Below are 68,771 nucleotides of genomic sequence, written 5' to 3' on the forward strand. Positions count from 1 at the left end.
GCCCCCTGCCCCAAATCCTGCCGGAGCTCCAGAGGGAAGGGAGTTGTGCCAGAAGGAGCCCCAGGGCCGGCTCTGCTCCCGGGGCTCTGTCCCAGCCCAGGATGGGAACAGCTGCTCTTGTTCTCCTGCAGGAAAGGGGTGCCCTGGGTTTGTGCCAGCCCCTGTGCCAGCCCCAGAGTGCCCCGGGAGGGAGGAGTGCTGCCATCCCAGCGGGATCCAGCTGGAATTGGGCATTTCCTGCCATCCCAGCGGGATCCAGCTGGAATTGGGCATGCCCTGGACAAGGAGCAGGCTCTGGCAGCTCCAGCTGAGATCTGACACCGAGCCAAAGCTGGGCAGGGCAGGCAGAGGCAGGGAGGGCTGGGAAAGCACAGAGCACCTGGCAGGGAAGGCTGGGGATCCCTGATCCCCTGGGAATGCACTGGGATCCTCCAGCACAGAGTCTGGAAAGAAACACCATGGTCAGGATGGGGGAAATAGGGAACTGGAGGGGCTGGGGCAGGGATGGAGGGGCTGGGGCAGGGATGCAGGGGCTGGGCTCTCCATGGAACAGTCTGGGATAGGGATGGAGAGGCTGGGCTCTCCATGGAGGGGTCTGGAGCAGGGATGCAGGGGCTGGGCTCTCCCAGGCCGTGGTGGGAGCAGGAATGTGAGTAGTGCTGCATCCCAGCCAGAGCAGAGCCAACACAGGATCCAACCAGGATCCACAAACCAGCCCCTCCTCTGTGACCCCCCCAGTGCTGTTGGTTTCCAGCCTGGGCTGCCCAGCCCTGGCAGAGGAGCAGCAGGAAGCTGGGAATGTGGGATGGAGCCAACGGGACAGCAGCACCTCAACCCCTGCCCAGCTCCCTGGAAACGTGCAGGACAGAGATAAAATAAAGGGTTCCCAAAGAATCCCTTCCCAAGGGCACTCCCAGCACAGGGTGACCCTGCCCCGACCCCTGGGAGGTTCCCTCAGGGCTGTTCCCTGAGAGGAGAAGGAGCAGCTCCATGCCTGAGGTACTGCCAGGAGGGAGCAGGGAGCCTCTAGTCTTCCTCCTCCTCATTAAAAACTCCCCAGCTGGAGCTTTCCTGCGTTCGCCCCTGGGAGGTTCCCTCAGGGCTGAGAGGAGAAGGAGCAGCTCCATGCCTGAGGTACTGCCAGGAGGGAGCAGGGAGCCTCTAGTCTTCCTCCTCCTCATTAAAAACTCCCCAGCTGGAGCTTTCCTGCGTTCCCAGGGGAGTCAGCCCCTCCCTGGGGCTCTGAGGATGTGCCCGTGACCTACAGGACCCCAAAGCCATTCCCACTCCCATTCCCATTCAGTTCCTCATCCCAATCCCATTCCCTGGACCCCTCCGCTGTCCCAGGTTGCTCCAAGCCCCAGAGGGATGTGGGGTGTGGGAGAGGGAGAAGATTAACCATGGAATGGCCCCACCATGGAATAGATCCACCGTGGAATGGCCCCACCACGGAATGCTCCCTGGGAAACCCTCAGCTCAAGGGTGGCTGGGTCGAGCCAAGCGCAGGTGTGGGGTCAGACTGGGGTGACACGGGGGCTCAGTCGGGGCTCTGGATTGCTGTGGGAATGGTCCCCAGTGGTGGGGACACACTGACACGCCCAAGGTAAGTCCTGCCCAGCTCAGGAGGGACTGACACAGGCTTTAGGAGCCTTGGTATCAGCACCAATGGTTCCACCAGCACCAGTCCTCTCTGGTCAGCCACACTGGGGGTGGCAGCAAGGCCCACCCGCCCCTGCCCTGCTCACCTGGGGACAGGTGTGTGACCGAGCACGGGCTGCTCTCCCGTCTCAGATGGCAGGTGTGGAGCAGACAGCTGTTCTGGTCTGTCACACTTTTAACCCTGCACACCATCCTGGGGGTCACACGCCACCCCTCCATCCTCTGGCACCAGGGCCGGACTCTGCCAGGTGCGGCTGGCAAAGCGCCCACCTGGAGCACCCCTGGCTCCTGGGAGCCCCGCTCGTCCCAGAGCCGCTCCTCCGCTCCCAGCCGCCTCGGGCAGAGCCCATTCCCTGCCAGCACCCCGAAGGGGAAGGACGCGCCGGCGCCATGCCGCTGCGCGGGGCGGGGGGGCTCCCGCCGCCGCTCCCGGGGTCCCCCCCGCCGCCTCCCGCCGCCGGCAGTACCTGCTCGAAGCGGGGCTTCCCCAGCTGGAACGGGGGATAGTCCGCCGGCTCCGCCATCCCGCAAGCGCCACTTTAAACAGCCTCCCCCGCCGCCCGGCCCCGCCCCCCGGCCGGCCCCGCGCTGATTGGCTGCGGCCAACCGCAGCTGCCGCGGGGCACGCCGGGACATGGAGTCCGCCGGCCACCGCCGGGGGCGGGGCCGCGTCTGCTCCGCCAGCCAATGGGGAGCGCGCTGGCCGCGAGGCACCATGGGAAATGTAGTCCCGCGGGAGAGAGCGGGGAAAGGGGGGATGGGGGGGCACTGGTGAGCGGGAGGGGAGAGAAGAGTTTGACCTTAACTGTGAGACAGACTGAGCTAATAACGAAACACAGAGAGGCGAAAGCACAAAAACGCCCAAAACCCACCCCGAATGTTATTTATTGAATGGCATCTGTGGGAAAAAGGGCACCGAGGGGCGGGAACGGAGCTGGGGAGGGGCTGGAGAATCCCTGAGGAGCTGGGAAGGGGCTGGAGAATTGCTGAGGGAGCTGGGAAGGGGCTGGAGAATTGCTGAGGGGGATGGAGAATTGCTGAGGGAGCTGGGAAGGGGCTGGAGAATTGCTGCACTGGTGGCCCTGGCAGAGCTGGCCATGGTCGGACCCGATGCTCTCGGAGTTTCTCCCAATTGCACGAACAATTCCCGGTGGAATTGCAGCTGCGGCTCTGATCGCGGCCAGGATGCGGGAGCGGAGCTGATAACGCTGTGGGCTGATAACGATACCAGCTGATAACGATCTGCACTGATATAACGATCTGCACTGATATCGATCCCAGCTGATAACGATCGGGCTGATCACGATCCCAGCTGATATCGATCCCAGCTGATAACGATCCCAGCTGATAACGATCCCAGCTGACATCGGTCCCAGCTGATAACGATCGGGCTGATATCGGTCCCCGCTGATATCGGTCCCAGCTGATAACGATCCGGCTGATATCGATCCCAGCTGACAACGATCTGCACTGATATCGATCCCAGCTGATAACGATCGGGCTGATATCGGTCCCAGCTGATATCGGTCCCAGCTGATAACGATCGGGTGATCACGATCCCGGCTGATAACGATCCCAGCTGATCACGATCTGCACTGATAACGCTTTGGGTTGATAACGATCAGGCTGATATCGATCCCAGCTGATAACGTTCTGCACTGATATCGATCCCAGCTGATATCGATCTGCACTGATATCGATCCCAGCTGATAACCATCGGGCTGATCACGATCCCAGCTGATATCGATCCCAGCTGATAACGATCGGGCTGATATCGATCCCGGCTGATATCGATCCCAGCTGATAACGATCTGCACTGATATCGATCCCAGCTGATATCAATCCCAGCTGATATCGATCCCGGCTGATAACGATCCCGGCTGATCACGATCTGCACTGATATCGCGATCTGCACTGATATCGATCCCAGCTGATATCGATCTGCACTGATATCGATCCCAGCTGATATCGATCTGCACTGATATCGATCCCAGCTGATATCGATCTGCACTGATATCGATCCCAGCTGATATCGATCTGCACTGATATCGATCCCAGCTGATATCGATCTGCACTGATATCGATCCCAGCTGATATCGATCTGCACTGATATCGATCCCAGCTGATATCGATCTGCACTGATATCGATCCCAGCTGATATCGATCTGCACTGATATCGATCCCAGCTGATATCGATCCCGGCTGATAACGATCCCAGCTGATCACGATCTGCACTGATATCACGATCTGCACTGATATCGATCCCATCTGGTATCGATCCCAGCTGATAACGATCGGGCTGATCACGATCCCATCTGGTATCGATCCCAGCTGATAACGATCGGGCTGATATCGATCCCAGCTGATATCGATCCCAGCTGATATCGATCCCAGCTGATATCGATCCCATCCGATAACCATCGTGCTGATCGATGTCGGGCGGGCGGGGCGCGGATCCGCCCGCGGAATTGTCTCTCCGGGATTAGCGGGATGGATAAGGATTGTCCGGAGCGCCTTTGGGGGTCAGGATCGATTCCCCGGCAGGGCCCGGGGACAGCAAAGGCGGGGAGCAGGATTCCCGGCAGGATTCAAAACGCGCCTGAAACGTGAAAATCCCGTGGTTTTGCCACTCCGGGAAAGCGTTGGTGCCCGTTTTGCTGTGGGAATTCTGCTGGGAATTGTGCTGCTGTGCCTGCAGAGCCCGTCGGTTCCCGCTTGCCTCTCTCCTTCCCGCCTGCAAAAGCCGTTTGTGATTTTGGGCGGGCTCAGCACTGCCCCGTTCAGTGACCCAAAATCTGCAAAGGGGTCCAAAAGGGCTCTGAGGGGTGAAAAGTGGAACGGGAAAGAGCGGGGGAATGGTGTTTTGTCATTTCTGCTTGCTGCTCCTCGGGGCTGCTGCTAAAACAGAGCCTGGCTGGTGCCCGGGGGGACAGGGATGGGACAGGGATGGGAGAGGGATGGGACAGGGATGGGACAGGGCATGAGGAGCAGCACCCTGCTCCCACCCTGGCCCTGCCATCCCTGGGCTTTGGGGATTGCTGCTGGGGGCTCTGAGCTGTGCCCAGAGCTCTGCAGGGACACCCCAAACTGAGCCCTGACCCCCAACTTCAGCCCTGACCCCAAACTGAACCCCGATCCCAGCCCCAGCCCCCCTCAGGCTCCCCCTCTCCCCCCCAGCTCCATCCCAAAGGAACCAGAGCCATAAACCCAACCCCAGCCCTGCCAAGAGCTCAGGGGGGGCTCCCCGTGCCCCCCAGAGCCCATCCCAGTCTCTGTGTGAGGATGGAGGCTGCCCCAAACCCCCAAATCCTCCCAAAGCCCATCCCAGGCTCTGTGTGAGGATGGAGGCTGCCCCAAACCCCCAAATCCTCCCAAAGCCCATCCCAGGCTCTGCAGAGGATGGAGGCTGCCCCAAACCCCCAAATCCTCCCAAAGCCCATCCCAGGCTCTGTGTGAGGATGGAGGCTGCCCCAAACCCCCAAATCCCCAGAACCCCCCTTTCCCCCCTCCCTGCCTCCCCCCCGCTGTTGACTCAGGAATGTTTGGTAACAGCAGAGGGGAGAGAATCTGTTTATCCCAGCCCATTTGGAGTGACATAAGACTATCACTTTTTTGGTGAAATCCCAGAAGAATATCAATTCTTTGGCTGATGGCAGCCCCAGCAGATCCATCCTGGCTGGCAACTTGTGTTTCCCTGCTGGGGAGGAGGGGGTGCTTCCCCCACAAAAAAAAACGATGCTTTGCTCCAATTTTGGGTTTGGGGAGGGGGAATGACCCCCAGGCACGGTGTGAGCCCATGGGGAATGACCCCCCATAACCCCCAGGCACGGTGTGAGCCCATCCAGAAATGGGTTTTGGGTGGGGGGGCTCCAGGGGGAGGAGATCCTGGAGCTGTGACCCCAAGGGAAGCCCACGCTGGAGCAGGGGCAGAGTGGGAGGAGGAGGGGAGGAGGAGGAAGGAGCACAGTGACAATGGTGGACTGAGCACAGCCCCATTCCCTGTCCCCCTGCACCACCTGGAAGGAGGAGGGAGTGAAGCTTGAGGGAAATTGAGCCTGGGAAGGAAGGAGGGGAGAGGGGAAAAGTGACTTCAGATTTGGGTTCATTTCTCATTGCCCTGCTCTGGTTTGATTGGCAATAAATTGATTTATTTCTCATTGCCCTGCTCTGGTTTGATTGGCAATAAATTGATTTGTTTATCATTGCCCTGCTCTGGTTTGATTGGCAATAACTTGATTTATTTCTCATTGCCCTGCTCAGGTTTGATTGGCAATAAATTAAATCAATAAATTAGACTGATTTCCTCCATCTCTCGTGCCCCTTTCAGCCCCTGGTGGGTTCTGAGGGATCGCTCCCTGCCCTCTTCCCCACGTGGGATTTTTGTTGTATTTTCTCTCCCTGCCCAGCTCGGAGGGGCAGTGAGAGCAGCTTTGGGGGGTGCTGGTGCCCAGCCGGGGTTCCCCCCCTCCACGGGGGAGTTTTGGGGGCTCCATCCCTGCGGCTGCAGGGAAAACACAGCAGGGGCAGAGCCGGGGGGCTGCTCTGTGCGAGCAGCAGGGGCGTCCTGGGGCTGAAGGGAGCTCGTGTTCTCCAGGGAAGAGGATTCAGTGGAGAGAAGGAGCTGGGGAGGAAAAGAGCTGAGTGGGGAAACGTGGGAGGGATGGGGAAGAGGAGCTGGGACAGCAGAGCTCCCAGGAGCACCGATGGAGCCAGCTCCTTTCTTTTTCCTTTTCCTTTTCTTTTTCCTTTTCTTTTTCTTTTTCCTTCCCTTCCCTTCTGCAGGGGGAATCATGGAATGGTTCAGGCTAGAAAATCCCTCTGAGATCAGAGTCCAGCCATCCCCAGCACTGTCCCATGTCCCCAAGTGCCACGTCCCCAGGGCTCTGAAAGCCCTCAGGGATGGGGACTCCAGCCCTGCCCTTCCCAGGAAGGAATTCCCCAATGCCCACCCTGACCCCCAGCCCCAGCCAGGCTCCCTGGGAGCTCAGGGCACACCACAAGAAACCCAAAAAATCCCAAACCCCTCGTGCCCCACACCTGGGCCAGGAGCAGGATTTGGGGTGGAACTCGAGGTTCCTGCAGCATTCCCACTGCAGCACTCAGGGACTGTCAGGGCAGGTGGAAAAGCTGCTGGAGGAGTTGGACACCCTCCTCCTCCTCCTCCTCCTCCTCCTCCTCCTGCTCCTGCTCCTCCTGCAGCAGATAAACAGAAATGTCACTCAGTGTCCAGGCGCCGTCAGCACAGACGCTGTTGTCAATGAATCAGAAGTGTCTAGGAACAGCTTGAACAACTTTTATTTTTTTTTTAAAGTGCTTAAAACGTAAATAACAAGCTCTTTATAAACATTAGTTGCAACTCTTAAAACATGAGACACACAGAACCCACTTCCTGCGGACGTGGAGAACAGGGAAACCAACAACTCCGAACCCCAACGCTTCTCCCACCTGGGGATGCTTTTCCAGGGTTTTAACCCCAAACTGAGGTTCCCTCCCAGACAAGGCTGAGTCCACGTCACACTGCAGAATCCACATCCCTCGGGGTCCTTCCAGCTTGAGGATAAACCTTGGTGGCTCTCCTGGCCAGGAGGACCAGGCAAGGGGAGAAGAAATTGCCCAAAGCTGTTGAGAAGCAAAAGCGCAGCCGTGGGCTGGCGGCAGAGGCAGAGCACAGCACCCTGCTGCGGCCTCGGGATGGAAAAACAAACCCCAGGAGAAAGGCAAAAGCACGGGGCTGGGTGTAAAACAGAACAGGGAGAAGCTGCTGCTGGCCCAGAAAACCCCAGGGGAGTGCCGGGCTCAGCAGAGAGGGACAGAGCTCAGGGACACGGAGCAGGAACGCTGCTCCCGCCCCTGGGACCCCAAATAAATCACTGAATAGGAGATTCAGTCACTGAACACAGAGATAAATCCCAGATGGGCAATTTGAGAACATTTCCCCAGTTCTCTCCCTCTCTGCGGAAGCATTTAGGTCCCCACACCCATTCCCTCGGGAAGGGGAGGTTTAACACCAACACCACAGACCCCAGTGCTGCCGTGCTGCTCCCCTGCACAGAACAAAATCCCTGTGCTGAGTGGGGAACCCCAAATCTTCAGCCCAGCGGGGTGGGGAGACAGAGAACAGAGACAGGAGCACCTGTAAGACACCTTTCCAAACACAGGGAGGGACCTGCTGGACACGGGGACACACACGGAGCATCCATCGCTGCTCCAGCCAGAACCAGGGAGCCCGGCACAGCCTGCCCTGGGGCTGGGAGGGGTGGGGGTGAGGGGGCAGGAACTGCTGGGAAGGCTGGGGATGGAAGGAGCAGGAACTGCTGGGAAGGCTGGAGAGGAGGAAACACCCATTGCTGGAAGGACAGGAGGTGAGGGAACAGAACAGGTACTGCTGGAGAGGCAGGAAGTGTGGAAGCACCCATTGCTGGAAAGGCTGGAGGTGAGGGAACAAGAATTTCTGGAAAGGCAGGAGATGGGGGAACACGTGTTCTTGGAAAGGCTGGGGATGGAAGGAGCAGAACTGGTGGAAAGGGTGGGGATGGAAGGGGCAGGAACTGCTGGAAAGGCTGGGGATGGAAGGCGCAGGAACTGCTGGAAAGGCTGGGGATGGAAGGCGCAGGAACTGCTGGAAAGGCTGGGGATGGAAGGCGCAGGAACTGCTGGAAAGGCTGGGGATGGAAGGCGCAGGAACTGCTGGAAAGGCTGGGGATGGAAGGCGCAGGAACTGCTGGAAAGGCTGGGGATGGAAGGCGCAGGAACTGCTGGAAAGGCTGGGGATGGAAGGCGCAGGAACTGCTGGAAAGGCTGGGGATGGAAGGCGCAGGAACTGCTGGAAAGGCTGGGGATGGAAGGCGCAGGAACTGCTGGAAAGGCTGGGGATGGAAGGCGCAGGAACTGCTGGAAAGGCTGGGGATGGAAGGCGCAGGAACTGCTGGAAAGGCTGGGGATGGAAGGCGCAGGAACTGCTGGAAAGGCTGGGGATGGAAGGAGCAGGTATTGCTGGAAATGGGAGATACAGGAGCACCCATTGCTGGAAAGGCTGGAGGTGAGGGAACAGGAATTTCTGGAAAGGCAGGAGATGGGGGAACACGTGTTCTTGGAAAGGCTGGGGATGGAAGGAGCAGGTATTGCTGGAAATGGGAGATACAGGAGCACCCATTGCTGGAAAGGCTGGAGGTGAGGGAACAGAACAGATATTGCTGGAAAGGCAGGAAGTGTGGAAGCACCCATTGCTGGAAAGGCAGGAGAGGAGGGAACAGGAATTGCTGGAAAGGCAGGAGGTGGAGGATATTGCTTGGAAATGGGAGCTATGGAAGCACCCATTGCTGGAAAGGCTGGAGATGAGGGAACAGGTATTGCTGGAAACAGGAGATGAGGGAACAGAACAAAAATTGCTGCAAAGGCTGGAGGTGAGAGAACAGAACAGGTATTGCTGGAAAGGCAGGAAACGTGGAAGCACCCATTGCTGGAAAGGCAGGAGAGGAGGGAATGGGAATTGCTGGGAACAGGAGATGAGGGAATAGAATAGATATTGCTGGGAACAGAACAGGTATTGCTGAGAAAAGAACAGGTATTGCTGGGAACAGGACAGGTATTGCTGGGAACAGGACAGGTATTTCTAGGAACAGAACAGGTATTTCTAGGAACAGGACAGGTATTTCTAGGAACAGAACAGGTATTTCTAGGAACAGAACAGGTATTTCTAGGAACAGGACAGGTATTGCTGCAAACAGATGTGGAAGCACCTATAGCTGGCAGGGCTGCACACCTGGTACAGCCTGCTGAGCTCTGAGAGTAACTTTTGATATTCAAGTGCAAAACGTTCAGGCTTTTGGAGCAAAGCAAGGCAGAGCTGACTAAGGCAGAGGGGGCTGAGGGAGGCGGTGAGACACGACGGGAGAGGAGGGAGAGGGGGGAGGGAGGGGCCGTGGCATCCATGTAAACATTGGCACTTGTGTGGGGAGCAGCAGCAGCCGTCCCTGCAGGGGCACGGGGCCAAGAGCAGGATTTGTGAGCGTGGGAGCCAGAGGTGGGAGATGCTGGCTCTGCACCTCCCCGTTAATGCCCACCTGAGGAGTTCTCTCCCTTGGCCCAGCACTCATTCCTGTGCCCTGCTGCATGCCCAGTGCCCACAGCTCCTCCCTGGCTGCTGCAGCTCACGGGGACACGGCTGGGCACCCAGAGAGGGGCTGGGCTGCCAGGCCATGGATCTGACCCTGCAGGCACCCAGAGAGGGGCTGGGCTGCCAGGCCATGGATCTGACCCTGCACACACCCAGAGAGGGGCTGGGCTGCCAGGCCGTGGATGTGACCCTGCAGGCACCCAGAGAGGGGCTGGGCTGCCAGGCCATGGATCTGACCCTGCACAGACCCAGAGAGGGGCTGGGCTGCCAGGCCATGGGATGTGACCCTGCAGGCACCCAGAGAGGGGCTGGGCTGCCAGGCCATGGATCTGACCCTGCACACACCCAGAGAGGGGCTGGGCTGCCAGGCCATGGGATCTGACCCTGCACACACCCAGAGAGGGGCTGGGCTGCCAGGCCATGGATCTGACCCTGCACAGACCCAGAGAGGGGCTGGGCTGCCCGGCCATGGATCTGACCCTGCACACACCCAGAGAGGGGCTGGGCTGCCAGGCCGTGGATGTGACCCTGCAGGCACCCAGAGAGGGGCTGGGCTGCCAGGCCATGGATCTGACCCTGCACACACCCAGAGAGGGGCTGGGCTGCCAGGCCATGGGATCTGACCCTGCACACACCCAGAGAGGGGCTGGGCTGCCAGGCCATGGGATGTGACCCTGCAGGCACAGAGGGTCCTGGCACTTTCTGGAACAGGAGTAACACCTTCCCTTGGACACCCATCCCACCGCAGACACACGGAGGGAGGAGGAGCAGAAACAGGAGGAGCAGCTGGAGCAGTGCACAGCTCAGGTATTTCCCACGAGGGGAGAGGCAGGACAGAGTGGGAGGATCATGGCTGCTGTTCTCCCAGGGAACACATCCTCCTCCTCCTCCTGCTGCTCGTGCCGTGCTCCAAGGCTTGGACAAACCAGAGCTCCGTTTCTCCTGACCCAACTCTGTCTGTGTCCAGCTGTATTTTATCTCGGGGTGCTCAGCCTGCCCTTCCCTGCTGTGCAGAACTCCTGGAGGAGCCAGGGCACCTGCGCAGCTGGTGGGGAGGCTCTGCTGCCCGTGGGTGACAATTAACTCCCTTTTCTTGGGTGACAAGGAAGCAGAGGAGGAACCTGCCCCAGGCAGGTGGTGTGGGACTGAGGACTGGGCTGCAGAGCCTTTCTGGGGCAGGAATCTGCTGCTGGCCTGTGGCAAAAGGCACCATTCTTCCAAGTCGTGGTCTGCACTGAAGCAAGTAAAGAGAAGAGCAGGGAGGTTTTAAAAGAACACAGTGAATTTGGGAGGTAGAGAAGAAGGAGAAGATGCCTTTCATGTTGAAATCCCACCCCAACTGCCCCTCTGCCTGCACGGGCACCTTCTCCAGCCAAAATCCTGGCAGGATGAGGGAGGGAGCATCCTTCCTGTCCCCTTCCACAGCAGCTCCAGTTCAGCCAGATCAATCAGGTGTGCAATCCTTTAAAACCTCCAGGCTTCACCCTGGAAAGATCTACCACAGAGTTTTCCCCACCGAGGCTGAAAAGAAGACTTCCCCATGGAGCCTCACAGCACTGATCCTCGCAGCCTGCCTTCCCCGTATGTCCCAAATTCCAGGGTTCCTCCTTTCCCTGTTTCCCCACAGGTTGTGCCATCCCTGGTGCCTGCCCCTCCTTCCCTGCAGGGCAGTGCCCTCTGCCCTGCCCTTTGTGCCACCAGGATGATGCAGAGCACATGGTCTCGTCTTTTGTCCCCGAATTCCCTTCAGCCTGCTGGAATAAACCTGGCTGGAATTTATCATAAAAAGGCCCTTCTTGCCTCTCTTGGATGAGCTAGCCCTGGTGAGTGTGGTGTGTGGACTCGACTGCTTTGCCTGAATTCCTGCCCAAGCAGGGCACTCCTTTTCCACAGGAGATGTGTCTTCGGTTTAGATTTACCTGGGGGTGTGTATTCTATTTGCCATCTCTTAGATGTGGGGCAGCTCTCTGCTGTTCATGGGGAAGTTTTCTTTATCTATTCCACAGCCAATCCTCCCTCTGGGAAAGATCTTCTGTCATTAATGGGCCATTAATTATTAATTATCTTCTGTCAATGGGCCATCGAGTCACACTGATAAAATTCCATCACCCCATTGGGAGATGCTCTGCCCAGGGGAGGAGCCAAGCATTCCTACCTGGATATAATCTGAGATCTAGAGCCCACAGCAGCATTTGCCCTCTGCATTCCCAGAGGAGCAGCTTTCTCCTGGCCTGCATTCCCAGAGGAAGAGCAGGCCCATCTCCAGCACCCCTGGAGCTTCAGAGGAAAACTCCAGCCTCGTGCAGGATCCCTGCTCCAGCAGAACCACCCCGTTTCCATTTTCCATTTCAGGGGAGGCTCCTGCCTTCCTCAGCAGCCGCCTGGCTTTCCAAACCAAGACAAGAGCCCTCTTGGGAATTAGGCAGCACTTCCAGCATCTAAACCCCCGCTGCACAAGGTGCCCAGCTGGGTGAGCGGCGCGGGGAGCGGGAGAAGCCGCAGCCATGGCGGAACGGAAAGTGCTGAACAAATATTACCCCCCGGACTTCGATCCCGCCAAGATCCCGAAGCTGAAGCTCCCGAAGGACCGGCAGTACGTGGTGAGGCTCATGGCCCCCTTCAACATGAGGTGCAAGAAGTGTGGGGAGTACATCTACAAGGGCAGGAAGTTCAACGCCCGCAAGGAGACGGTGCAGAACGAATCCTACCTGGGGCTGCCCATCTTCCGCTTCTACATCAAGTGCCCGCGCTGCCTGGCCGAGATCACCTTCAAGACAGACCCCAAGAACACGGACTACACCGCGGAGCACGGCGCCACCAGGAACTTCCAGGCACAGAAGCTCCTGGAGGAGGAGGAGAAGAGGATGCAGGAGGAGAGGGAAGAGGAGGAGCTCAACAATCCCATGAAGGTCCTGGAGAACCGAATCAAGGACTCCAAGCTGGAGATGGAGATCCTGGAGAACCTGGAGGAGCTGAAGGAGCTCAACCAGCGCCAGGCCAACGTGGATTTTGAGGCCATGCTGAAGCAGCACAAGGAGCTGGAGGAGGAGCAGAGGCGCAAGGAGCAGGAGGAGGACGAGCAGGAGGTGAAGGCCATGTTGCAGCAGGCCCAGGACCGCCGGCTGCTGGTGGATTCCGACTCTGACGAGGAACCGGCAAAGCGCCGTCCAAATCCCGCAGCCCAAAGAAAACCCGCGGCCGTCCTGCGGGAGGGCCCCCAGGGCAAGAGGCCGAGGACGGAGAGCTGGGAGCGCAGCGCGGGCAAGCTCAGCTCCAGGGCGCGGCTGGCAGGGCTGGTGGCCCGCAGGAAGCAGAAGCCACGTCCTGCCCTGGATAACGGGATGGAAACCCCAGGAACCACGGCCGCCACCGGCTCGCTTCCAGCCGCAGCAGCCGTGTCCTCGCTGGGTTTGCTGGGAGTCTACGAGGACAGCGAGGACAGCGAGGACAGCGCCAGCGGCTGAGCCAGCGGCTGAGCCAGCGCGGTGGGGACGACAGGGACAGAGCGGGAACTGGGCTGTCCCCGCTCCCTGCTGCTCCTGGAGCCCCACACGGAGCACATCCCACCTTTGCACAGACTGGGGGGCTCCTCCAGCCCCTCACGGCGGGGACAGGGCTGTCCTGCCACCGCCAGCCCCTCTAGATGTCCCCAGGAGCTTGGGGACAAACCCCTCCCTGCTGTTCTGTGCCTGCTGGGCTCCAGCAGCCACAACTCTAGAAGAAATGGGATCTGGCAGGGGAAAAAAAAACAACCAAAAAAAAAACCCCCACAAAAACAAAACAAAACAAAACAAAAAAAAAAAAACCCACAAAAAAAAAAAACAAAAAAAAAAAACAAAAAAAACCCAAAAAACCCCAAAAAAAAAAAAAAAACAAACAAAAAACACACAAAAAATTTTAAAAACCCACAAAAACCCAAACAAAAAAGTGGACTTGACTGCCTTGCCTGAATTCCTACCCAAGCAGCCTTTCCACAGGAGATGCTTCTTGGGAATCAGGCAGCAGCTTCCACCCTCTAAACCCCACACTGCTCCAAGCTGGTGCCCTGACCGTGGGGCTTCTCCTTAGCCCTTTGACAGCGTCTCCACTGGCCAGTCCTGGGTTTTAATTTGCAGCCAAGTGCTCCAGTTCCCCGAGGGAAAAAACCCCAATGTTCTGGGGAATTTCTGAGGGGCCAACTGACGACCCTCAAGACCTTGAGGGCTGGTTGACTCAGCCACACTCCTGCAAGATCTTTCTTTTGGGCTGTTTTGTCCCTCTTTTCCCACCACCTCAGAGCATCAAGGCACTGAGAAGCCCTCTGTGACACCAGCAGCTATGAGGAAGGGTGCTGACTCTCCCAGGCCTACCAATGTGGCCAGGCAGGGACACAGAGAATGCTGGTGAGTGCCCTTTCTGCTGAATCCAAGGAGGAGGTGATCTGCTGAACTCCAGCTGCTAAACCCGGACCTCCTGATGGACCAGGAGATGTTTTAATCACAGGAGACACCGTTAATGAGTTACAGGTGCTCCCAGAAGCCCAGACTGTGGGGCCAATGGATGAGGTCACTGTGACTGTAATAGGTACAGACCCACCCAGGCGCCTGACTAAGGGCACACCTGAACCCAAACTTTTCTTGTACCCACCTGGGCTGATGTTTTGCCAGAAAATCCTCTGTTTTTTTGGGCAGAGATGCTCTGCCAAAGCAGAGCTCTTATAGTGTGGCTTGTCTAACAAAGGTACCAAAGTTTCTCTTCCAGGTGTGGCTGACACCGGGTCAGATGTCACCACCATTGCTCACTCCAAGTGGGCACAGGGCTGGGAACTGGTGCCAGCCAGTGGAGGCATCTCTGGGACTGGAGCAGCTGCCACCTCTGTGTGGAGTAAAAGGTCAGTCCTTACTGAAGGTCCTGAGGGTCAAATTGCCACGGTGGGACCTTTAGTGGTAAAGGCACCTGTCATTGTGTGGGGCAGGGACAATGGGGAAGCAGACTAGAAATCCCTTCAGACTTCAGGGCAGAAGTCAAACCAAAGGTGCTGGAATCCCTAGTGCAGAAACAGCAATCTAAGGGCCACAGAGTACCATCCACTAGCCCTTGAACACCCCTGTCTTTGTCATTCATAAACCAGGCAAAGACAAGTGGAGGCTCCTGCAAGACCTCAGAAAGGTCAATGAGGTCACTGAAGACACGAGCTCTTTACAGCCTGGCCTGCCCTCACCTTCAATGCTCCTGAGACTGGAAATTGGCAGTCACTGATATTAAGGATTGTTTTTTTAATTTCCCACTCCATCCTAGAGATGCCCCAAGACTTGCATTTCCTGTGCCATCAATGAATAGACAAGCCCCTCTCAAAAGGTGTCAATGCAAGTTCTTTCTCAAGGGATGAAGACTCATGAGCCATTTGCCAGATGTTTGTTGCCCACAATTCTCTCGTCCATTGGGGAAAAGTTCCCAGATGCCGAAATTCTTCACTACATGGATGATATCCTTACATGCACTGAGACTGACTCTTCCTTGGAGGTGTTCTCAAACCAACTGTCCAAACCATTGAAGGAGCAGGATTGGAAACGGCTACAGAGAAGATTCAGCCCGTGGACCTACCTTGGACTCTGAATCAGAGAAAGGACCACGGTGCCCCAGCAGCTCACCATCCAGGACAACCCAGGGACCCTGAGGGGCCTTCATCAGCTGTGTGGGAGCATCAGCTGGGTTTGTCCACTGCTAGGGATCAGGACTGAGGACTTGTCACCCCTTTTCAACCTCCTGAGAGGCCCTGATGGCCTCGCCTCCCCAGGCACCATCACACTGGAGGCCCGTGCAGTGATCCAGAAGGTATCAGAGGCACTGTCCACGAGACAAGGCCACCGCTGCTCCTACCCTGCCTTTCCAGTTTGTCACCCTGGGGAGGTCACCCAAGTTCCATGGGCTCCTTTTCCAGCGGGATGCCACTCTGAGAGATCAGCTCCTCATCACAGAGTGGGTGTTTCCATCACACAAACCCAGTAAGACCATCACAGCACCTCAGGAGCTTATGGCCCAGCTTACCACAAAGGCCAGAGCTCCCCTCAGGACCCTAGCAGGGTGTGAATTCACAGCCATGTACCTTCCAGTGACATTAAACAGCCTAGAACCTTTGCTCCAAACCAAGGAGCACCTCCAGTTCACTCTGGACAGCTACCCAGGCCAAATCTCCATCCACCTACCAAAACATGAACTATTTAATGCTTGCTTTAATTTGGTCCCAAATTCATGAAAAAGTAGAGCTCCTCGAAAGGCACAGACTGTATTCACTGATGGTTCAGGGGGATCCCACAAGTCAGTTATGAGGTGGAAGAATCCTGACACTCAGGAGTGGGGGTCTGATGTTCAGATTGCTCGAGGATCCCCACAAATTGCAGAATTAGCAGCCGTTGTCAGAGCCTTTGAGAAATTCAAACAACCCTTAAATTTAGCTACTGATTCGGCCCATGTTGCTGGGATAGCTGAAAGAGCAGAACATTCCTTGTTGAAGGAAGTGCCAAATCCAGATTTATAAGGCTTGCTCTCAAAGTTAACAAACTTCCTCTCCCACCTCACATTATGCACCTGAGGTCACACCCTGACCTCCCAGGACCAGTCACTGAAGGCAACTGGAGGGCAGATATTTTAGCCATGGCAGTGCAGACCACCCTTCCAGACATTTGTAATCAGGCTAAATTGAGCCATCAGTTTTTTTTTACCAAAATGCATCAGCCCTTGTCTGGATGTTTAAAATCACAAGGGAACAAGCAAGAGCAACTGTGGGCCCTGCCCCAATTGCCAGGAGTTTGCTTTGGTCTCCATGAGGGCCGGGGTGAACCCCCAAGGCCTCAAAAGTTTACAATTGTGGCAAACAGATGTCACACATTATGCACCTTTGGGAAGACAAAAATACATTCATGTGTCCACAGATATGTTCTCTGGAGCAGTATTTGCATCAGCCCATGCAGGAGAAAAGACAAAAGCTGTCATCCAACATTTCCTCCTAGCGTTTTCCACCCTAGGCATTCTCCAAGCAGATAATGGTCCTGCTTACACCTCCAAAAGTTTCAATGATGCCAGATCAATGGGGGGTGAAACACACCACTGGCATTCCCCACTCACCAACAGGGCAATCTGCTGTAGAGAGGGCTCACTGTACACTCAAGAGAGTCCTTGATCAGCAGCACGGGGGAGTTGAAACACTACCGAATGTAGAAAGATCATGTAAGGCTCTTTATGTCATCAATTTTCTTAATAATTCATTAATGGAGCCAAATCCCCTCACTGTCAGGCACGTTTCCAACGTGCACAGAGCTCAGCTCACAGAGAAACCCCTGTGCTGATCAAAGACCCTGAATCCAAACAAATAATGGGCCATTTAAATTAATTACTTGGGGGAGAGACTATGCTTGCATATCTAGAGGATCTGGCCCAAGGTGGATTCCAGGCAGGAATGTCAAGCTGAACATCAAACTGCCACATGATGCAGCATCCAGAGCCACTCCTCCTGGACCTCAGAGACAGCAAAGAGACCAAGCTCAGGAGGAGAGAAGGAAAAAGACTGTAAACACAAAAATGACTCTGCACTGCTCCAGAAGATGACAAGACTCTCTGCTGAGTTTCATTCGCTCGCTGTTTTGCACTGCTACCCCTCTTTAGTTGGTTTTACTGTCATCCCCTCTTGTTTTCCCTCCCCTTTTCTACTCAGTAAAAATGGAGGGGAAAAGATGGGGAGCTATGAGGGGCTGTTAAAGTCATATAAATCTAAAAATCCATTTTTTCAAACTCCCAGATCAACTCACCCCCAAGCATCCTGCCACGTCTCTGGTGGCAGGGAATCCCCAACTGTTCCAGACAGGATTTTGGATGCTGCTCACCTTTCCATCAGCTGGTGCATGGATTGTCCCTCAGCCCAGCCAGAACATGTGGGTCACACTGGCCAAGACTTACAGCAGGAAAGTCTCTGCCTGTCCATGGGCAGCGTGGACAACCTGCTGTCAACGTGCCTGTAGGGATTCCTTAGCAGCAAATGAATTCCCATACACAGGTAAGAAACCCAATCCAGTAGACACTCGGGATGGGTGGACCAAGACCCTGCCTCGAGCACCAGAGGAACCCCAGGAATTACAGCTTTTGGGGTCCTCCAAAGCTCATTCCTGTGTCCAACTTCAATATCAACCTCCCAACCAACACCTGACCCACCTTGAACTTGTTAGGTCTACCCATAGGAAAGATATAACCCCATTTAACAAAAAATATACCCCTCCAAATTGGTGCAATTACACCAGTCCTACACTTTCTTCATCCTCACTCCATCCCAAAGTGCTGCCCAGGGAGTGCTTCTTATCTGTGGAGACTGAGTATGGGATCAAGGGGGTCCCTGTAGCCTTGGCCAGCTTACTACCCTCATCCCAAACACTCCTTTACTTCAAAATTGGAAACAAAAAGGGAAATTGGCACACCAGAAGAAACGATATACTGAATTTGATGAAAATTGCAACAGACAAGTTTACAATTGGAACAAAGAAAAGAGTTGTGGTCTCAAGCTGCTACATCTTTGGGAGGCCACTCAGGGGTCAGCAGTGGACAGAGCTGTCCCTGAGGCTGGGCACTGCCCTGGAGAGCTGGTCCCAGCGTGTGGATGCCATCAGGGGAGCAGGCTGGGCACTGCCCTGCCAGGATTTGGGAATTCTGGGCTGTGCCAGGAGGGTTTGGGGTGCCTGACCCCACAGGGGCCTGCAGAGGGGTCAGACCCCCCAGGCCTTGCTCTGGGGCATTTTCTGGCTGTGCTGGACAGATGAGGCACAGGCAGGGCGGTGCAGCTGTGAGCAGGCATTCCTTGGAATACTGAGTTGAAATTCAGTGTGGATTCTGCACTCCTCGGTCCCTCCAGGGCACAGCAGCCCCTGCTGGGTGGGGGTGTGCAGAGGAGCTCCTGCAGCACTCCTGGGACACCAGCCCACGTTCCCTTTGCCATATTCCCAGTCCAGGCAGTGTCACCCTGGCACTGGTGCTGTGACAGAGCCAGCGTGGCCCAGCCAGGCTCTGACACCAGCCCAGGCCTGGTGCTGTCCCTTTGTGGAGCATCTCCCACAAGCGTGGTGAGGGAGTGGCACAAACTGGAGTTGGCTCTTCACCCTTCACTGGGGGTAACTGGGGCAGGAGGGGAAGGGGCGTCCCACAGGCTCTGGTCAGGAACGTGCTGGGGGAGCCTCACTGGGTCTCAGTGTCCCCAGTGTCACCCAACAGCACCCAGCAGGCAGGGGACACCACCCTCAGGGGACAGAGGGAGAGGAGGAGTGTGTGCAGAGGAGCAGCAGCAGGATGAAGTCATGAGGAGATGGTTTCCAGCTCTCAGATGTCCAGGGGTCACTTAAAGCTCTGGCAGGAGGAGTGCCCGGGGGATGGCACTCGGTCACAGCGATGACTCTGCTCCTCCCCATAGGGTGCTGGCAGCCCACCACCCTACAGCTCCCTGGAGCCGAGCTGGGCTAAGCTTGGGCTGGCAAGGAGCAGGTAACCCTTCCTGCTGACTCTGGGAACAGAAGCCCCTGGAGGCCTCGGGTGAGAGGAGGGGGTGGGGGGCGTTGGCAGCGTGTTAGGGGGGCACAGCTCTGCTGGGTGCTGCTGCCCCGGGCAGGCTCACGGGGCCTGGCCCCCGCCCAGGGGGATCTGCAGCAGCGTGGGGGACTGCTCCATGATGCGCACCAGCAGCTGGTCAATGTAGTTCTCCAGCTCCTGGATGTGCTCCTCCTTCTTGCTCAGCTCGCCCTCCCTCTGCAGCAGCAGCTGGATCAGCTCGTCGTGGGTCAGGTGGTAATACTTGGCTGACTGGTCCAGCTGGGCAGGCTCCTGCTGGGAAGCAAGAGGGACATTCAGGGACTGCTCCTGGCAACGTTTGCAGGATGCAGCGACAGCCGGAGCACTCCTGCTCTCCATGTCTGTCTTTCCACACTGGAGAGGCAGGAGCAGCACAGGGGACCCACAGAGACCTCGTGTGCTCATAAAGCACCAGCTGAGCTCCCTGCAGCACCCGCAGGGCTTCTGAGACCCACAGGGTTGTGCTTGTCCTTCAATCAGGTGAACCCCAGCAGCGTTTTCCATGCGACACCGGGGAGGCAAACGGAATGGGAGCGGACAAAGGGATGGAGGGGTCAGCCTCAGAACACCCTCTGGTCCTCAGAGGTGTCACAGGTGCTTTGCTGGCCCCAGCACAGCAGTGTTTGGAGTATATCCAGTCAGCAAAGCTCCAGGAAGAACCTTCCCCCTGCCAGGATGAGGAACCCTTCAGGACATCAGTCAGGCAGCTACTACACCTTCCACCTTCCATACCTTGTGGAGACCAGGTTGGACACTGGGGCTTGGAGCACCCTGGGACAGTGGGAGGTGTCCCTGCCCATGGCAGGGGTGGCTCTGGATGGGATTTAAAGTCCCTTCCACCCCAACCCATTCCACATTTCTACAGGGATTCACTCACACACTGGACAACACCACCCCCAAGGCAAAGCAGGAGACAGGAGAACGACGGGGTGAGGAGGTGCAGAACCCATGGCAGAAGAGAGGCAGAGCAGCCCAAGGCCTGCACCCTCACCCACCCCACGGCAGGCCCTGCTCTGCCTCCCCCCAGGGCAGCTCCCTGCCCCTGCCAGCAGCACAGCTGCAGCAGGTGTGGCACAGCCTCCTACCTTTAACTTGGGCTCGGTTTTGTCCGGCTGGGAGGGGGCCAGGGGCTGCACGCTGCTCGTGGTCACTGTCTTCAGCCTCTCCAGGCCATTGCTCAGCGCCGAGCTCAGGCTGGCCCTGTGCTGCTGCTGCTTCCTCTCGCTGGAGCCCTCCTGCACAGCACTCAGGGGCTTCACGGGGTGGGGGCTGCGGGCAACAAGGGTGGCACAGTCAGCACCCCCCGTGCTCCCCCTCGCTGGCACCCCAGGAGGCTGAGGAGCAGCTGAACCCAGGTGTCTGTGCCTCCCACAGCTCTCGTGCTCCGAGGAGAGCCAGCAGGGCAGGGCAGGGCCCGTGGAGCTGCTCCCACCCAGACAGGAGATAAGGAGCCCCAGCACACCCAGTTTGAGGTGCTGGTGCTGCAGTGCCCATCCTCACTGGGAACGCTGTGGGTCACAACTCCCGGCTGCCAGGGGTTCAAAGGCAGCTCCAGTGTGATCAGAGCCTGCTGCACCCACTGCCCAGAGCAGCTTTTTGCTGCCCAGGGACCCCCAGATTACTCTGGGGTCACCACTGGTGCTCCTGCCCAAGAGTTCAATGTCACCTGCCTGAAAGCCACCACAGAATTTGTCCCCTCCACGAGGCCAAAAGGAGGGTGAGGAGTCAGTTAAGGAGGAATTAGATTTTCATTTATTTTTGTCTCACTCTTCACCCAAAAGATTCTTTCTGGGTTTGAACAAAGTCCAGTTCCTTCTCAGAGTGATGGAAAGAGAAGTGACCTGATGCTCCCTCCCTGCAAGGAGCAGGCACAGCTGTGCACCATCCTTGGGATGGAAACACCCAAATATCTGTCCACTGGGATGGAAACATCCCAACATCCATCCACTGGGATGGAAACATCCAAACATCCATCCATTGGGATGGAAACATCCAAACGTCCATCCACTGGGATGGAAACATCCAAACCTCCATCCATGGAGATGGAAACATCCAAACATCCATCCACGAGGATGGAAACATCGAAACCTCCATCCACGGGGATGGAAACATCCAAACATCCATCCATGGGGATGGAAACATCCAAACCTCCATCCATGGGGATGGAAACATCCAAACATCCATCCACTGGGATGGAAACATCCAAACCTCCATCCATTGGGATGGAAACATCCAAACATCCATCCACTGGGATGGAAACATCCAAACTTCATCCATTGGGATGGAAACGTCCAAACCTCCATCTATCAGGATGGAAACATCCAAACCTCCATCCACTGGGATGGAAACATCCAAACCTCCACCTGGGAGCTCTGCAAAGCCTCTCACAGGTGACAACCCCACCAGCTGTGTATCCCAGCCATGCCGTGTCCTCGTGCATGGTGATGGGATCAGGACATACCAAGGACCTGGAAATCCTCTTCAACCACGATGACACCTCCTGCTGTCCCTGTGCTGGGAGGGGACAGCACTGGCAGCCACAACCTGCTCCAGCAAGCCAAAGGATCAGCTCCTCCCGAGGAACAGCACAGGGGCAGCTCTGATCTCCTCCCTCTGGTGCCCAGGGACAGGAACAGGGAACGCTGGAGCTGTGCCAGGGCAGCTCAGGCTGAGATCAGGAAAGGTTCTTCCCCAGAGGGTGCTGGCACTGCCCAGGCTGCCCAGGGAATGGGTACAGCCCCGAGGCTGCCAGAGCTCCAGGAGCATTGGGACACTGCTCCAGGGATGCCCAGGGTGGGATTTTGGGGTGTCTGAGCAGGGACAGGGCTGGATGGATGACTCTGGTGGGTCTCTCCCAGCTCAGCACACTCTGTGATTCTCTGATCCCTTGGCAGAGCTGTCCAAGCACAAGGACAGAGCCCAGCACTCCTGGGCAGCTGGAAAGGATGGAGAAGGATCCCACAGCCCTAAGGGGGAGCCACTGACAGTGCCAGGGGTGGAGGAGTTGCTGCTCTGCACATGAGGCTCCAGCACTGCCCTACTGGGACTGAACCCTGACCAGGAGCTACAAGCACCAGGACACTGCAGGACAGAGGGGTGGGAGAGCCACCAGGGCTGCTCATCACAGCCAGGCTGAGCCCCAAATGTCACTGTCACCTTGCTCACTGGCTCCTAATCCAGAACTGCATCCCAAGTGGATCTGAGTTATGATGGAGCTTAGGGCCAAGGTGGAACATCTCAGGGTGACACTGGCCCAGCCCTGTCCCCCTCTCTGAGCCAGCCTTGCCCTGTCCCAGCTTTCCCTGGTGCTCCCAAAGTCACTGCAGAGCACAGGGAAAAGCCAGCTGCATTTCCCTCAGCAGCTCCCAAAGGGAGCCTTGAAATGCTCATCAAAATGCTCCTCACAGAGAAGGAATCCAAGGGAATCCCTCTCCCATGGCCCAGCTGCTGTGCCTGGAGCACCACAGAGCAGCCAAGGGCCAGCCCTCCATGGAGCAAGGGTCTAGAGGAGGAGGGGAATGGCTGGGCTCGGGATCAGCTCTCCAGGCCTGGCCCTGGGTGGGCCAAGCCACGCTCCCAGCTCCAGGGCCACGAGGATCACCAAGGTGAGCTGACACAACCTGACACCATTTTCAGAACACAGCATTCTCTGCACTCTTGACACGAGGGAGGCACAGCCTGTGCCACCACCTCGGCACCTGTGACACCCCAGCCCTGTCACCTGCAAGTGCCACAAGATGCTGGGCCAGCCCCACAGCCAAGGGAGCAGGAGCTGCACAGCTGCTGGATCCCAAAGCAGCAGGAGCTGCACAATACTGCAGGCAGTGGAGCTCCCAAGGCACGGTCCCAGGCTGTCCCTGGGGTCCCTCCTGTCCCCAGGGATGTGAGCTGTCCCCAGCAGTGCAGGCACCACCCTGCCCCATCCCCAGGAGCAGCAAAGGGCCCTGCACACACCGGGGGCTGCAGCTGATGCTCCCTTGCCCCAGCAGCCACACAGGATGACCAAAGAGCCCCTGGCCACGTGGGAAGGGCCATGGGACCCCGCTCCCAGTTTCCAGCTCTCTGGAGGAGGCACTGAAGCCCCTCACCCCAAACTCTCACATCCCACAGCAGGTACCCTCTCCCCTTCACCTGCAGACCCTTTTGTTCCAGCCAGCACTTCATGCCCATTCCAAGTCTGAAGGATTTCCTTTTCCCTCCTACCTTTTTTCTACCATCTTGCCCTCATCTGTGTCCCTCTGCCCATTCCAACAGGAGATGATCCTGGGAAGGGAAGCATGGCCATGGGGATTGGGAAAAGATCCCTTCCAGCCTTCCTCCCTCACCCTGGGACAGTTCTCACATCTCCCCAGTCCTATAAAGCAGTTCAGAGCCTTCCCAGAGGCCTCAGGAGCTCTTCAGAGGTTCCTCAGTCACAGCATTATCCAAAATGTGCTGGAGGAACCCGAGCAGGGAAGTTCAGGAGCTCCTGGCCACGTGTCACGACAGAAGGCAGCACTGATACCCAGGATATCAGCTCTTGGGTCCCAGCCCATTCCATCCCAGGAGCCAGCCAGGCCTGGCTGCATGCACAGCCATGAGCAGGTTCTACCAACACAGACTCCTGTACTTCCCTCACTGCCCCAGTTATCCCTCTGGGATCACAGGACACTTCTCTTTCCATGAAACATAACAAAATCCATGTTTCTGGGCAGCAGCCCCGCAAATTTTGAAGAAGGCTATCTGCTGGTGGACGAATAATCCAATTAAAAATGATTGGAGGATCTGGCTTAGGTAAGAAGACAAAATATCATCTGACAGACCCAGCCAGACGCTGTCTTTGCTCCCGAGATCACTTTGCACCTCATGCTCAACCCAGGGAGGGATCCCCTGGTGCAAGGACTGGAGCTCAGTGAGTTCTGCTGGCCCCATCCTCCCCTCTTCCTCTCCCCAGAGCCACAACCAGTCTTGCTCTTGGGGCAGGTGGGATTTTACCATTTTGGTGCCCCCAGGAAGCTCCATTTGCCTCATCATGAGCGAGGCTGATCAATAAATTCCCTGGGCAGGCAGAGCCCAGGCAGGCCACGGGAAGGAGTATCAGGAAAAGGAGATGAACTGAAGGACACAGAGCAGGACTCCATGCCCTGAACTCACCAGCTTTGCTTTGTGGCATTTGTACAGACCCAGGATTGACCTGGGAGGAGGAACAGCCCCTTCTTTCCACCCTTCCCATTCCCATCAGCCTCAAGGCTAAATCCCACGTGCTTCATCACCAATGGGCATCTCGGCAGGAGGGAGGGCAGAGGGGCATTTTGCCCTGGTGGAAAAACTTTTTTTGGCTATGGAGAGAAGGTTTTCAGTACCCAATGGGCACTTGAGAGGAAAGCAGCCAAAGCTGGATGGATGGCGAGGGCAGGGGCAGCAGCTGTGCACATGCCATGAGGGAGCTCAGGAGAGCACAAACAGCCACAAGCTCTCCTGGCAGGCATGGAAAAGGCATTTCTTCTGCAAGCACGGGGGGATGATGGAGCCAACATCAGCACTGGGTGCAATGTGGGTGCAGCTCTGAATTTCCAGCTGGGGGCAGGTCGTGGGTGCATGGAACCCTTTGCCCTGGCCACACTGGGCACCAGTGGCTACTCCCCTCAGCACCCCAGAGAGCCAAGGCTCCCAGCAGCTCGGGCTGGGCTCTCTGGGCCCAGGGGAAGCTGAGGGAACAGGAGCTGCAGCACCGCGTGGAGCAGCCTCCTTGGAGCCAGCCCTGCCGGGAGCAGAGGGGCCAGGAGCAGAAGGGGCCGGGGCTCACCTCTCCCCCACACACACACACGCCCTTCGCCTTCCCCGCAGTGCTCACCTGGTGGTCTGCTGGCCAAGGGGCTTCTCAGCCGGCCGCGTCTCCCTGGGCACAACCAGGAGCGCCGAAGCTTCCCCGGGCTGCGGGCGCGGGCGGGCTGCGGCGCGGCTGGCGGGGACCCCCGCGGGGGGCCGGGGGGGGCCACACGGCTCGGGGTTAGTGGCAGCCACGGGGAAAGGGGTGGAGAAGGCCAGGGGCTGGCTGACATGCAGGGGGGTAGCGTTAGTGGGCTGCAAGCCGTGCCCGGGGGCCTCCTCCTGCAGGCTGCGGAAGCTGAAGTCGCCCTGATCGAGCTTTTCGGGCAGCACGGCTTGGACAGGGACAGGGGCTGGGGGCTTCTCCACGAAGGGATTGCTCGGGGAATTCGGGCTCAGCGCCAGGGTGAAGGGGTTTCTCAGGGTTGAAGCTCCCTGCGTGTGCCTCTCTGCCCTATCTGGCTTCCAGAAATCGGCTTTCTTGAAGTCTATCCTGCTCTCTGCCCGGTGCCCCTCGGGCTCCTTGCAGGCGGGGGTCCTGCCCTGCTCTGCCTCCTCGGGAGGGGCACGGGACTCGGGCTGCTCTCCTGCTCGCCCCTCACCATCCTGCCACGCCAGCTCCAGCTGGGATGGACTCTGCCTGCATTCTGACCTTTGGGGCTGCGGGTGTGGATGCCCAGCTGCCTCCTGCTCTTCCAGAGCTGCCCAGCTGGTCGGCTGGCCCAGGTCTAGCTTGGAAGGTGGGTTTAGTCCTGAAATACTGAGCTCCTCAGGGAACAGCTCCTGCTTGGAGGCCGTTTCCCACTTGGCACTGTCTGTGGCCCCCTGAGGAGATAAACGGGGCTGGCTCCAGCTCTCCTCAGCACCCGACTGGTCCAGTCCATCCAGGGAGAACTTGGATGTGCAAGTCTCAAACTGCTCGGCCACATCTGTCGAGTGTTCCCCCACGGAGGTGTCCCCTGTCCCCAAGCCAGCTGCTGAGTCCACAGCAGCAGCCCTGGCACCCTCAGATGCTGGGAACTCGCTCCCGGCTTCAGCGGCGTCCGCTCCGGGTGTGGGCAGGCTGGGAGGCGCTGGCACGGAGGGCTCGCTGCTCCCGCGGCTCCCTCCCAATTCCATCTCTGCTCTCGGGCCCTCTGAGTCTTCCCATTGCTCCCGTTTGCCTTGCGTGCCACCAGCCTCCTCCTCCTCCTCCTCGCCGGCGCCCGCGGCTGCGAAGCGCCTGGGGGGTTTGGGGGGCGGCACGGGCAGCGGCTCCTGGCGGCCCTGGGGCGCTGCCCACGGGGCCAGCACCACGCGCCTCTCGCGGATGTCGGAGCTGAACTTCAGGAGGCCGTCGCTGGCCTCCAGGCGCATGCTGGCCTGCAGCCGGAACACCGAGCCGCGGATGTCCAAGGCGCCCTCCCGGCCGTCCCCGGGCTCCGCGCCCGCCTCGGGGAACCTTGGCCCCGCCACGTCCCCCAGCACCCGCGGGGGCACGGCCGCCACGGTGCCGCCGGGCAGGGCCTCGGGGGCCGGCTCCGGGGGGAAGGAGCTCCTGGGGAGCACACAGCCGGTGGCACGGGACGAGCTCTGGGCTTCGAAGGTGCCCTCGGCCAGGAAGGGCGGGCGCGGGCCGAAGGGGCCCTGGGGAGCCGCGCGCTCCCCGGCGCTCCCCGAGGGCTCAGCGGCGGTTTCCGTGGCTATGGTCATCCAGCCGTTTGTCCCCGTGCTGCGGGGCTCCTCCTCGCCGCTGTCCCCTTCCTCCCTAGCGCTACTTTCAGTGCTCGGTGCTGTTGAGGCCTCTCTGTCCCCGGGGTTGCCCGAGGCAAACGCGGCTGTCCAGGCCGTGGGCGTGCTGCTTTTCCTCCTCCTGGCCGTGGACCCCGCGGACACGGGGCTCAGCACGTCCTCGATCACCGTGGCCTCCTGCGTGGTGCTCACCAGGTTGGCCCCCACGTCTAAAGTGGAGAAATTTGTCCAGGAGCGGAGAGCTGCAGGGATTTCAGGGGCCTTTTCGAACACTTTGGAGCCCTTCTGGCAGGGCGGCCCCGCTGAGCTCTCCGTCGGGCTGGCTCTGTCGGGGTCATCGATGAAAGCCATGCCCTCTGCTGCCACCGAGGCAAAGAAGTTCTCCTTCTTCCGCTCTGGTTTGAGCCTGCTGGTGGCAAAGGCATCGAAGGTATCGTCCCACTCCGAGGGCAGCGGGGGGACGGCGGGGTCGGTGTCGGCAGGAGGGAGCTCTCCCGGTGCTGGGGGAGTGGTTTCTGGCACGGGGACACCAACGCTCTGGGCTGGAGACTCCCTCTCGGGGTCTGTCTGCCTTGGGGAGGCAGAGGGACTGCAATCCTCAGAGGAATAAAAGCTCCCAGCGACCTCTGGTGCAGCACGCGGCCCGGGCGGGAAACTAGAGAGAAAGCGAGTAGGTGAAGGAGAATTTAGTACCTGGTCAGCGAGGAGCTCCTCAAAGAAGGGATTGCTCTGCAGGGAGTTGAGGAATGGGTTGGTGAGGGCCAAGCATCCGGCCTGTCTGTCTCCAGGAGCGGGAGGGAGGTTAGAGCTCGGCATGCTAGCGGGAAGGGCGGCGGGGCACGGGGCAGGGGAGCAGGGAGCAGAATGAGAAGGAGCATCTGAGCTGGTTTCTACCTGAGGAGACACTTCCAGGCTGTGGAGGGAAGACAGAACAGTCCTCCTGGTTAATGCTGTGACAGGGCTGGAAGCACACACCACACACACCACAGACCAAAGCAGCGCAATGACCAAATCCATGCCTGGCTCTGGTTAGGCACAGCAATGATTATGGAGTCACGGCGTGGAAAGGGCATGCACGACACCCAGGAAGGGGCAGCCCTGCTCCCAGGACACTCCTCCACGTTCCCCTTCTGCCTCAGCACGCCCAGGAGCCGGAGAGGTTTCCCCACCTCCTGCAGCCTGAGGACTGGCCCGGTGAGTTTGTCCCGGTGCTGCTGGCACCCGGGGCAGGTGGAGCACGAGGAGCAGCCCGGGCTCTTGGATCAGGGTCACCTGAACCAGTGCAGGCACACAGAGTCCTTCCCAGTTCACCCCAGTGCCTCCTGACTGGTTTGCCAGCATGACCAGGATGGGAGCACACACGGAGCTCACGCTTGCACGGGAGGGACGGGGCTGAGGGAGGCTGAGGAACAAGAGCCCAGCAGGAGGGAGCAGGTGGCCAGCACAGGGCCCTGTCCCCACTCTGGACTCTGCCCTGCCTCCCACATGCCCCTTGCCCGAGATCCCAAGATGCCTGAAACCCCACAGGGGATCCCAAGGTGGAAGGGACTCAGCACACCTGGAATTCAGAACCTCACCCCGAGTGAGGCTGGCAGCGCCCTGCTGCCTGCCCAAGCAGGACTGAGGGACCTCTCTTTGGGATTTCATTGATCTTCCTTTGGGAACAACTCCAGCCATGAGGAGTCACCACCCCGAGGAGGCTCACCAGGCTCAGAGGTTTTCACATCACAAAGGGGGGTGTGGCATGGACACCCCACATCCCTCTGGTGCTCTGACTGCCAGGCTCCCTCCTCCTGGGCCCATCCCCTGGGATTGGGAGCAATCCCATCCCCGGGACAGGGGACCTGGCCCTGCCCCACAACAGATCCCATGGGCTTGATGCCTCCTGCACCAGAGAGCTCCAGAGAGTTCCCCTCTTGGCTGGGGAGAGACATGGGTGTGGACCAGCAGCTCTGGGCACACCGAGGTTTAAGAGGAAGGAATAAATGAATTGCTTTGCCAAGGTGCCCAGGGTATGTCCAGCCCTGGGGCTCCACCCTGGGATTTCCAGGGTGCTGGGAGGGATTGCAGGCGGCACTGCAAGATCACAAAGTTGCTTGGGCAACTATTTCCATGTTATTGTGCACCCACCAAGCGCCTCAGACACATTTTAAAGCACAAAATGCCACCTTGAGGCAAGAGCTGACGCTGGTGATGGTGCAGCTGGTCGGCCCCAAAGCAGGGAGGGCGTTGGGCTGGCAGCACCTCGGCCCAGGGGTGATGCCCCCACCACGGGCACCCCCTGCTCCCACTCCTGGCAGCTGCACAGCCCCTTCCTGCATCCTGCTCTGAGCAGCTCCCTGGAAAGGTGCCCACTGAAGCCATCCGTGCCACCAAAGTCCCCCGTGCCAGTCTGGGGGCAGGAAACACTCCTGGCTCTGCTCCAGCACCCACGGGACACCACTGAAGGGACCTGGCAACCCAGGGACAAAGAAAAGCCTGGAGCCCTTCATCCTGACTCAAAGCTGCAGCTCCCTGTGGGCACAGACAGCTCGTGGGTGCCCTCTCCTGCTGTCACACAGCAGCAGTGGTGGCCATGCCCAGCCTGGTCCCCACACAGCCCTGCCCTGCTCCCTGTCCTCTCCTGCTTGGGGGAACAGCCAGGAACACCCCCAGAGCTGCAGCTCAGCTCCTCCCAGGGGTTGTGAGCCCTGGGCGAGCACGCAAAGTCTCCACAAGTTTTGGGAGAAGCTGATGGAGCCTGAGGCACAAACCACTCCAGCCTGGCAGCCACTCTCTGCGTGGAGAGAAACCTCTCCTGGCATTCCCAGCCTGGAGATCAGCAGAGGGTTGGACCTTTTTCCCAATCCCCCTGGAACCTGAGCTCCCCAGAAGAGCAGAGCAGCTGCTCAGTACCTGGCCCCTCAGCTGGATCAGTTCACAGCCTCCACAAAGGGATTTTAACAGGGCAAACCATGGCAGATTTTCCTTCCCAGCTGGAAAGGGAAGGTGACAAGGGAAGGTGACAAGGGAAGGTGACAAGGTCCAACCACCACGATCCTTGGCTGCAAGGGGCACATGGCCCTGCCCCACCTCTGCTTGTCCTGCTGGCACTGCTTCCACGTTCTGCTCCAGATCCAGCCTTTGTGCTGAGTAAGAGCAGCCAGGACCTGACACAGCTCTGCTGGGCTCCAGCCCTAAAAGGCTGCAGAGCATTAATCAGCTGCACTGATTAACGAGCACTGGCTGCTAACGACCGTGCCAGCTGCCAGGAGCTGAGTGGGTGAAGTTCCCTCCTCAGGGGGGGCTGATGCCAGAGCAGCAATTCCAGGCACCTGGAATTGCACCAATCCCCACCTGCACAGGTGCAGGAACAGCTTCAAGGCCACCTCACACCCTTGAGATGATCCTGTCCTCATTCCCCAGGTCATCATGGAATGGTTTGGGTGGGAAGGGGCCTTAAGGATCATCCCATCCCACCCCTGCCATGGCAGGGACACCTCCCACTGTCCCAGGCTGCTCCCAGTGTCCAGCCTGGCCTTGGGCACTGCCAGGGATCCAGGGGCAGCCACAGCTGCTCTGGGAATTCCAGCCCAGCCCCTGCCCACCCTCCCAGCCAGGAATTCCTTGCCAAGATCCCAGCCCAATCTCTCCTTTGCCAGTGGGAGCCATTCCCTGTGTGCTGTCCCTGCAGGCCTTGCAAAGTCCTGATGGGGCTCGTGGGGTGCTGGCCCTGCTGATGTTGGCTGAATATATAAAGACAGAACTTGGACCCATCTTTGCTGGGTTCTCGTTTTCCCCCTTCAACTCCACTGTGGAAATTTCTGCTTCTCAACCCCATTCCTGCTGGGACCCACTGGGGTTTGTTCAGGGGCTCTTGGCTGCAAATTCCAGGCAGAAGCATGGAATGTTTAGGTTGGAAAAACCCTCTGAGACCATCAAGTACAACCACTCCCAGCACTGCCAAGGCCACCACTGACACATGTCCCCAAGTGCCACATCCACAGGGCTTTTAAAGCCCTCCAGGGATGGGAACTCCACCCCTGCCCTGGGCAGCTGGGCCAGGGCTGGACAAACCTTTACAGGAAGAAATTTTCCCAGTATCCAGCCTCACCTTCCCCTGGCACAGCCTGAGGAATCTGTGACTTTCCACTGGGATTTCAAATTGCAGCATCACTGCTCAACCCCATTCCTTGGGGTGAACACCCCTGCTGGGCCACCAGCCCCCATTCCCTGGGATGAACACCCCTGCTGGGCCACCAGCCCCCATTCCCTGGGATGAACACCCCTGCTGGGCCACCAGCCCCCCTTTCCCTGGGATGACACCCCTGCTGGGCCACCAGCCCCCACCATTCCCTGGGATGAACACCCCCGGCCTGGCCACCAGCCCCCATTCCCTGGGATGAACACCCCTGCTGGGCCACCAGCCCCCATTCCCTGGGATGAACACCCCTGCTGGGTCACCAGCCTGGCTTTGGCAGGAGCCTTGCTCTGAGCCCAAAACTCCCTTTCCCACCCCCGAGGCAGGATGCTGGAAGTGCTCGGTGAAAGCAGGAGTGGAGCACGGCGGGTTCCTCTAGAGGGAAGCCTACACTTGTCTGATGGAAGCAGCTCTGTGCAGCACTAAAACGCTGACTCACCCTCCTCCTCCTCCTCCTCCTGCTCCTCCTTCCCTCCCATTCCCAGCACACGGCTCCGCCAGCCAAAATAAATCTCGGGTACCTCCCTGCCCTCATTTATTTGTTTGGCAGCACTTCACAGACGCCTTTGAGCCTCGCAGCAATAAAAAAAAAAAAAAAAAAAGGAAATAAAATATTGCTGAGCAACCCCCTGATGGAAAAAGTGTACTGGAAACAGCTCGTTCAGTGCAGGGAGGTTTCTCCCTCCGGATCCCAGCCTGCCCTCCCTGCAGGAGGCTGGGGGGCTCTGCAGCAGCAGCAGAAAACAGCCCATGCCACAGCAGGCCCTGGGAAGGGCAGGCATGGAGGCAGCCCTGATGTGCCCAGGGAAGAGCTCAGGGGAAATCCTCCAGGGGCTGGAGCCGGGGCTGTGCCGGCTCTGCCACTGCCAGGCTGCTTCTGGCCCGTTTTCCCACGGACACGGCTCCCTCGGGTGGAAAAGCACGGGATGGAGGTGCTGGAGCATCCTGCAGCAGCTCCAGGCCTGGCAGGGAGCAGGGACCTCCTCCCAGCGGCAGGAGCAGGAATCGGGCAGGAGGGGGTTGGGAAGGGATGGGAGCAGCAGCCCAGGACGTTTTTGTACAGGGTGGGAGCACCAGAGGGAAGGAGTCAGGGAATGAGTTTTAAATAGGAATTCCAGAGGTGGGAGGGCTGGATTTCTCTATAATAAATCACCTGTAACAATCCATAAATGATCTATAATAATTATCTGTGCAATAACCACTTTGCTCTTCCCTTGGGCCTCACGTGTCCATCATCCCCATTCAAATGGACAGATCTTCCTTTACAGACATTTGCCCTCAAAACCACGGGAATTTAAAAAAAAATAGGAGAAATCTGAGCAGTAGGAACCCAGGGAGATGCCAACTTGAACCCCCAATTCCCACCTTTAGGAGCGGGAGTGGGGCTGTGCTCCTCCAAAGCTCACCAGGGCTGAGCTGGTGCCAGCTCTGGGTCCAGCTCCCCATCCTGCCTGCTGTCCATCCCTGGGAAAGGCAGGCTCAGCAGCACAAAGAGCCATTCTCCAGCCTCACACTGATCCCACTCCATCCCTGGGGCTGCCCCAAGGCAGGGCAGAGCTGCTCTCTCCTGGATACCATCCCTGTGCCAGAGCTCCCACGGATTCATCCCTGTTAGCCACAACGCCCTGCTTCACATCATGGCCTTCATCTCCCTCTTCCTCAAACGCTGCAGCCTCCCAGGCTCTGCTCCCAGAGTCCTGCTGGCTTTGGAGGGGCTGCCCCAGGCTCCATGCTCCATCCCAGCACTGCCAGCCTGGCCAAGGCCTCTGCTCCAGCCATTCCAAGCCTGAGAATGGAACTGATGCCTCTGTTTTTGTAGGACAGAGCACAGTTTCCTCTTTCTCCTGCTGCCAGGCCTGAGATGCAGCCCCATTTTATCATCAGGATTCTCCACAGGAAGCAGGAGCTGCAGAGCTCTGATAACATTGGAGGAAACCCTGGAAACATGTAAAGGATTGTTTCAGCCCCAGGCTTTGCCTCAAATAAACCTGCTGAGCTTCTTCCTTACACACAACCCTTAACCACTGACATTCAAAACAACAACCCCCAACCAGGCTTTTATTCAGCCTCCAAAGAGCAAACACCATCTTCCTACTGCTCCCATCCCCTCCAGAATCAAAGCCTGGAGCTCCAGGGATTAGCAAAGCCAGGGATGATGAGAAGAGCCTTTGGGACCTGCTTCCCTGAGAAGAATCAGGGAAAACAGGGTGTAAATAAGGGCTGAAGGCAGAAATGCCCAGTTCTGTCCCCAGGGAGAGCACAGACAGAGCAGAGCCAGCTCCCACACTGAGGGCTCAGCAAAACCCACCCAGCACACAACAAAACCCTCTTTATAAAGCTCCAGTTAAACCCAGCCCAAAGCAGCAGCTCCTTATTTTGGGAAGGGTGTGTTTGGCAGAGCAAGTGGGTAAAGATGAGCTGTGCCAGGCTGGGCTTTGCTGCAGGCAAACTCAAACCATCCTTCTAATTACAGACCTTTTAACTAATTACAGGCTGAGGTTCCTGGGCTGGCAAAGTGACTGGTTTTGATGCATTCTCACCACGTTCAGCTCTGGGTTAAGCCTGGCCTATCCAGGGTGGCAAACAGGTGACAAGGTGCTGCTGGCAGGAGCCACAAGGCTGAAGTTTCCAGAGTCAGGAGAGCAGGAGGGGAAAAGTCCTTTCTGCAAGTAAGTCAAGACTTAAAACTGCTCAGTTCAGAGGCTGCTTCTCTCCAGAGCAAGGGCTAGTCCAGCTCTAGGAGTGACACTGCTACTGAACAGCCACAGATGGACATCACAGAATACCAGAGACCACAGAATCTGGAATGGTTTGGGTGGGAAGGGACCTTAAATCCCACCCAGTGTCACTCCTGCCATGGCAGGGACACCTCCCACTGTCCCAGGTGGATCCCAGCCCCAGTGTCCAGCCTGGCCTGGGGCACTGCCAGGGATGCAGGGGCAGCCCCAGCTGCTCTGGGAATTCCAGCCCAGCCCCTGCCCACCCTCCCAGCCAGGAATTCCTTGCCAAGATCCCATCTGACCCAGCCCTCTGGCACTTTGAAGCCACCAAGACCTAAAAGCTCTCCCACAGCTTTGACCTGAACCAGCAGCTTGGCCCACGAGCTTGTTCAGTGTAAGGAAGCAAAATGAAATCAGAGAAGTCAGTTGTGTATAATTAAAAGGAGCAATGATGTCCTAATGAATGGCCAGGAGAACTGAAGCACTGGGAAGAGCAGGGCAGAGACAAACCCTGTCCCTGTGAGGATGGACAGGGCCTTTCTGCAGCAAATCAGGCTCAGTCACCAGATGATTCCTGTGATGCTCCCCAAAGGTTCTCAGCTGTCCCAGTGACAATCCCTGGACTCTGGGAGGGAGAATCCCTTCCCAGCCAGGCAGCTCCAGCATCTCCCCATCCTCCAGGAGCCACTCCTCCCAGCTCCTCCTCTCAATCCCCCTGCTCCAGCAGTTCAAGCTCATCATTTCCCATTCTCAATTGCAAACTGTACCTAAAGCCCACTCAGATGTTCCCAAACACCCAAAAGGGGCTCTGTGAATTCCTTCCCTGCAGCTCGTGCTGCTTGGAATCCATTCCTGCTTTTGGGAGAGAAAACCCCAGCCAGAGGAGCTGCTGCCCCACATCCCATCCAGGTCTCTCCTCACAGGACAAAGTCCTCAGCAAGGCTCTGAGCAAAGCTCAGCTCTGGCTGAGCCTGAGATTAAACTGCCAGAACCAAACAAACCCATGGAGTGGAACCATCTGGGGCTGAGTCCAGGGAGGCAGGGAGCTGTCAGAAAGCAGCAGTGCTCAGGGGCACTCCTGGTGATTATCCACTGGCTTGGATGGACCAGGAGCTCAACTCCAGCCGGACCTGACATCCCTGCCTGCAAATCAGAGGGTCATGGGCCTGCTGCCTCCTTCCCAGGACTGCCAAGAGGGGAAAACCTGCTGCCTTCTCACCCATTTCCCAAGGAAAAGGGGAAAACCTGCTGCCTTCTCACCCATTTCCCAAGGAAAAGGGGAAAACCTGCTGCCTTCTCACCCATGTCCCAAGGAAAAGGGGAAAACCTGCTGCCTTCTCACCCATTTCCCAAGGAAAAGGGGAAAACCTGCTGCCTTCTCACCCATTTCCCAAGGAAAAGGGAAAAACCTGCTGCCTTCTCACCCAATTCCCAAGGAAAAGGGGAAAACCTGCTGCTTTCTCACCCATGTCCCAAGGAAAAGGCCCCAGAGAGAGATGCTGAGGGCAGCTCCATCCCATCCCATCCCATCCCATCCCATCCCACCCCATCTCACTCCTGCTTCCCTGGCTGCCTCAGGCACTTGTGGAGTCACTGCCTGGATACAGCAGGATTTTGAAGCCTTGATTTTTATTCTAGGCCTTAACCAGCAGGTTTCTTATCCCAAAATTAGAAAGAAAAATTAAAAGAATGATCTTGAGTGGGAATACTCTGTCCTTGCCCAAGGACAGGGTGCAGAGCCTGGAGTCCTTCAGCTCATGCACAAACCCTGCCCTGGGATGTGCCACGAAACCACTGCCAGGGCTCGGAGTCTCCTGGGAATCCCAGAATCACAGCATGGTGAGGGTTGGAAGGGACCTTAAAGCCCATCCCACTCCATGGACGGGGACCTTCCACCATCCCAGGGTGCTCCAAGCCCCATCCAGCCTGGCCTGGGACATTTCCAGGGATAGGGAATGCCAGGGATGCAGCACAGCAGCCCCCAGACCTCACACTTGTCTCACATCCTGCCTGCTCCTTCCCAGTGATGGACTTTGTGGGACTGAGCTCCAGGCTTTGGGATGGGATATTCCTGATGCCCCTGAGCCAGGGGAGCAGCTCCTGCCTGTCCCAGTGTCCCCAGCTCTGCTGTGCAGCCTCAAGGCCACCACGAGCACGACACCTTCCCGTGGAAAGGAGGAATCTTGGGGCTGGGGCTGGAGCCAGGCTGAGGGATGTTTAACCCATGTGGGAGCCAGGTTATGTGGAACACACCAGGAGTGCCCTCTTCATTGAAGGAGGCTCAGACTGAACCAAAATCCTTCTGCTTAACAAAGGAGGTTAAAGTCAGCCCAGATTAGAAAATCCCTCTAATAAACCAAGGCTGCAGGCTGAAGCAGCTCTGAGTGCTGGTTGTTTTCTCTGGCTGATTTTAACCCCATTTCCTGCCTCTCACTGACACCACCCTCGACCTCTGGACTGCCAGCTCAGCTCCAGGGGGGGACACGGGTGATAAATCCCTCACAGGAACAGCACAAACACCACAAACCCCGAGGATCTGGAGGGATGAATCACCACACAAAGCAAGAACAGTTAGAGATTCTTAACTGGGAGAAGGGAAGGCTGGGTGGGATGGGAAGAGGAAAGAGCAGGGTTGGGATTAGTTACTTTGGGAACATTCATGATATCTCATGTAACCAAAGTGCTGCCCCTGACCAGACCCTATAGGGGGGTGTGGGGTTCATAACAAGGATGTGATTACAAATCCCAGTATCCCACACCCCAGCCTGACTGTCAGGGAAGCTTTTTTAGCTCCTTGAAGGATAACGAATCTGTATTCTGAGGCCACAGAACCATTTGGTGTTCTGAGCCTCACCTCTGCAGAGGGAAACCTCTCCATGGAGGGGATCCCTCCCTTCCCTGAGAGCAAAACACATCCCACATCCAGCAGAGGTGGTTTCTGGCAGAAGCCAGGAGAGGATCCAGGAAAATCCCCTTCCCTTTGAGACATTTAAGAGCAAGGAAGCATTTCCCTTGCTCTGCCCATGCCTGAGCACTCCCAGGAGCACCCAGGAGCCGCTGGAGACGGGAGTTTGGGGCAGGAATCACCAGCCTGGACCTCCACAGCCCCTTGCACTGACCTGGGTTTCTGAGGGGACTCTTTGGGCTCCTTGGAGCCAAACCAGCCGCCGCTCTTACTCCTCTCATCCCCCGCGGCCGAGGCGTGGACGGGGGTCCCTCTGTCCCCCTGGCCTTTGCCCCCGTGGTGGAAGAAGCCTCCCTTGGCTTTCTTGTCCTCCTTCCTGGTGTCCTCGGGCGCTCTGTCCTTGGCTGGCTCGGCGGGGACGCCCGGGGGAGCCGGGCTGGCTTTGCCCTCCAGGCGGCTGCTCTCCTCCATCCTGGCCCTGCCCAGGTGGTTGCTGAGGGTCACGGCCTTGGTGGACACCTTGAGCTCTTCCTGCAGGGCCAGGCTCGGGGGGGACGGGATGAACCTGGGCTCGTCCCTCTGCTGAGCCCTGTCCAGGCTGCCCAGCCCCCAGGGCAGCTCGTGGGGCTCGGGGTGCAGGGGGGCGAAGGCGAAAGGCTCGTCGTGCCTGCGGGGCACGGGCAGGGGGGCAGAGGTGGGTGGGTGCAGGGGGGCTGCCTCCTCCCCGTACACGTGGCTGCCGTTGATGCACAGGGACGAGCGGGAGGGGGGCTCCTTCCTCCCCTGGGGGCTCTGCCCGGCCTGGGGGCTCTGCGGGGGCTCCGGCCCGGCGCTCGGCTGGGACGCGTCGTCGCTGAACGCTCTCTTGTGGCTCAGCTTCGGCGAGGCCGGCGGCTCCTTCGCTGCGGGGAGCAAACACACAGCACGTGAGGCCGGCCTTGTCTTCCCCCCCGGACACACCACGGAGAGCTGGGCAGCCACCCAGCCTTCTCCCTGCCGCGGGATGAGGAGTCAATCCTCGGAATCACTGGCGTGCGGCCACACGGGGGACACAAAACTGAGCACGGGCAGGGCAGGACCCCCAGAGGAGGCTCTGCAAGATGACAAACACATTGTCTGAGAGGATCTGAGCTGGATAATAAATGCAAGGAACTCCTCAGAAGCTCCTTAAAGGGTCTGAAAGCTTCCATGTGATGTATGAGATGATGGGGCCATGCCTCCAGGCCACTGCTGGGTCTATGAGCCAGGAGGGTCCAGTGCCTGCCTCTCCCTCCCACTGCCTCGAGGCAGAAGCTCCTTAAAGGGTCTGAGAGCTTCCATGTGATGTATGATGAGATGATGGGGCCATGCCTCCAGGCCACTGCTGGGTCTATGAGCCAGGAGGGTCCAGTGCCTGCCTCTCCCTCCCACTGCCTCGAGGATGGGCTTGATCATCTTAAAAATCTTTTCCAACCTTAACAATTCCATGATCCTGTGGCCTTGTGGCTACTGACAATTTTTGGGGGTAAATCTTGAGGAGAACCCGAGGAAAGGACCTGACAGCTGCTCGCCCCCCCAGCTGGAGATGCTGCTTCCTTCACAGAATCGTGGAATGGTTTGGGCTGGAAGTGACCTCAAAGACCACCCAGTTCCAGTCCCCTGCCATGGGAAAGGAAGCTCCCAGTGGCTGGAAGGCTCAGTTCAGATGATGGAACCAGCACAGGAATGTCACCAGCAGAAGCCACAGGGCCTCCCCGGGGACTCCCACCCAACCTGGCAATGTGCTGTCTCGGCCAACTGAACCATTTAATGATGCATTTGTTTCCAAGGGAGAATTAATTCCCTACAAGGGCCTTTTTTGTTTGTAAATGACTGCCCTGGGAGTGCCAAGAGCTCAGATTGTTTTAATCACCGGGGCCGGCCCCGTTTGGGCTTTGCCTTCGAGCCGGAGGCGGCTCATTAGAGAGAGCAGTGACCCAGGGCAGGGCCAGCAGCTGCCAGCCCAGCCCAGCCCAGCCCAGGCAGGGCCCTCCTGGCAGGGACTGCTCCCAGGGGCTGGAAGGAACAGCCCTGAGGAGCCCCCAGATCCTGGGAGCTCGTGGTGATTTCAGGCATGGAAAAGCAAAATCTGGGATGTTCCTCCTGTTCTGGCAAACACCTCGGTGCCAGCACGCAGGTCTCGGGGGGTTTGTGCAGGATGTCATCTCTTAGTGACATCCTGGAGCACAGGAGGCTCAGGGGGACCTTGTGGCTCTGCACAGCTCCTGCCAGGAGGGGACAGCCGGGGGGTCGGGCTCTGCTCCAGGGAACAGGGACAGGAGCAGAGGGAGCAGCCTCAAGCTGGGCCAGGGGATATTTAGGGAAAATTTCTCCACTAAAAGGGCTGTCCAGCCCTGACCCAGCTGCCCAGGGCAGGGCCAGAGTCCCCATCCCTGGAGGGATTTCAAAGCCCTGTGGCTGTGGCACTTGGGGACACAGTGAGTGGTGGCCTTGGCAGTGCTGAGGGAACAGTTGGACCCCATGATCCTGGAGGGCTTTTCCAACCTAACCAATTCCACATTTCTGGTTCCACATTCCACACTCCTGGAACCGGAACAACCAATTCCCCAATTGCTGGCTCTGTGGTGAGCAATCAGTTAACAGAGCTGCGTGGAATAACCAATTCCACACTCCTGGTTCCACGCTCCACACCCCTGGAACCGAACAACCAATTCCCCAATTGCTGGCTCTGTGGTGAGCAATCAGTTAACAGAGCCTAACAGAGCTGCAGGGAAGTCCTTGCAAGGAAAGCAAGGGGAGCACTGGGGGGATTATCCCTGATCCTCTTACCAGAGCGCTCGGCGGACAGGCTGCCGTGTCTGCTGGGGGATTTGGTCACCTCGGGCACGTTGGCCGCCAGGCTGAGGCTGGCAGAGGAGACGGTGCTGTCGGAGCCCAGGGACGTGCTGGACTGCGTCAGGGACGACTTGCGCAGCTTGTTCTTCAGGAAGAAGCCCTTGAGTTTGGACCTCTTGCCCCCGAGCTCCAAGTCGTCCTCCACGTCCAGGGCCCCCATGCTGCTGGGGATGATGGCAGAGGCCGACTCCAGGTCGTACTTCTTCTTGCCCGTCACCTTGTCCTTCAGCTTCCCGAAGGGCGAGCGCGCCTTGTCCTTCACGGACAGGTCGAACATGCTGGCGGTCAGGCTGTTCCGCGTGAACTGGATGCTCACCAGGATCTCACCTCGCTCCTTCTCCTTCTTCCCAGCCTTGGAGTGCAGCTTGTGCCACCTGCAGCCAGAGGGGAGACACAAGGGAAGGGCACTCTGTCACCTCCAAGAGCCACAAGCCAAGCAGAACTTTGAGGAGAGAAAGCACCAGGGATATCCAGCACGAGTTTCTCCAGGGAAAGGGTTGGAAAACAGGGAGGTTTGGAGTCCCCATCCCTGGAGGTGTCCAAGGAATGCCTGGATGTGGCACTCAGTGCTTTGGGCATTGGGACTGGACTCAGTGATCCAGGAGGGCTTTTCCAACCTCAGTGATGCTGGGATTCTAACCCAAGTGTCCCAGATATCACCTAAACCCCAAGTCAGAGACGCAAACACCCCACACAGAGGTGGCACACAGAACTGACCCCTCCCTGGTGCACCTGCAGCTCCATCCCCATCCCTGTCCTCACCCCAAACGCCGCCCTTCCACTGAACAGCCTGGACAACACCACCTCACTGAGCCCTCCAGACACCACTGCGCTTCTCCAGGCAAAGCTGGGAGCTGTCTGCAAGGAGACAAAGCCACCGGCGCCTTGTGCTCGTGATTTGAATGTCCCAGAGCCGGTGACTCAGGGATCCTCTCAGCAGAGACTGACCCAGAATGGCAAAGGAACTCAGCAGCATCCATTCAATCAGCTTCCTGCCAGACCTGTGTGTCTCACTCCAGCAAAGACTCTCAGGCTTGCCTGGAAGTGTCCTTGGATCGAGTGCTTTAAAGGCTGACGCATCCCAGGAGATCTCTGAGCAGCTCCAGCCACAGCCAACACAAGCCCACCCTTCCCAGGCTGCTGATCTGGGGGCAATCCCCACATTCCCACAGCAGGTTCCAGAAGGAGCTATTGGCCACGTCCAGCACAAAGCTCCCACTGATTCCAGAGGATTCCTGGGAATGCTTCCCACTGTCCCACCCCACACAAAACCCACAACACAGGCTTTGCTCCAAAGCTGCCCGTGGAAATGGGGGAACATTGGAAAAGCCTCCAAGCCATTCCCTGCACAAGGCAAAAACACCCCAGCCCCCCTTTAGGTGCTGATGCTTCCCTAGGGAATGGCCTGGGAGCTGGCAGGGCATGGAGCAGCCTCTGGAATGGCACGGCAGAGGGGTCTGGACTCCTGCCAGCAGAGAGGAAAAGTGGGACTGGGGACACCAAAGCACAGACACACCCAGAGCCACCCCCTGGTTCTGCATTCCCACATTCCAGTGGGCCAGCACCAAACAGAGGCCACCAGGGGACTGTTCCTTCCCAAAAATCACTTCATCCCCACGGGATGCCCATCTCTGCCAGTGCAGGCACCACTTCCCAGGGGTGCAGCAGGATGAGCAGGAACCCAGCACAGCCACAGCCCTGATCCCACCCAGATCCAAGTATTACATGAATTTCTGATTAAAATTCCCCTTAACAAGGCCCAAGGAAAGCTGCAGGCTTAGGACAGATCCTGTTTGTCCATGCTGTGCTTCCTGGGAGCAATGGGAGGTGAAAACACTTCTGACATGCATTAACAATTTCCCAGAAAATAAAAATCCCAGTGGTGTCTTACATCCACCTGGAAGGCACTGAGAACAAAAAAAATAGGGAAGGAAAAGGGGATGGGATGGGATGGGATGGGATGGGATGGGATGGGATGGGATGGGATGGGATTGGGTGGAGGTGGGTGTGACCATAGTGGAAACACCAGGGTGAGGAAAAAACTGGAGTTGTGTCCTCTAGGAGTTCCTGAATTTCTGCCAGGGAAGTTATCACAGCCTGAAGGATGAAGGGAGGAGCTGGGAAGCCTGGGAATGCTACAGCACAGCCTGGAAGTGTCCCAGGCCTTGGAGGACAGGGACAGTGGGAGGTGTCCCTGCCCGTGGGACTGGATGCCTTTTACAGCCCCTTCCAACCCAAACCAGCCCGGCATGCCATGAAGGGGGCACAAAATGCCCTCATTCCCTGATAAATGTCCCAGGTGCACAGCTGGCAGCACCCAGGTCCTTCAGCACACAAAGTCCCTGGGACTTTGCTGGGCACAGACACAGAATTCAGTCCCTGAATCCACTCCCATCCAATGCCCACTGCAAAACTTCCAGTGCTCAGGTTGCCAGCTTGAAAATAGCCAGGCAAGAAAAAATAAAACAAAATCCATGGAAAAAGGCAGCATTAACCCCTTAGAGCAGGCAGCCCAGAAGAGGCTGAGCCCCTGGCAGGGAGCAGCAGCAGGAGAACACTTCCCAAAGGGCTGGAGGGGAAAAGGCTGCCTGGAACATCCCCCAGTGCATTCCTCACTTGAATGAGGAGCTGGAAGCAGCTCAGGAGGGAGAGCCTGGGGGGCTGAATCACTGCACAGGAAAAAGAAACAACTCCTGAAAGGACTTTGTGTACCTTACATCATCCCATGGAAAAAATGAGAACCTGGGGGCATGGACACAGGGAAAGGCAGGAGCTCCCCAGGAGGGGCTGGAACTGCCTGGACGTGCCCCCAGCACCCCCAGCCCTGTGAGCATCCAAGGGAATTCAGGGCTGAGCCTGAGCTGCTCCAAAAAGCAGCTGTTCAAGGCAAAACCTCTGCTGCTGCTGGGACTCGGGAGCTATTTCTGGTTCCCAAGACCTCATCAACAGTCAGGGCTACACCTCTAGCAGGCAATGGGGCTATTTTTAGGCTAAGCTCCCAGTTTATGGCACAGGACGAGGGTTTGGGAGGATTCAGCTGCTCCATGTGCTGTGCTTGGGTTTTTTATGAATCAGCCCCAGTGGAAACAGGAGGTGCAAACTCCTGGGATGCAGCAGGACAGCGGGATCAGGGAGGGAGCAAGTGCCAGGCAGCAGCACACCAACTCCCACAGCAGCTTTCCACCAGGAACCCCCTCCCACAGCCCTTGCTTTCCCAAATCCCTTCCAGGAGCTGCCCTCGGGGGGATGCTGGGAGGGGGTTTCTGACTGGGGCCACCCCAGGTCCCATCTTGGAGAGGGACACGATGTTTTTTATGGGAATAGACAACACCCCTGGAAAACAAACATGAAATCCCTTTTCCAGGTCTGAAGGAGCAGAACTGGGTTACATCAGTCAGCTCTGGAGCAGGGGGAGGCAGGGAGCTGTGCCAAGCACATCCAGCCCCAGGGATCCACAGGGATCTGCTCCCTGGGGGTTTGGAGGCCACACTGGGATCCAGCCCCTGGCTGCACAGGACACCCAGGACAAGGCACTCACCTCCAGCCACCCGCTCTGAGGGACCCTCCCGAGGTTTGCAGGGGTCCCAGCCCCACACAGCCTTTGCAGGTTACAGAATTTCAATTAAAATGCAGTGTCCAGGAGGACATGGGTTATTCCCAAGGAGAACATGGGTTATTCCAGGAGAACATGGGTTATTCCAGGAGGACATGGGTTATTCCAGGAGGACATGGGTTTATTCCAGGAGGACATGGGTTATTCCCAAGGAGAACATGGATTATTACAGGGAGAACATGGATTATTCCAAGGAGAACATGGGTTTTTCCCAAGGAGAAAATGGGTTATTCCCAAGGAGAACATGGATTATTCCCAAGGAGAACACGGGTTATTCCAGGAGGACATGGGTTATTCCAGGAGGACATGGGTTATTCCCAAGGAGAACATGGGTTATTCCAAGGAGAACATGGGTTATTCCCAAGGAGAACATGGGTTATTCCCAAGGAGAACATGGGTTATTTCCAAGGAGAACATAGGTTATTCCCAAGGAGAACATGGGTTATTCCAGGGAGAACATGGATTATTCCAAGGAGAACATGGGTTATTCCAGGAGGACATGGGTTATTCCCAAGGAGAACATGGGTTATTCCCAAGGAGAACATGGGTTATTCCCAAGGAGAACATGGGTTATTCCAGGAGGACATGGGTTATTCCAGGAGGACATGGGTTATTCCCAAGGAGAACATGGGTTATTCCAGGAGGACATGGGTTATTCCAGGAGGACATGGGTTATTCCAGGAGGACATTGGTTATTCCATGGAGGACCACCTTTGCCCTCTGATGGCTCTGGCTGGGGTGCCCAGCATTCTCCTCCAAGCTCCAGCTCAGCTGGACCTGCTGTGCCCCAGCAGCCCTGCTCAGCACACCCTGGGCACCAGGAGCTCCAGTTTCCCTCTCAGGCTGGTCCCAGTGCTTTGCCAGCAGGGAGTTTCCTGGGGGAGTGAAGTCCTTGGTGACCTCTGGGGTTCAGGGATGCACCAGGGGAGGAGACACAGCTGGAGCATTTCTGCAGCACTTCCACTTCAGATGCTCCCCCCCAAAGGCTCCCCAAAGCACTGAGCACTGTCAGGGCAGGCCAGGTTCACCTTCTAGCAGCAGAACTGCTCCCGCCCTGCACAGCTCAGAGCTGCAGTCAGACACAGGCACATCCCAGCCCAGAGCCAGAGGCTCTTCCCAGGCTGCTCCAGGCTGGCATCTCCTGCTGATTCATCCCTGCAGCAAGGTCAGCCTGGCTGGCCAGGAGAGCCCCAGCCTTAAATCAAGGATCCCCTGGGCTGCTACAGTGACAGAGCAGGGCAGGCCATGGAGAACCAATCCAGGGAAAACACTGAGGCCAGCTCCTCTTGGCACAGCCCCCCAGGAGCCCAGCACAGGGACACTTCCCTGCAGCTGAGGCAGCTGGGCCAGGAGGAAGCACACCTAGCCGGGAGGGGAAGCACAGGGTGGAAAACAAGCCAGCCCCGGGGAATTTTGTGCTTTTTTGTCTGGCTCCGTGTTCCTGCCCCAGCTTCCCCCGCCGGTGCTGGGAAGCTTTTCTGCAGGGCTGGTTCCCGTGTTGGTTTTGGATGGCTGCTCCTGCCAGGTGATCCCTGCGAGCTGCTGCAAGCACAGATGGAAAATAAACACGGGCCGATTCCCCCGCGGATGGAGCAGCCGAGGTGGGAAGTTCATCTCTCCAAACGCTCTTCCCAGAAGGGCTCACAAAGAAGGCTGCAAGGAAGCAAGGCCCAGCCCCTCACACAGCCAGAGAGGCCAGCCCTGCTCCTCCAACGGGGACAGCAGGAGCTGTGTGGAAGGGCACGAGGCCCTGGGCATGGTGCTCCTCTGGGACAGGAGCCAGGTGAGACAATCCCAGCACGGACTGGCACTTGCCAGAGGGCTCATCCCAGCCTCAGAGGCCAGGAACAGAGATGTTGGCACTCCAGTGGGGCTCAGTGGCAGGAGCAGCCTGAGAAGCAGGGAAAGGCCAGCCCTGCTGGTGTCCCAGCTGCTGTGCCCAGGGATGGGACAAGGCCTGGCAAGTGGGGGATGGCATGGAGGGGACAGCTTTGGGACCAGGACAGACACCAGGGATGGAAAAGATCTCTGAAGCCACCAGGATGGTGCTGGCATGGAAGCAAGGGCAGCAGCTTCATTCCAAATCAGTCTTTTTTGGGATCTGAGGCTTTTCGCTAGCACAGGATGGACAGCTGGGAAGAGGGAAGATTTCAGGAAACAGCCTGGAACATTTATGACTGGGGACAGCAAGAGCAGGAGTCAGGAAGTGACCAGCCCAGCTGGATTTATCTGCTCACACTCCACAGCACCCACGGTTTGTGTTCCCCCAGCTGCCTCCCACCAAACCAGCCTCGTGGGCACCCAGTGACCTGGGCTGCCCAGACACCACAGCCCAGGGGACAAGGTGACACTGGCAGCGCTGCTGATCCCTGCCCTGTGCACAAGAACCCAAAGTTAAACCCTGAGCTGACTGGGTGAGACTGCAGAGCACCAGGGGCTGCTGCACAGGCCCCCTGGCAGCCCCTCCAGGGCACAGGGGGCACAGGGGAAACACCCTCTGCTGTGAAGCCTTCCCACTTCCAGCTGGGAGAGGCACCACGGCAGGTGAACACACAGAACCAGCAGCCAGAGCCTGGGGAATGCCTGCTCTCCAAAGGGACACCAACGCCAGGGGAAGGGACACCAATGCCAGGGCAGGGACACCAGCCCCGGGGCAGGGACACCAGCCCCAGGGAGGGGACACCAGCCCCAGGGCAGGGACACCAGCCCCAGGGAAGGGACACCAGCCCCAGGGAGGGGACACCATAGCTCCACAGAGCCCCAAGCAGCGGCTCCAGGCGCTCTGGGACAGGTCACACACGGATTGCTCACCCATCACACCAGCCATGCCCAGCAGTGAGTCAAACACCAAGAAAGGGGAGAGGGGGATGGATCCTGAGCCCAGCAGCAGCTCCACTCCTTCATCCTCTCTGGATGTGTCAGGGAAGAGACCCCTGGGAATGCAGAGCTGGGGAGAGCCCCCGGGGTGCTGCTCCAGGGATGGATTCCCAAAGCCCAGGTCCCAGGCAGGTCCTGATGGAGCAGAATTCCAGGGCAGGTCTGAGCACACCCCAGGCAGGCACAGGCTCTGACAGGCCCCAGGCACACACAGGGGCACAGCAGTGGCCATTTCCACCTGGCACTGCAGAGGATGCCAGGTTTTCCTTGGGCTCCTCCACCACTGAGCAGATCCCTCCAGGAACCACAAAAGGAGGGGAGCAGAGCCCTCCCTCCAGCCAGGAAGGGCTCAGCCAGGCTCTGGAGAACAGGAGCAGCAGGGAGGCTCCTGGAGCAGGGACTGAGCACAGCTGAGCTCAGCACAGGCAGCAGCACCAGCTGCCCCAGGCCTGCAGCTCTGCACCAACAGGACTGAGGGGTTTGCCCAGCTGCTGCAGGTTTTTCTGCAACTGGAGGCAGTCAGGGCCCTGGAAAATCCATGTGAATGGCAAGAAGCCTGAGTCTGCAGCTTTTTGGGGTGTAACATGATGGAGGGTGATGGGCCAGTGCCCACAGCCACCAACACACCAGACCCAACGTGCCAGATTAGCTAAACTTGGAGCAGACCACTCAAAGATCTTAAAAAATGAGAAAAGCAAAGTTTTCCTGCAGGAGAGCAGAGCAAGGGCCTTAAACTCCTTAAACCAGCAATGGCAACGGGGTGAACCTGGGGTTAACTGGGCAGGGAGGAGCAAAATTACACCCTGTGGGGCACCTGGGGCTCCCAGCTCGGGGCAAACGCTTGCCTGGGGTCAGTTGGTCACCAAGGGTGTCACCCCAGCTCTGGTCACCAAGGGCATTATCCCACCCTGGTCACTACAGATCCATCCCACCCTGGTCACCACGGGTGTCACCCCATCCTGGTCACCACGGGTGGCACCCCATCCTAGTCACCACGGGTGTCACCCCATCCTGGTCACCACAGATCCATCCCACCCTGGTACCACAGGTGCCATCCCAGCCCTGGCTGCCCCCCGTGCCCCCCCAGCAGAGCATCCTGCCCCAGTTTTTGGCAGCACCAGCCCCTCCTCCCCTGCAGCATTTCGACACTCAGGGCGTTTCCTGCCTCGGAGCTGCGTTTTCAGCCCGAGCCATCCCAGCTCGGGGCTCCCTGGTGCTCCTGGCCCCTCACAGAGCCTCACCAGCCTTGCTGGGCACTCTGCCCACAGGGAAGAGGGCTCTCTCTCTGTGCCCTGGGATGCAAAGCTCCCATCCCAAATCCCCCCCAGAGCAGCACTTTGCTCCCCGCCCCACTGCAAGGTCTCTCCCTCTCCTCAGCCTAAGGACAGAGCTGCAGGGATTTGGCCTGGGCTCAGCTCCCCGGGGAGCAGAGAGCTCCAGCCTGGGTGTGACAGTCTCCCTGGCACGGGAGCCAAGGCCAGGCTGGGAATGGAAAGGAGCACCAGGTGCCAGGGAGATGGCACAGCCCCGAGCCTGCGGGCTGCCGCAGCCCCATTCCACTGCTAATGATCTCCTGATCTTCATTAAAGGAGGCAGGAGACACCACAGGCACAGCGTGGGCTGACAGGGTCCAGAGGGCTGCAGGAGGAGATGGCAGCGGGTCCATGCCAGGGGGAACACCAGGACAGTGCCAGGGAAGCATCAGCCACAGCAAGGAGGGGACAGGACGGGTCCCACCAGCGAGGGCAAGGGACGAGTGCCTGGTGTGGGGGTCCTGGCAGGGATCTGGGACCATCCCTGGCTCTGAGGGAGCTTCTCACCCCTGCAACACACTGAGCAGATGGGCAGCACCCATCACTGGGCAGGATGGGCCGCTCTGGAGAGCCTCAGGCTCAGCCCCTTCCTTCTCCCAGCCTCCTGCCTGTGCCGGGGCTCACACCTCCTTCTCTGCTCTCTCTGCCCCCATGGCACTCCCCCAACCCTGTCCCTTCCCCTGAGGAGCTCCCCCAGCCCCACGTGGAGCAGAAAGCCCCGGTGGCCTCACACAGGTTGGCAGCCAAAGGAAAGGTCCTGTGCTGGTGGGGAGGGAGGAGAGCCCCAGGCTCTGGCAGCCCCCAGGGCCCCCCAGCAGCAGGTGCCCCCACAGCTGGGCAGGAAGGGGAACCAGAAGAGGGAAGTGCAGCACGGAAGGGCTTTGGGGAAGTCAGAGCTGAGCTAATTCTGCAGAGGGAACAACTCCCCCAGACGAGTTCTCTGTCTGGAGCAAGTGCAAGTCACTGCAGGAAAAGCAGAGCCAGGAATGGAATGCTGACTGCTGCTGCACCCACTGCCCCTCAGACACAGATCCCAGCCCTGGGCTTTGAGCCCTGGCAGCTCGTGCTGCCACCTTCAACCTTTCCCCTGTGCCAGGGCTGGGAGATCTGTGGGACAGGAGACAAATGGAAAAGGTCCTTCAGAGAGGGAGGGACCAGCTTTAGCCAGCCCAGGAAACCCTGGGCCTCAGCTGCTTCCTCCAGCATCAGCCTCACCCTCACCCTGCCAGTCAAGGGTATTTTGGTCTTCAGAGAGGGAGGGACCAGGGAATGGCAGCTAAGGACCAGCTTTAGCCAGCCCAGGAAACCCTGGGCCTCAGCTGCTTCCTCCAGCATCAGCCTCACCCTCACCCTGCCAGTCAAGGGTATTTTGGGTTCCCCAGGCAGGGAGATCCAAGGTCCAGCCCTGCAGGTGTCCCCAGGCACCTCCTGTCCCGCTCAGTGTCCCCTCTCTTGCTGTTCTCCCAAGGGGTGCCAAACCTGGGCCAAGGGAAGGGTCTCCAGATCCTCTGGATTGGGGCTGGGGACAAGGCCTGCAGGGACAGAGCACGGGGAATGGCTGTCACTGCCAGGGGGCAGGGATGGATGGGATCTTGGGAATTAGGAATTGTTGCCTGCAGGGTGGGCAGGCCCTGGCACAGGTGCCCAGAGCAGCTGTGGCTGCCCCTGGATCCCTGGCAGTGCCCAAGGCCAGGCTGGACACTGGGGCTGGAGCACCTGGGACAGTGGGAGGTGTCCCCATGGCAGGGGTGGCACTGGGTGACTTTTACAGCCCCTTCCAACCCAAACCACTGCAGGATTCTCTGATTCCATGCAAGCCCAGCCCGGTGTCTGGGATGGAACCCTGTTTCTCTGGATGCCCTCCCAGCTTTCCCAGGTGCCAGCTGATGGGCTGGGCGTGCAGGGCACAGTCCCTGGCTCGCTGCCACCCCACAGGATGAGCCCCACGGGGGACTCCAAGGGCATTCCCTGGATGTTGGGAAGCAGAAGCAACAGCTGCCTTGTGAGTTCCCAAAAATCCCTCTTTTCCTGGACCCTGGCTTTGCAGGGACTGAGCACAGGACAGGGCAGTGCAGGATCAGGCAGGGAGGGAGGTGAGGACCAGGAGATCCTGCCCAGGACCCAGCCTGGCGTCTGTTTCTCTGGATGCCCTCCCAGCTTTCCCAGGTGCCAGCTGATGGGCTGGGCGTGCAGGGCACAGTCCCTGGCTCGCTGCCACCCCACAGGATGAGCCCCACGGGGGACTCCAAGGGCATTCCCTGGATGTTGGGAAGCAGAAGCAACAGCTGCCTTGTGAGTTCCCAAAAATCCCTCTTTTCCTGGACCCTGGCTTTGCAGGGACTGAGCACAGGGCAGGGCAGTGCAGGATCAGGCAGGGAGGGAGGTGAGGACCAGGAGATCCTGCCCAGGGCTCTGTGGATGCACAAAGGCTCAATGCAAAGGGGGAAATGATGCTCAGAGCTTGCTTTGCTGCCAAGCCCGATCCCCAGAGCTGCTTGAGCAGTGGGACAAACCCTGGGATGCCCAGAAAGGCCATGAGAGCTCTCAGGCTGCTCTTGTGCAACTCCAGGAGCTGATTTTCCCCTGGCAAAGCACCGAAGTGACCCAGGCTGAGCAGCACGAGGAGCTCGTAAACAGCCCCGGGGAAGAGTCCAAGCTTGACGGAACGTTTTCCAGCCAGCCGAAAACAAGGATAACAATTATCACTGCTCAAGTTCCTGTGCAATAAAAACCTGCAGGGAAATGAGAGCAAGGTCACCCACCACCCTGACAAGGGATGCTGTGCTGGAGCAGGCTCCCCTGGCCTGGCAGCAGGGCGAGGATGGGATCCCAGCAGCCAGGGCAGAGCTCAGCCCCACAGCCCCGTTATCTCCCCAGCACAGGCCTGCCTGGGCCCAGCAGGGCCAGCCCCAGGGTGGGAGCCTCTGTTTGTTTTGCTCTTTCTAATCTGGGACTGGAAGTTTCCTCCTGAACAAAGTTGTTTCCAGGCGTCGGAGCCGGCTGGAAGCTCCCAAAGAGCCAGAAGCCCCTGAGCTCCCCACGATCCTTCTCCCACCCAGCTGGACAAGCTCCAGCCCCTGGGATTCTCCTCCAAAAACCAGCGTGGCCCCTCCAGGCTGCAGAGGTGCCACCCACCCTCGGGGCACAGGGTGAGAGCTTCCGTGGTGTTTTCCGTGCTCGTTTCCTCGTTTCCATCCTCGGGGCCACGGGTGAAAACAGAGTTTTAAAAGCTCCTGTGATTCTGACTGCCTCAAGGGGAAGTGAATTTTCCTTATGCAAGCAAAGCTACAGGAAGGGAGGGAGGGAGAGAGACAGCAAATGGGAGAATCATGGAATGGGCTGGGCTGGAAGCTCATCCCATTCCATCCCTTCCCCTCTCCCAGGTGGATCCCAGCCCCAGTGTCCAGCCTGGCCTTGGGCACTGCCAGGGATCCAGGGGCAGCCCCAGCTGCTCTGGGAATTCCAGCCCAGCCCCTGCCCACCCTCCCAGCCAGGAATTCCTTGCCAAGATCCCAGCCCAATCTGCCCTTTGCCAGTGGGAGCCATTCCCTGTGTGCTGTCCCTGCAGGCCTTGTCCCCAGTCCCTCTGCAGCTCTCCTGGAGCCCCTTCAGGCCCTGGAAGGTGCTGGAATGTCTCCCTGCAGCCTTCTCCAAGCCCCTGGGCATGTCCAGCCTCACAGCCTGGCTCCCCCCTTGGCTGCAGGATTGGTGTCACGGGCTGACACAGGCTGGACATTGCTCCCGTGGGATTAACAGCCCCTGACGAGACCTTTGGGACACCAAGAGCAAGGAGCAGCCCTGGCAGGGCTCCTGCTCTGCACAGCCCCACAGCATCCCCTCCCAGGGCAGGGCTCCTGCTCTGCACAGCCCCACAGCATCCTCTCCCAGGGCAGGGCTCCTGCTCTGCACAGCCCCACAGCATCCCCTCCCAGGGCAGGGCTCCTGCCCTCTGCTCTGCACAGCCCCACAGCATCCCCTCCCAGGGCAGGGCTCCTGCTCTGCACAGCCCCACAGCATCCCCTCCCAGGGCAGGGCTCTCCCCAGGCCAGGGGCTGTCCCACATCCCCCGTGGCTGTCCCAGCCCCTGCAGTGGTGCTGGTTTCCACCAGGGCCCAGGAATGGCGGTGTTTTGCTAGGAACAGCAGAATAAAGGCGGGGGGAGCTGCCGGCCGGCTCCAGGCTCCCGCTCTGGGCTGGGAGCTGATTTCTGCACGGGCAGAGCTCTCCCAGCCCGTCCTGCTGCTGCTCCCCGGAGGGAGGGCGAGGCAGGCTCCTCTCCAAGGCCGCAGCTTCGGGCAGCACGCCAGCACAACTGCCGGCACTGGGGGCCAGGGAGCAGGGGGCACTGCCAGCTCTGCCTCAACAAAGCCCCCAAAACTCCTTCCCCAAAGGAATTCCAGCCGCATTCCTGCGCTTCTGTGCTTGGCAAAGGCTCGGAAACATTCTGATTGTTGTAAGCCCTTCTGGGGAAGGAGGAGGAGGATCAGCAGTTCCCCCCACGCACGGGATTTGTGCTGGGGGCAGCACGGGGCTGGGGTCCGGACCCCAAATTGGGGACACTCCGTCTCAAACCAGGCTGTGGCTGCCCAGGAGGGACAGAGCCCTGTCGGCGCTGTGCCTGCCCGGGGATGGATGCTCCGGTGCCCTGTCCTGCACATTCCCTCCCGGGGACACAGGGACACGTCCTTCCCGGGGCATCCCCCGGCCCTGCCATGCCCCCAGTCCTTCCGGGGGGTCACACAGCCAGCCCTGCCCGGGGACCCCTCCCCAGGGCACCCCCGGCCACCGTGAGCCCCCCGGAGAGCCCAGACGGGCACGCCTGGACCCGCCACACCCCAACCCCCGCGGCACGTCCCGAGGGTGCCCGGGAAGCCCTGATGCCCTTCCTCCTCCAGCAGCCGTCCTGGGGAGCCAGGGACCCCGCGGTGCCCACCCTGGGGCACACAGTGACCACCCAGTGACAGCCATGCCAGGGCTCTGGGGGTATCTGTGTGCCCACCCTAGGATACACACTGACCCAGTGACAGCCATGCCAGGGCACTGGGGGTGTCTGTGTGCCCACGGTGCCCACCCAGTGACAGCCATGCCAGGGCTCTGGGGGGTCCGTGTGCCCACCCTAGGATACACAGTGACCCAGTGACAGCCATGCCAGGGCTCTGGGGGTGTCTGTGTGCCCACCCTGGGCACAGTGACAGCCATGCCAGGGCTCTGGGGCTGTCTGTGTGCCCACCGTGCCCACCCAGTGACAGCCATGCCAGGGCTCTGGGGGGTCCGTGTGCCCACCCTGCCCACCCAGTGACGGCCATGCCAGGGCACTGGGGGTATCTGTGTGCCCACCCTGGGGCACACACTGACCCAGTGACAGCCATGCCAGGGCACTGGGGTGTCTGTGTGCCCACCCTGGGGCACACACTGACCCAGTGACAGCCACGCCAGGGCACTGGGGGGTCCGTGTGCCCACCGTGCCCACCCAGTGACAGCCACGCCAGGGCACTGGGGGGTCCGTGTGCCCACCGTGCCCACCCAGTGACAGCCATGCCAGGGCTCTGGGGGATTCCATGTGCCCACCCTGGGGCACACAGTGACCCCAATGGCCCTCCAGGGGTACCCGGGGACGCCGTGACACCACCCTGGGACACACGAGGACCCAAGGACACCAGTCCCAGGGCACGGGGGGGGGTCCGTGTGCCCACCCTGGGACCCTGTGCCCCCCACCCGGGGCCGCCCCTCACTCACCGCTCGTCGGGCTCGCGGCCGCGCAGCCGGGCGGGCTCCAGCGGCACCAGGGCCTGGCCCAGGAAGCGGTCCATGCCCACGAGCGCCCGGTGCATCACGGTGAGCACCAGCTCGGCGCAGGCCCCGGGCTCGGGGGGCAGCTCGAAGGCGCATTCCTCCCTCCACTCGGGGCTGCCGCCGCTCTTCTCGGCCACCGAGGTGCTGTACTTCTCGCGGCCCAGCTGGATCACGGTGTACGCGTCGCTGCCGCCCGCTTTGCCTTTGCCGCCGCCCTTGCAGCGCAGCCCGCGGGCCCGCACCACCGTCACCTGGACGTGCGTGGGCAGCCAGGCCGGGCAGCCCTCAGCGGGCAGCGCGGCCGCCCGCAGCAGCGCCATGGCCGGGCGGGGCAGAGCCGGGAGAAGCGGCCGGGCCGGGAGAAGGGGCCGGACAGGGCCGGGCGGGGCGGGGCAGGGCCGGGAGACAGTGCGGTCACACCCCTGCGGTCACACCCTTGACGTCACACCCCTGTGATCAACCCCCTACGGTCACACCCCTCTGATCACACCCCTACAGTCACACCCCTGCAGTGACACCCCTGTGATCACACCCCTGCAGTGACACCCCTCTGATCACACCCCTACGGTCACACCCCTACGGTCACACCCTGCGGTCACACCCCTGCGGTCACACCCTGCGGTCACACCCTGCGGTCACACCCCTGCAGTGACACCCCTACGGTCACACCCCTGCAGTGACACCCCTGTGATCACACCCCTGCAGTCACACCCCTGCTGTCACACCCCTACGGTCACACCCTGCGGTCACACCCTGCGGTCACACCCGTGACACACACACTGCCACAGCCCAGGGCACCCCGGCACCGCATCCCCGGTGTGACTCTGCCTGTCTGTCCCCCAGACCCGCATGAGTGCGAGCACAGGTGTGTCCCTGCACAGGTGTGTCCATGTTCAGGTTTGTCCCTGCACAGGTGTGTCCATGTTCAGGTGTGTCCATGTTCAGGTGTGCCATGTACATACAAGCACACAGGAGTGTCTGTGCCCAAGTGTGCTCCTGCCCAGCTGTGCCCATCCCCAGGTGTGTGTCCATCCCCAGCTGTGACCATCCCCAGCTGTGCCCATCCCCAGCTGTGCCCATCCCCAGCTGTGCCCATGTCCAGCTGTGCCCATCCCCAGCTGTGCCCATCCCCAGGTGTGTCCATGTCCAGCTGTGCCCATCCCCAGGTGTGCCCATGCCCAGCTGTGCCCATCCCCATCTGTGCCCATCCCCAGGTGTGCCCATGTCCAGGTGTGCCCATGCCCAGCTGTGCCCATCCCCAGCTGTGACCATGTCCAGGTGTGCCCATCCCCAGGTGTGCCCATGCCCAGGTGTGCCCATTCCCAGGTGTGTGCCCATCCCCAGCTGTGCCCATGTCCAGCTGTGCCCATCCCCAGCTGTGCCCATGTCCAGCTGTGCCCATCCCCAGGTGTGCCCATGTCCAGCTGTGCCCATCCCCAGCTGTTCCCTGCCCACCCCACTCCTGTGTGCGCCCCCCCGGCTGCCGGAGCCCCCCGGGGCCGTTCTGCCGTGGCCAGGCGCACCGGGAGCAGCTCCCCGGTGTCCCCGACTGTCCCCTGGTGTCCCCACGGCCGATCCCCGCTGTCCCCACGGCCGATCCCCGGTGTCCCCGGCTGTCCCCCGGTGTCCCCACGGCCGACCCCCAGTGTCCCCTCGGCCGATCCCGGTGTCCCCCCGGCCGACCCCCGGTGTCTCTGACCGATCCCCGCTGTCCCCCCGGCTGATCCCCGGTGTCCCCAAGGCCGATCCCCGGTGTCCCTGACCGATCCCCGGTGTCCCCGGCTGTCCCCCGGTGTCCCCAAGGCCGATCCCCGGTGTCCCCACGGCCAATCCCCAGTGTCCCCGACTGTCCCCCGGTGTCCCCACGGCCGATCCCGGTGTCCCCCCGGCCGACCCCCGGTGTCTCTGACCGATCCCCGCTGTCCCCCCGGCTGATCCCGGTGTCCCCCCAGCCGATCCCCGGTGTCCCCCCAGCCGATCCCCGGTGTCCCCACGGCCGATCCCGGTGTCCCCACGGCCGATCCCCGGTGTCCCCCCGGCCGATCCCCGGTGTCCCCCCAGCCGATCCCCGGTGGCCCCCAGCCCCGCGCACCCTTCCCACCCCTCCCCGCCGGGAGCGTTTCCCAGGCCGGGCCGGGCGAGGGCCGGGGCCCCAGTGCCCGTGTCCCCTCCCAGTGTCCCCAGTGTCCCGTTACACCCCGCAGCTCCGGCCCCGCCGCCGTTCCGTGCCCGGGGCAAGGTCAGGCCGCGATGCCGCCGCGATAAGGGGCGGCCGGGGCGGCGGAGCCGTGCCAGCCCTGCCCTATCACTGCCATCTGCCACCGCTGCCACCGCTGCCACCGCTCCCGGCGCGCCCGTTCCGCTCCAGCGCGGGGACACAGACAGGGGACACCGAGAGGGGACACAGAGAGGAGAGGGGGGCACCGAGAGGGGACACCGAGAGGGGACACAGAGAGGGGACACTGAGAGGGGACACAGAGAGGGGACAATGAGAGGGGAGGGGGACACTGAGAGGGGAGGGGGACACTGAGAGGGGACACAGAGAGGAGACACTGAGAGGGGACACTAGGAGGGGACACTGAGCAGGGACACTGAGAGGGGACACTAGGAGGGGACACTGAGAGGGGAGGGGGGCACCGAGAGGGGACACAGAGAGGGGACACAGAGAGGGGAGGGGGACACAGAGAGGAGACACTGAGAGGGGACACTGGGAGGGGACACCAAGCACTCTCTGAGGTCCCTTCCAGCCCCCTCATCCCGTGACCCCGTGTCCCTCCCCTTCCCTTGGGGTTCCTGCTGGCCCCACAGCAGCTGAGGGGGCTGAAGCCGCCCAGTGCAGGAGGAGCCCATTGCACATTTCCCATTCCACATTCCACATTTCCCATTCCCATTTCCCATTCCCATTCCCATTTCCCATTCCCATTCCCCTTCCCCATTCCCCTTCCCCATTCCCATTCCCATTTCCCATTCCCATTCCCATTCCCATTCCCATTCCCCATTCCCATTCCCATTCCCCATTCCCCATTTCCCATTCCCATCCCGAATTTAAACATCCTTGCAGGGAGCAGGCCCTTCCTGGGAACGCTTATCCCCCCGATGAACTCAGATCCAATTATCCCGCAGTCCAGGGCCTGCTCCCTCTCCACTGCTGCCCCTTATCCCTCCTCAGCATCTGCTTTTGATTTTCCCTTCTTTTGATTGTTTTTCCCCGTTTTTTATGCTCTGATTATCTCTGCTCCCAGCACGTCTCCTCCTCTCCGCCACTTCCCATCTTTTACCTCCATAATTGGGATTTTTCTCTGTCTCCCTTCACCTTCCCTGCCCTGCTCCTATTTATTTATCTTGTATTTGATTTCACGCTCACCTTTGCATTTGACGCATAAGGAGGGTTTTTAATTACCCCTAAATCAATTACTGTATTTTTTATTCCACTCTGGAATCAAAGGGAACACAGGGATCCTTTGCAGCATCCTCAGCGAGCCTGGGCTGGGTGACATTTTCCTTTAATTCTTGCTCCAACTTCAAATTTTTTTGCTTTAAATTTTCCTTCACGTTTAATTTTTGTTTTAACATCGATTTTTGCTTTGGCTTTAATTTCTGCTCTAATTTCATTTTTCCCCATCAATTTTAATTCAATTTTTTCCTTTCATTTCTCCTTCAACTTTAACCGTTCCTTCAATTTTTGAGTAATTCAATTATTTTCCTTTAGTTTCTCCATCAGCTTTAACCTTTCCTTCAATATTTTTTAACTTAATTTTTTCTTCCCCCTCCTGCAGGGAATGTCCCTGCCCCAGCCCACCCTGATGCTCCCCTAAAGCCCTGGGAGTGGACTCCCAACAAAGCCAGCTCCATCCCGGGGGGAGCTGGAAAACCACACCGATGCAATGACTTTTTCCTCTTTTTCCACACTTTTGGTCCAAAATCCCTCTGTCCATCCCAATGGGAGCAGCAGCTGCTCACCCCAGGAGCTGCCCAGCCTGGAGCTGCCCCTCCCTGGGATGGGGGATCTTGTTGGGCTGCAGAGAAATGGGATTTTCATGGGAGAGCAGGAAAGCTCCGCAGGAACAGCGGGAGCGACGGGATTGGGATTGGGATGGGATGGGATTGGGATTGGGATGGGATGGGATGGGATGGGATGGGATTGGGATTGGGATGGGATTGGGATTGGGATTGGGATGGGATGGGATTGGGATTGGGATGGGATTGGGATGGGATTGGGATTGGGATGGGATGGGCAGGGATAGCGTTAGGATTGGGATTGGGATGGGATGGGATTGGGATTGGGATGGGATGGGATGGTATTGGGATTGGTATTAGGATTAGGATTAGGATTGGGATTGGGATGGGATTGAGATGGGATTGGGGATGCCAAGCCAGGCTTGGCTTGGGAAGGCTGGGATCCTATTCCTGGGGCTGGGATCCCATTCCCAAGGCTGGGATCCCATTCCCAAGGCTGGGATCCCATTCCCAGGGCTCGATGGGTCTCTGGATCCATTTTGTGGTGGAGCCAAGAGCCGGGATGGGAGCGACAGCAGCGCCAGCCCTGCAGGGAAGGGAAGGGGTGAAGGAAGAGCCAGAGTTGGGAATGCAGCACCTCGAAGGTGGGAGAGGCTGGAAATGACCCAAAAACCCCCTGCTCAGCCCGGGGCTGGTGGCAGCAGGAAGGTGGGAATTGTGTCCCTGTGCCCCTCAGGTGAGAGCCCACCTGCAGAGCCCCCGGTGCCTGGGCTGGTGGCAGCAGGAAGGTGGGAATTGTGTCCCTGTGCCCCTCAGGTGAGAGCCCACCTGCAGAGCCCCCCGTGCCTGGGCTGGTGGCAGCAGGAAGGTGGGAATTGTGTCCCTGTGCCCCTCAGGTGAGAGCCCACCTGCAGAGCGTGTCCCTGCCATGGAACTGGGTGAGCTTTTTGTTCCCTTCCAACTCACAACGTTCCAGTGTTCATGGCATCTCTTCCCAAGGATGCACGTCCCTGCAAATATTCCCAAACCACCAAAACAACTCCCCAAACCCGGACACCGGGACTGACAGCAACACCCAAAGCTCCCCCAGCCCCAATTCCTTGGAATACAAGCAGCAGCACTTGTCCCAGTGCCCTGGGAAGGGCTGGCAGGGCACAATCCCAGCTGGCAGCGCGGGATGCCCGGGAAGGGAAGGAGGGAGCGGTGGGGCTGTGGGGGAAGGGGCCTGAGCCGAGACAAATAAAGAGTTCAAATGGGAAACGATTAAAACTAAACTAAAGTCAAATAAATGGAAAGCGGGGGAGATAAGGCGCGGGCGCCCTCGCTGCCTATTTAACATTCATTGGATTGAATAATCAGGCCTCATTATCTCAAATTGCTGCATATTTGCCCTCAAAATGCTAATTTGAAAGTTGGCTGCGAGCGCCGTCTGCCTATTTTGACTAAAATATGATTTTTGCTTTATTGTGCGGCGCTCGTAGCTCCGGGGGCATTTCCCCAGCGCCAAGCGCACCGGGAATGGGAGAGAAAGGGGAGGAAAAAATCACCCAACATCTATCAAAGGCTGGCCGGGGAGGAGAGCGGGCCCTGCTTTGCGTAGAAATGGCATTTTTGGGCCTCGCAGTGAAATTAAAGCGTTATCAGGCGCTTTTCGGGATGGACGCTTTATCGCTCATCTCGGGAAGGGAAATGGGAGAAATAATTTGCTTTTATTCTGATGGTTCGGCGGAGGGGGAGGGCTGGAGACCCCTCCCTCCCCTCTCCCTTCTCCTTGTCCCCCCCCGTCCCCTTCACCCGCCCTTGCAGGGGGCAAAATCCACGCTCTGGGCTTTATGCGGAGAATCCCGCAGGGAAAATTGGCTCCGTTTGATCCGGGGCCGGCATTCAGAGCATCAACCTCCGGGCGTTCTCAGCCTCCCTCGGGGTCAATCGATGGGCAGGAGGGTGGGCAGGGGGCCCCCCGCTCCCGGGGGCTCCGAGCGCTCAATCCCCGCGGCCGCGGCCCCCCAAGGACGCGCTTGTCATGCAAAGCCCCCCGCGCTGTTTGCACAGCAAACTGCAATTGTGCGCGGGATTAAGGGGGCTCCCGGGGGGCCGAGGAGCCTTGTTGACACGGCGGGGTGGAAATCCGGCGCCATCAATTCCGCGGGCGCCTCTGGATTTGGCAATGACACCGCGTGTGACTTTGCCGCTGGCAGATGGAGCGGCGCGGACCCCTCCCGCCTCGGGGGGCCAGAGAGGGGGACCCGCCAGGGGCTGCGAGCCCCGGAGAGGACGTCAGAGCAGTTTGGTCCTGCTGTCCCAAAATCAGCAGGTGAAGGACAAATCTCCCCCTTCCCACCGTGCCCGTGGCTGCTGTCCCTCGGGCTGTGGGGACACGTCCCACATGGACAGCCAAAGGCTCAGCCAGAGCTCCTGGGGACCAGCGGCACCAAAGCACGGAGAGGGGACAGCTCGGAGCCCCCCTTTATCTGCTGGGACAAACCTCTGTGATAAACATCCTGGGAAAAACCTCCTGGCACCGGGTGTCCCACCCTGGTGTGTCCCAGCCCACTGTGCCACAGGCCACTGTCCCACCCTGGTGTGTCCCTTCCCACTGTCCCATCCCTCTGTCCCATGCCACTGTCTCTATCACTCAGTCCCACTTCCCCGTCCTCACTCCCTCTCCCATATCACTGTCCCATCCCACTGTTTCCATTCCATTGTCCCATCCCACTGTCCCATCCCACTGTCTCTATCCCCCTGTCCCTTTTCAGTGTCCCCATCCCTGTCCCATGTCACTGTCCCCATTCCTGTCCCTTGTCACTGTCCCCATTCCTGTCCCATGTCACTGTCCCCATCCCACTGTCTCTATCCCTCTGTCCCTTTTCAGTGTCCCCATCCCACTGTCCCATGTCACTGTCCTCATCCCTGTCCCTTGTCACTGTCCCCATCCCTGTCCCATGTCACTGTCCCGTGTCACTGTCCCCATCCCTGTCCCATGTCCCAGTCCCATGTCACTGTCCCCATCCCTGTCCCGTGTCACTGTCCCGTGTCACTGTCCCCATCCCTGTCCCTTGTCACTGTCCCCATCCCTGTCCCTTGTCACTGTTCCCATCCCTGTCCCGTGTCACTGTCCCGTGTCACTGTCCCCATGTCACTCTCCCCATCCCTGTCCCCTCCCGGTGCCACCGGGGCCCAGCGCGGTCTGGGATCGCCCTCTGGTGGTCACTGAGGGAACGGCTCCGCCGGGACCCCACGGGGACCTTCCGGGACCTGACCGGGACCCCACCCGGGACCCCCCCGGGACCCCCTGGGACCCCCTGGGATCTCACCGGGACCCCCCCCGGGACCCCACCGGGACCCCCTGGGACCCCCTGGGACCCTGCGGCCCCTCCCAGCCGGGGTCCTCTGGGATCCCGATAGCCGGGGGTCTCTGAATTCACTCACTGGGATCGGCCCTGACCGGCATCCCCGGTAATTAGCAGCCTGTTAATTGGGGTGGCTGGTGATGGGAGCTGGCAGCTGACTGCAGTTGTGCCAGCTGGGATTGTCACCAACTGGGATTGTCACTGACTGGGATTGTCACCAACTGGGATCTCTGCTAACTGGGATTGTCCCTAACTGGGATTTTCACTAACTGGGATTGTCACCAACTGGGATTGTCACTAACTGGGATTGTCACAGACTGGAGTGGGTCCCTGGATCCCTGTGGATCAGAGATGCTCAGCACTTCAGGTGCCTTTGGGAATCGGACCCAGATGCTCCAAAAAGAGAATTTTTTTTTTCTGGAAGTGGCTCCCGTGGCACCGTCAGCATCCAAAGGAGTTTGGGCAGGGAGCAGGAGCAGAGCAGAGTGGGAAGGGCAGGGCAGGACCCCCAGGACAGCCACAGTTCCAAAAGCCCCAGAACAGAAATGAGGAAGATTGTGGAGAAAAAACCAAAATCATCATTTTTCCTTCAGGTGCATGGGAAAAGCTTTGAACATCACGTACCCCTGAAGGATCCATCCCATTCCTGGGATGATCAAACCCAGCCCAGGGGGGACCTGTCCATGTCCCAAGGGTCCCCATCCCAGCAGCCAGCTGCTCTGCTCTGCTGCAGGACACCCCAGTTTGGGATTTGGGGCACATTCTATCCCATCATTCAGCTATGGATGTCATAATTTGCAGAAATTCCTCTGTTGGAGCTCCCAAATTCCAAAATCTCCCGTGCAAGGAGTTTCTCAGGTCAGGCAAATCTGCCAGGGTTTAAAAATATTTTTTTCTCCTTTATTTTTCCTGCATTTCCACCCTCAAACAGCCGGGGTGACCTGTGCACGTCCAAGTCCTGCTTGGGAAAACCTCCCTGGAGCAGGGTCAGGTCTTTGGAGAGAAGAAGTGGAGCTGCATATCTTAGGATGCTTAAGGGAGGGCTTTGCTCTGCATCCCAAATGCGGGTGTGAGACCTTTAATAACTGGAAAAAAGAGAGGATTTTCTTGGGGGAGGATGTGGAACTCTGATAAAATGATCCCACAAAGGACAAGGGTCAGGTCTGGACCCTTCTCAGCCACTTGATGGCAGTGGGTATCCAAACACTTCCCTTTTTTTCCAGTAATTTCGGCTGAATTGGTAGAAAATGTCCCTTTTCCCCCAAACTGGGGGTGTCCCTGGCCCCACAGTGCAGGGCTGGCAGTCAGATGCAAAGAGGTTTTGTGGGGGAAAGGCTCCAAGAGCTGGGACTGACACGTGGACAGAGGGACAGATGGACAATGGGCAGATGGACAGATGGACAGAGGGATGCTGCAGGACAGGGATGGACACAGAGCCCAGCAGGGTCCTGGGGGTACCCTGAGCCTGCCCAGGGACCCTGGAGCTCCATCCTCTGCAGTGCACACCCCACCCAGGGCTAATGAGCAGCGCTGTCGCTAATTAGCTCAGGAGCCTTGGGCAATTAATGCTCAAAATCAGGCCCGAGCCATCCCTGGGTTCACATCCCACTGCTGGATCCCAAGGAGACACTGGGTTTGTGGGCAGTGACCCCAGTCCCAGCTCTGCCTGCTCCTTGCCTGCACAGCAGCACCTCCCCAGATCTCTGACACCTCCCTTCCCTCTCCCCAGGACAGGATTCTCCCACCTGGAGAAGAACCAAACCAAAAACCTGCGGGGTACCTCTGTCTCCATTTCACCCCACATCAGCTGGATCCCAGCCCCATGGATCCCAAACCCCACTGGACACCAGAATCTGGCCCTTTATCACCTGGATCCCAACCCCACAGGTGCCACCAGAGTCCCACTCAGCTCAGGGACACTGAGCACCCAATCCTGGGGTCACCCAGCTGTGTCAGGGCTCAGGGACACTGAGCACCCTGTCCTGGGGTCACCGGGCTGTGTCAGGGCTCGGGGACACTGAGCACCCCGTCCTGGGGTCACCCAGCCCTGTGAGGGCTCAGGGACACTGAGCACCCTGTCCTGGGGTCACTGGGCTGTGTCAGGGCTCAGTGACACTGAGCACCCAATCCTGGGGTCACCCAGCCCTGTCAGGGCTCAGGGACACTGAGCACCCCGTCCTGGGGTCACCCAGCTGTGTCAAGGCTCGGGGACACTGAGCACCCCACCCTGGGGTCACTGGGCTGTGTCAAGGCTTGGGGACACTGAGCACCCCGTCCTGGGGTCACCCAGCTCTGTCAGGGCTCGGGGACACTGAGCACCCCGTCCTGGGGTCACCCAGCTCTGTCAGGGCTCGGGGACACTGTGTTTGCTGAGCTCCATCAAACAGGGGAGAGGAAAAGGGAATAAAAAAAGGGAAAGCAGCTCCTATCCAACACAGCCGAGCCCACCAAGGGCCTCCTGCCTCTTTATCTTCCCAAGGCCGTCATTCAGACCCAGTAACCCCAAATCTGCCCCTTTTGTCCCTGTCCCCTCCCCAGGGCCTTCCTCTGCCCCCAGCGCAGGGGCAGTGCCCGTGGGAGGGGTCCCTGTGCTGCCCCAGGGAATGCGGCGCCCACCGCGGGGGGTTTTAGGGATTTTTTTGGATTTTTTGGAGTACAGACCCCCCCTGGGCAGTTTCCACCTGCAGGCTCCGGCCGGGGGTGCCCAGCCCGGGGCTCTGGGGGTCCCGTGTCCGTGTCCATCCGCGGGGTGCCCCGGGCCCGGGCACAGCCCTGATGACTTTTGCAGGGATCCTCGGGGTTGTTCCCAGCCCGGAGCGGGTCCGGGCTTTGTCCCCGGGGCCAGCCGAGCGAGGGGGCTGCTGTGGGGCAGATGTGACCCCGGGCCGGCTCCCCGCGCCCCATTTCCTCCCCCATAAAGGCCCGAGCCCCGGGGGAGGCTTTGAGCGGCCGCTCCCCGCCGCGCCGGCCGAGGTGTGACTTTTCCCAGCTCATTAGGGCGAGCTGCGGGGTTTTTAAGAATCTCGGACCCTAATGACCATCTGAATCCCATCAGCCGGGCCGGGGGGCGCAGGGGGAGCCCCCCGCCTCTGCCAGCAGCACGTCCCGGCGCCTGTCCCGTGGCCTCGCTGGCCCGGGATGTGCGACCCCCAAATCCAGCTGTGCGGGGGGTGCCGAGCTCAGAGGCCCAAGGGGGACCCCAAGTCCCAGCCCCGGGAATTTGGTGGCCTTGGGGTGACACTGGGTTGATGTGTGGTCCCACGGAGTGATTCAGGGCCAATGTCACCCTGTGAGAGGACACGGGGGGGTCTCTGCCCCAGGGGCGGGGGGACATGGGGGGACATCCCAGCGGGGGGCAGGGGAACACGGGGGGACACCCGGACAAGGGCAAGGGGACGTGGGACAGCATCCTAAATGGGGACAGGGGGCATGGGGGGGTATCTTCCCATCGAGGGTGGGGTGACACGGGGGGACACTCAGTCAAGGGCAGGGGGACTTGGGGAGTTACCCACTGAAGGCAGAGGGACATGGAGGGGACACCCAGCCGAGGGCAGGGGGACACGGGGGGGACATTGCCACCAAGAGCTGGGGGACACCGCGGTGGGACATCGCTGCTGAGGGCTGGGGGACTGGAGGGGACACCCTAAGGAGAGCAGCGGGCACAGCGAGGGGACATCATCCCCCCGCGGGCGGAGGGACAAGGAGGGGACACGGAGCGGGGCCAGGGCGCTGCCCCCGTCCCGCCCCCGGTGCCCCCGGCCCTATAACGGGAGGGGCAGCGCTGTCCCCCGGCCCCGGCGCCCCCCGGCAGCTCCTTCACCATCGCCTCGCCCCCCGCCGGTCCCGCCGCCCCCCCGGGGCTGCCCCCGGGCCCGGGGCCGCCGCTGCCGCCGCCCTGAGCCCCCGCCTGCGGGGTGTGCCGGTGTGCGGGATGTCCCCGGTGTGCGGGCTGTGCCGGTGTGCGGGGTGTCCCCGGTGTGCGGGGTGTCCCGGTGTGCAGGGTGTCCCTGCCTGGGCCACCCTCCTCGGGGCTACAGGTACCGCTCCCCAAACTGCACCGGGACCCTCTGCTGCTCGGGGACACCCCACAACGGGACCCTCCATTGCTTGGGGACACTCCACACCGGGACCCTCTGCTGCTCAGGGACACCCTGCAGCGGGACCCCGGCCCACCCCCGGGGATGTGGGTCCTTCTCCCTCGGGGACACCCTGCATAGTGTCCCCAGCCCACCCTCGAGGGGGTTCCTTCTCCCTCGGGGACCCAGAGCCACCTCTCCTGGGGACACCCCGCAGTGGGGACCCCTTCTTGCCCCCACAGGGGTGACCCCCTCTCCCCACAGGGACCCGCATCCTCCTCTGCCAGGGGACACCCCGCAATGGGGACCTTCCTCCCCGGGGGGCACCCACAAACGGAGACCCCCTTCCACCACTCCAAGGGGGGACCTTTTGGTCACCTCTCTGAAGAGGGGATCCCTTTCATGGGGATCTCTTCCGAGGGATCCCCAGCCCCCTCTCCAGCAGGAATACCCCCAAACGGGGGCCTCCTTCCACCCCTTCAAGGGGGACCCTTGACTGCCTCTCCCAGGGACCCCTCTCCCCTTCCAGGGAGGGTCCTGCCCTCCTCTCCCACGGGAATGTCTCCAAACAGAGCCTGAATCCACCTCTCCATGGGGCCATCTGCAAATGGGGATCTCCTTTCCCCTCTCCAAGGGGAGGGATCTCTTCCAGGACAATCCATGCCCATCTCTCTTGGGACACCCCCAAAAAGGGACATCTCCAAATGTGGGGGTGCTCCTTCCACCTCTACATGGGAAATTCCCTCAAAGGGATGTTTTTCCATGAGGGACCTGTGTCCACCTCTCCAAGATCCTCAGGAAATGGGGGGAACTCTTGAAAAAAACCTCTTTGAATGGGACACCTCCAAACGGGAGGATTCCCTCTGCCTCTCCAGGAAAGAAGGACACTCTTGAGGGGACCCCTCCAAGGGCTCCTCTCCACCTGACCCCTCTCTGTGTCACTCCATGCTTCCTGATCTCCAGGTGCTGCTTCCCCCTCCTGGAAGGCGGGCCTGGCAAAGCCCAGCAAGCCCGGACCGTGTTCAGCATGAGCAGCTGGCACAGCTGGAGCAGGAGCTCTGCTGGCAGCAGCACCTGCTGGGGCAGGAGCGCTGCCTGCCCACGTCCTCTGCACCGAGCAGCAGCTGAGCCTGCCCGCTGCACCCTCCAGGAGCTCCAGGAGCTTCCCCAGGGAGCTGGGAGCTTCCCCAGGGAGCTGGGATGTGTCCCTCAGGGAAATGGGATGTGTCCCCAAGGGAGCTTGGATGTGTCCCCAGGGAGCTGGGATAAGGAGATGGAATGTGTCCCCAGGGAGTTGGGATGTGTCCCAAGGGAGCTGGGATGTGTCCCCAAGGGAGCTGGGATAAGGAGATGGAATGTGTCCCAAGGGAGCTGGGACGTGTCCCCAAGGGAGCTGGGATGTGTCCCCAGGGAGCTGGGATGTGTTCCTCAAGGAGATGGGACGTGTCCCTCAAGGAGCTGGGACGTGTCTCCCAAGGGAGCTGGGACGTGTCCCCAGGGAGCTGGGACGTGTCCCCAGGGAGCTGGGATGTGTCCCCCAAGGAGCTGGGATGTGTCCCTCAGGGAGCTGGGATGTGTCCCCAAGGGAGCTGGGATAAGGAGATGGAATGTGTTCCCCAGGGAGCTGGGATGTGTCCCCCAAGGAGCTGGGATGTGTCCCCAAGGGAGTTGGGATGTGTCCCCCAGGGAGCTGGGATGTGTCCCCAGGGAGCTGGGACATGTTCCTCAGGGAAATGGGATGTGTCCCCAGGGAGCTGGGATGTGTTCCTCAAGGAGATGGGACGTGTCCCTCAAGGAGCTGGGACGTGTCTCCCAAGGGAGCTGGGACGTGTCCCCAGGGAGCTCCTGGGACGTGTCCCTCAGCCTGGCACGGAGCCCCGGGGTGCTGACTGCACAGAGTTTCAGTTAAAAGGTTGGTGGACCACAGGTGGGGAAACTGAGGCACGGCATGGCTGTCCCAGAGCCAGGAACTTGTGTCCCTGCTCAGGCTGGGCTCCAGCACTGGCAGGTCCAGCTCCTGGCGTGCAGGGAGCAGTTTTCCATCCTGTCAGGGATAGACAGGACGCTGCCTGAGCCCAGGGGCCATGGAGCTGCCAGGCTGGAGAGCCAAGCTCGACCCTTTCCTAAGGGGGAATTGTGGAATCTCCATCCTTGAAAGGGCTCAGAGACACGAGGGTGGCACCTGGGGACACAGTTCAGTGGTGAAGGTGGCGCTGCTGGTTAATGGTTAGGTTAATTGCCTTTCCAGACTCAATGATTCCATGATTGTGTGATCCAAGGTGAAAGTCTGGTTCCAAAACTGGAGGATCGAGTGGAGGAAACAAAGCCTGGGACAGCAACGAGCCGAACTGGCCAAAATGGGTCTGGGCACCCCGCAGAGAGCCCCGAGTCACAGAGCCACCACGAGGAGGACAAGGACTGCCCAGCAGAGTCCGGGGACAGCCAGGAGGACACGTCCCTGTCCCCTGCCTCAGGGACAGCCCCTGCCCACACTGTGACACGGAGCTGCTGAGCCACCACGGGCCCTTTGTGTGTACTATGGGATGCATCATAGCTGGCAATATCTAAAATATACAGGATATAGGGGCACCCTGGGGTTTGGGGGTGAAATAAATTATTTGTGCAGGAATAATCCCCACCCTGCAGGGCTTCTTCCTGGGATTTGACCCAGGGGAGTGGGAGCCACTGCAGCCTCAGCTCATCCCAGAGGTGTTGGGAGCTTGGAAATCTCCCAGCTCAGGAGCTTCACAGAGCCCCTGAATCCTGGAGAGGCTCTGTTGATCACAACACCCTGCTCTGCCCACAGCTCATAAATCCCACCAGTGCTGCCTTCCTCTCCAGGCATTCAGAGCCAGGACAGCAGGGAAATGCACCTGGAGGCAGAGCTGGAGGGAGCTCTGTGACCCGAGTTCCTGGGGTGACAGCTGGGCAAGGATTAGCCAGGCTTTGATTTTCATTGCCCGGCTCTGCTTAGGCAGAGGTGGAGGTTTCAAATCCAGCAGTGTTGGGATGGCCTCTGAGCAGGGGATGATGCAAAGGTGAGAACACGGGAGGCTGGGCAGCTCCTTGAAGGGTGCAAAGCAAGTGAGTACCTGGCATGTCCCAGAGGAGAGCAGCACTGGGGACATGGGGTGGGGCAGGGGCAGCTCCTGGAGCCGGGCTTTGTCCGTGTCCGGGTTGGGAGCTGGGGGAGGAAGAGCCTCAGGTGCAGGATTTACTGGGGCAGGTGTGAAACGTGGGGCAAGGACAGGGGCGACATTTAAGGGGATGGTGCAAAGAGAAGGGATCAGTGCAAGGAGAAGGGGAATCGTGCAGGGAGAGGGGATGGTGCGGGGAGAAGGGAACGGTGCAAGGAAAAGGGGATGGTGCGGGGAAAAGGGGATGGTGCAGGGAAAAGGGGATGGTGCGGGGAAAAGGGGATGGTGCAAGGAAAAGGGGATGGTGCGGGGAAAAGGGGATGGTGCGGGGAAAAGGGGATGGTGCGGGGAAAAGGGGACGGTGCGGGGAAAAGGGGATGGTGCAAGGAAAAGGGGATGGTGCAAGGAAAAGGGGATGGTGCGGGGAAAAGGGGATGGTGCAGGCAAAGAGGACAATATCAGCAGAAGGGGATGGTGTACGGGAGGAGGAATAACGCCTGGAAATGGGGATGCTGCAGGAGAAGGGGACAATATAAGAAGGGGACAATATAAGAAGGGGGACAATATAAGAAGGGCAGTGCAAGGAGAGGGGGCGTGTGCGAGGGGGCGATGCAGGGAAAGGGGGACAATGCGAGAAGGGGACAGTGCCAGCAGAGAGGGGCACGCTGTGACGGCAGCTGCCCTTTGTCCCGGCTGCTGCAGGGATTAGCCGGCTCATCTCAAAGAGCCCAAACTGTGCTAATGTCTTCACATGCGTGCCGGGAGCCCGGGCTGGGCGCGGGTTTCAGGCGCTAATCCCGCATGCCGGTGGCTCATTGCAATGAGCCCCGAGACGAGGGGGCTCACGGGGCCGCTCCAGTCCCGCCCGGCCGGGGGCTGAGCTGATTGCGGCCTTTCCTTGTTCTCAGGACACCTTTAATCCCCGGGAGCTGGCGGGGCTCGGGGCCAGCTCCTCCCGGGAGCAGTGGGGGACCCGACCCCGCTCCGGGGATGCTCCCGCAGGGAATGCCCGCCTCGGCCCCCCCTCTGCCCGACTCGGGAATGATTTAATTAAAACCGCTGGGCTTGGTCGGGTTTTCA

The 68,771-nt window shown here is 59.4% G+C and overlaps 3 protein-coding genes across 10 annotated transcripts in view; 1 reads left to right on the forward strand and 2 right to left on the reverse strand.

The window, feature by feature from the left end:
• Nucleotides 1–2,234, reverse strand: part of SFXN5 (sideroflexin 5) — a 103,562-nt gene extending 101,328 nt beyond the window's left edge. For all 5 annotated transcript variants that reach the window (XM_041427624.1, XM_041427623.1, XM_041427622.1 and 2 more), the window contains exon 1: nucleotides 2,127–2,234. In XM_041427624.1, coding sequence (XP_041283558.1) covers nucleotides 2,127–2,183 — 57 coding nt within the window. In that variant the 5' untranslated portion in view covers nucleotides 2,184–2,234. The remainder of the gene's footprint in view (nucleotides 1–2,126) is intronic.
• Nucleotides 2,235–12,068: 9,834 nt separating this feature from the next.
• On the forward strand, nucleotides 12,069–13,529 carry LOC121348287 (splicing factor YJU2-like). Its single transcript, XM_041427631.1, has one exon. The coding sequence runs from the start codon at nucleotides 12,280–12,282 to the stop codon at nucleotides 13,237–13,239; it is 960 nt and encodes a 319-aa protein (XP_041283565.1). The 5' UTR covers nucleotides 12,069–12,279; the 3' UTR covers nucleotides 13,240–13,529.
• Nucleotides 13,530–18,226: 4,697 nt separating this feature from the next.
• On the reverse strand, nucleotides 18,227–53,571 carry RAB11FIP5 (RAB11 family interacting protein 5). Of its 4 annotated transcripts, none has more exons than XM_041427619.1 (6): nucleotides 53,115–53,571; nucleotides 39,510–39,949; nucleotides 36,916–37,603; nucleotides 25,818–27,551; nucleotides 20,443–20,626; nucleotides 18,227–19,609 (listed from the first exon to the last, which is right to left on the reverse strand). In XM_041427619.1, exons 1-6 carry the CDS (start codon nucleotides 53,489–53,491, stop codon nucleotides 19,400–19,402), a joined length of 3,633 nt encoding a protein of 1,210 aa, XP_041283553.1. In that variant the 5' UTR covers nucleotides 53,492–53,571; the 3' UTR covers nucleotides 18,227–19,399. The 4 variants fall into 4 exon arrangements, with proteins under 4 accessions (XP_041283553.1, XP_041283552.1, XP_041283555.1 ...); XM_041427618.1 differs by having other exon boundaries at nucleotides 18,227–19,612; XM_041427621.1 differs by lacking the exon at nucleotides 25,818–27,551.
• Between the last annotated feature and the right edge of the window lie 15,200 nt (nucleotides 53,572–68,771).

The sequence above is a fragment of the Onychostruthus taczanowskii genome, unplaced genomic scaffold (genome assembly GCF_017590055.1).
Source record: "Onychostruthus taczanowskii isolate IOZ18803 unplaced genomic scaffold, ASM1759005v1 scaffold117, whole genome shotgun sequence".
NCBI classification, from domain to species: Eukaryota; Metazoa; Chordata; class Aves; order Passeriformes; family Passeridae; genus Onychostruthus; species Onychostruthus taczanowskii.

Excerpts from the sequence above, each read along its gene's own strand:
- LOC121348287 (XM_041427631.1), top strand. The coding sequence starts at position 12,280 with ATGGCGGAACGGAAAGTGCTGAACAAATATTACCCCCCGGACTTCGAT.
- RAB11FIP5 (XM_041427618.1), bottom strand. The coding sequence starts at position 53,491 with ATGGCGCTGCTGCGGGCGGCCGCGCTGCCCGCTGAGGGCTGCCCGGCC. Across the intron at positions 20,627-25,817 it reads CCACACCCGCAGCCCCAAAG|CCCCCACCCCGTGAAGCCCC; the intron begins GTCAGAATGCAG and ends TGTTGCCCGCAG. Across the intron at positions 19,613-20,442 it reads AAACCGAGCCCAAGTTAAAG|CAGGAGCCTGCCCAGCTGGA; the intron begins GTAGGAGGCTGT and ends CTTGCTTCCCAG.